This window comes from Larimichthys crocea, chromosome IX (genome assembly GCF_000972845.2).
Source record: "Larimichthys crocea isolate SSNF chromosome IX, L_crocea_2.0, whole genome shotgun sequence".
Classification (NCBI taxonomy): Eukaryota; Metazoa; Chordata; class Actinopteri; family Sciaenidae; genus Larimichthys; species Larimichthys crocea.
Genome location: NC_040019.1, coordinates 4,035,226 through 4,107,314, shown reverse-complemented (window position 1 = coordinate 4,107,314; position 72,089 = coordinate 4,035,226). Strand labels below are relative to the sequence as shown.

Below are 72,089 nucleotides of genomic sequence, written 5' to 3'. Positions count from 1 at the left end.
ATCTCCATCGCTCCATTGATTACTAGATATTTCTCCAATGCCTGCATTCTTCCATCGGTAACTGACAATAGCACAGGACTGTCTGCACAATGCAGAAACGGTATCGGTGACATTTGATGGTGAAAAATAAATAATTTACAGGCTAATACATATTCTAGTCTAGATTTAACATACAGCATTGTTAAACAGCAGCCACTTGTTTGCTAGATTTTTTTTTTTTTTTGGCCTTTTCATGCTTTATTTCTGAGAGTCATGACATGCAGGAAAGAGCCACAGGTCGGATTTGAACCCTGGGCTTTCTTAGGGACTGAGCCTTTGCACATGGGGCGGCTGCTCTACCAACTGAGCTTAACGCCGCCCCTGTTTGCACACATCTTTGTAAATCTATAGAGAGGACAGCCGTCTGTCGGTGTTTGCCTACAGGAATGGGGGAGGGGTGGATGAGACTGATTGCCTCTCAACTGTACCAGAGCTCACTCCCTCTCTCTCTCTCTCCATCACAGTGTTAGTGTGAGCTTTTATGAGGTTAGGGTGGGGGGGTGCTCCTGTGTGCATGCCAACTAGCAAGATGGATGCTTGCTGCTACACAGGTGTAATTGGATCATGCACCTGCCACTGGTGTGGTCATTGATCTCTTCCCCTGAAGGGCCCAATATTTAAGTAGGGAGAGCTGGGAGACTGAGCTCCTATTGATTTTACCCTCAAACTGATCATGAGTCTTTGGACACATGCGATCAACATTAATCTGTGGTGCTGCATGACAGACTGGCTAACAAGGGTGCAGCGCATTCCTTTCAATAGGTCTTCACTTTGCGCAGATGAAGACCTAAACGAGACGCTCGTTAGTGCAGTTAAGCAGCTGATAACGAGAGCAAGAGAAGAAATTCAGCGTTTTGAAGTTTAACATCAGTGTCACCAAGTTTGGTATGTGTAGTCTTGTGTGATCGGTGACCACACAGGCCACTACACTTCACACATGGACACTGACCACACGCCAGTACACTCAGTCTTTGGGGTTTCTTGTTCTTGAGACTTTAGTCTACTTAATTTGAATTCAATATCTCAGTACTCTGTAATAGGACCAATAATACAACCCACAGACATTATATGGCAAAATAAGGTCTCTCCCAAGGAAATAAGTGCACACTTTGCTTCATGATATTTTTTTTATTGTTTTTATGAATAAAAAAACAAAGTCAGGCAGCTATTGAGAACCACGTGTGGTTTGCGCCCCTACGGGACATTTACTTGGCTTTGATGGCATTCACACAAAACCACTGGATTGCATTGCCTGAGGGGGGATTATTGGCAAAGCAAACAGTTAAACAGCACCATCACATTATCATCCATAGAGCCAGGCAAACTCATTTCATTTTTTATGCATAAAGGTGTGTCTTTGTTTGTGTGCTGGCGCAAAGGCGATAAACAAGTCAAAGGAAATTACATTTAGATCGGCAAGCTGCTGGCTGTGTGTGTGTGTGTGTGTGTGTGTGTGTGTGTGTGTGTGTGCCCGTAGTTCACTCGTGAGTGTAATGCGCTTTGGGATTTGTGTGATGAACGTGAATGTGGCATAGTACAAAATGAATATGTAGTAAGTGCAATTTCTGTCTACATAGACATAATATATGAACATTTGAATGCACGTCTGTGTGAACAGCAAGCAAGTACTTGTTTATAGTGCGATTGTGCACTTTTCTTACCGTGGGTACATGTACATATATGCTTGTGCAAACACTTTATCCGCTCATAAAAACTCAACGATGCAGGGGTAATTTTACTGCATTGATTCACTTGTAATATGTATGCATTCATTTTTTTATATGCTGGCAAAATAGTAAAAGTAATTAGCTGCTGACTGTAAGTCATGTTATGTTATGTTATGTTATGTTATGTATGTGCTTGTTGGACCCCTCCTTCAGCCAAAAGAGTATTCCTGAATAGCCACCTCTTTCGTATCTGGGAGTTCCACCAGATACTGCTTGATTTTACTCACTTCAATGATGCTCTTTGACCGGCTGCAGAAGTTGCCTCAGGCACCCGAAGCAGAAATATTACAACCATGATGAATATCGAAAAAATGCAGTGTGGGGTTTTTAACAAGTGCTTATACACGGTGTATTAGGATGATGAATACCCCCTGCCTGGGCGCCCTCCAGATACAGCACAAAAAGATGAAAACTATGTCACACACAGAGAAAGAGAGAGAGAGAGGGGAGACATAGATATAAAGTGAGGGGAAAATACCAAGGTTTCTGCTACAGTGTCTGCACTTGATTAAAGATGCGCTGTCAGGAGAGGTGGGCAAAATATTAGCTGCATTTTATAATACACGGCAATCCATTATAACGCCGCAAATAGCCTCACAAATTACAATGGAGTTATATCGACATCTCTCTGACACAATCTCTCAACAGAAGACAAACATTTTGAGGTTCATTTAGGTGTACAGGTGTTCCTGAGGTGTTCCGTGCCCTGCAATGTCAAAAACAGAAAACGAAAAGAGTGCACAGATAAAAAGCAAAGCCTGTTTTGGTTGTTTGAAAGATTTTCCCTCGTACGACACACTGAGGATGTTCAACTCTGATTCATGGACAGTCTTCATTTCAACACAGAGGGATTTTCTTTTCCTCCGGTTTCTGTGGCACCCCATTGTTCAGGCCAATGGAACTTGCAGTTGCCACTTTGAAGTTGTAACACTCACACTGTGATGCCTCTGAGTAGCAAATACATCACTAAAATCCGAATGCTGCCTTTGATGGGCTTTGAATTGGGTTTAACTGAACTCCACAGTGCTAGTATATAATGTCCATGTAAGAATATTGAACCGCACTGCAATCACTATTAAACCAAGAGTTCAGTTTTTTGCTCTGAAGAACAAATCACACATATTCGCCCTCATAAATTGCAAGCAGCTTAGGAAAGTTTCCCCCGGACCAACTTTGAATACTAAGTCGCATTTCTTGTCTACTCATCTCTGCATTCATTTTCTCGTGTGCTGTTCAACCAATTTCACTCGTGATGTATAATTGAAGAATTTATGTATGAAACACTTACACAGTGTCAGACTTGCAAATCCAATTTGCAGACAATAATAACTAGTGAGATATAATTTGCTGCGAGAGATCGACCAAATCTCGTGTACTGATTGAGGTTCAAACAAAGAGGCACACACCTCATATAGTGTTGTGGAAATATTACAGTAGCCTTCATGAATGTTTTCATAAGTTAACAAGCTTGTTTTGCCCAAACCTGTACTACCTGATTTATAGGGCAATTGGAAACAGTGGAAACAAGCTGTGAACACAGCACATTGACTAATGTGTTAGCAAACTTCTGATATGGAGCCCATTCATTTTTCAGGAGTCATATTTCTGGTCCAATAAATGTATAATCCAATATTCACTCTTCTTTTACCTCTGTTTGTGCTCCACACCAACATACTATATAATCTGTTAAAATGGTCACTGTGTCAGATTAGGAAATTGTAAGGTCATAAACAAAACTTGAACTTGATTGACGTTGGTTTTCCAACCAATACCAATGGCGTCTGAAGTGTTGTGCATGATTATTAGCTGCTTTGTATCATGGAAAGCCTAAAAAACAAAAACATGTGACCTTTCCTTTTCACAGATCCACCGAGCAACACCAAGAACATCATTGCCCTTTTGTTATGTTTACAGTTATGTACAAAAGTCCTCCTGTTGGTCAGAGTTTAGGACATGTCGTAGAATCCTGAAACCTGACTTTGGGGCATTTATTATGTAATACATGTTGTTTAGTCTGAACCCAGCCTAACTTTATCTGTCAAGCTGCTTGGATGCTGGGCAGGTAGCATACGGTGGATTTATCAGTCGAGTAATGAAGCAGACGAGAGCTGTGAGAGTGAGCAAGCACGATAAAGTTGCTGTCTTTTGACTCATTGTAAGACAATGAGCTGAAACTCTCCTGAGAGCTGAGGATAACTGCAGAGTCTGAGGATAATTATCTCTGGTTTTGCTACTACAAGCGACACCTTTTCACAGATATATGTAATCATTTGATCTATTGTTAGTCTAACAAGATTTAAATATTACACAACTACTAATGACATTTACAGCGACTGCAAATTACAAACAAAAAGAGTTTGATTATTCATCTCTGTTTCATTTCACAGTTTTTCTGTGGCAGTGCAGGCTTTCAAAGTCTACACAACGGCAGTAACGAGCATTTAAATGAACGCTGGAATACACTATGTCGACCTTCAAGGTAAATAATAGTGAAGAAATATGGAGCCTAGCGACGCTATTATTCGAGGACATGCAGAAGGTGAGGCATTGCTGCGAGCTTATACCGCGTAATTAAGACATTCACAAATCTGGCAACCCAGTAGGGTGGAAAGCACATCGCTGAGATACAGCTCCGTCCTCTAACTACTGATCTGGCAACTGGCGGCATCGTCCTGTAATTAGCTCTGACATGAATACAAGAACCACACAGAGATGCTGCGTGTGATGAGCAAACAAAGGATGGTACCGTATGACAGAAATACTAACATCAAGAGCTCTCCCCGTCCTTCTGCTGTACTCTCTCTGCTGGTTTTTTGCTCGTCTGTCAGACTTACTCCTGCCGCATTTCTCCTGATGATGATTTTTTTTTTTGTCTCCTGTTTGTCCATGACGGCCTCCATTCTGTCTCCCACTGTCTGTCTATGTCCCTGTGTGCATGTCTGCTGCATCATTCTGGTCTGACCTACATAACCTCCGGTCATCAATTTTATATATAGCTGATGCACTATGATGCATAGACCTCTATGGCAGAAAGGTCCCTTCAGGGGCTGTGAGTAGCCGCCATGTCACTCAAATGCACGCACACACACACACACACACACACAAGCATAAATCAGAGCCATGGCATTCATTCGCTGACATAAGCCCGCCAGCAACAACACACGAGCAGCACTGCAGCTTATTCAGGGGCAGAGAAACATGGAGAAAGACTGCACGGTCTGAGTGGGGATGATAATATCTCAGCGCAGACAGTGGATGTAGCGAATAAAGAAATAAATGGAACGGATAATTAAAAGATGAAGAGAGACATACACAAACCATAGTGTTAATCGAGGGTCGAGGCAGCTGGCTGAATGGATGCACTGGAAAACAAATGGAATAATACAGACAAACTGAAACCCTCTAAACCCATACAGTCAGTCAACTGTAAAGATGTTTGACAGCGTAGTTGTGAGCAGCACATACCATCAGTGCATCCGACTCAAAGCACCGAATAAAAGAGCATCTACAGCCAGCGCGTCGGGTCGTGAATAGTGTCTGGATCTTTTTTGGAATGGGTGCAATCAGGTGACGTCTTACGCGTGCTATGCATAATATTTGTCAATTTAGTATTTTGTGCCGTTGCTGTAAATGTCTGCATTAGTCAAATCACAGTGCTTAGTCAGTGAATCAAAGACAGGGCCTCAGGGCTGGCCTGTAGGCTTCTATCCCCCGGGGGCCCAAAGTTGCCTGTGTTTACCGTAGCAAACTCTGTGAGTTCGGCAACGCTCACAGCAGCCTACAGAACAATCAGCTCATGTAAATGTCCCACCCTCCCCTTACTGACTGTCAGGTTTTCTGTACAGCATAGCACATGTGCAGTATACAATAATAATGAAGGCTGATTTACTGCTTGAAATTCTCGAAACAGTAGATCCTTAATTTCACATAGAGATTGACAAACAACTACAGCTTTCATGAGACTGTAAATTTTCTGTTTGCGTCTTAAATATTCCTTTGGTGACAGCAGACATCATGCTTCCAAAGCATGCATCATTTTTGTACAGCAGACTAACAGTAGTTTGCCTTAGGCTTTATGTACAGTGCAGCATGATAGAGGAAAACTTTACCCGATTTGAATGAAGACAAACATTGGTACTATATAATTACTAGACAGAGCTTCTGTGTCTGTGAAGTGCTGCCAGCGTTTTTAACCTGCTCTCTTTGTTCTTTCTAATGATCAGCAGGGGACGGTTTCATTGGAACAATAAAGTCTAACTGTATGTGCTCCTATAGGGAAATGACCATAGTCTCCACACTGATTTAATACCGCAGTAAACAGTTTCTTCGTGAGTTTTAAGGTCTCAGGCATAGTTTTGAATCTTCTTCTATACAGCATGATGTTCATTTTGTACGTTATGATCCCGGTTAAAGTAAGATAGATGTTGAAGATGATAAACTCTGATGACACCATAAAACAAGGCTGTGCTAATCAAATATGAATCAAGATGCTGTTATTGCATTTTCTATTTCTCTCCTCAAATGTCTTTAGGAACATATTTTATTTAGCTGTAATATGAAATATGTCCGACTAGTCAGACCAGGCTTTTTTCTCTCTGCTTAAAAAACAAAGTTGAAAACCAAGCACGGACGAACTCGCACTATGTCACCCACCAGCTCTACGCTCTGCACGGCTGGGATTTCTGCATTGTCAACAACATTGCGACAAGCGTTTCTGTATGATAGATATATAGCATGCTTATGTTTGGAGCTTACATTAGGGCAGACAGCTTCATTGTTTAATCAATTTCACACCTTTTTGCTCTTTGTCCAAACTCTTTGAATGAGTATAACTCTTGTCCCTAGCACACTGCTGGTTAAGGTTGCTGAGATATGATTGGACAGTCGCTGTTCTGGGGAGGAATTTAGCAAATCCTCGATTGCAGAAACCGTTTCATTGTTCTGTAAGGCCGTCGTTAAAGAAGGAAAGCCTCTAATTCTGTGATGTACAACGTTAGATCATGGAGGTTAGATGTTAACGATCTAATTCATCTCTGTGATTCCGAACTTCCCATAAAGCTTTAATGATTTTTGGATGTGGTGATTGGAGAGGCCGTATAATGTCTTTGACTTCATCCCGATGCTGATGAAATTGCTCTTAAATTGCAGTAGCAGTGCTTCTGGTGACATTACCATCCTGCAGTATGGGAGCACCATGAGGGAGACGTATTTGCCTCACTGTTGCTGTAAACACAGTCTGATATCCCCTTAGCTGGTACACAATCATGTAGAGCAATCATCGGATCTAATGTTTTGCAGTAGATGGCTGTCTGTACATCTGGCACCTGACTGTGAATGTCAAAGGCCTCCTTTTGCGGGGGTATTTCACACAAATCTGTCTGGGTGAAGATAAATGAGTGGAAAATTATTCATCAGACGACACTTTTTCAAATGCAGGGAACTGGAATTTATACTTTTATGTCCGATTTCTTTTATCTTTGTCCAATGGCCTTCGATACTTCCAGTGTCTGTACGGCAGCCACACCATAAATAAAAGCTACATGAAACTCAATAAGTGCATTTTATTGTTTCACAGAGACGTTGGATTTATTCATAGGTAATATTTAAAGTAGTGATTGTCAGATACCTTGTAAAACTGCAGCTTCTTATTTGTCTAGACAGATGTTTTCATCTCTATTCAAATTTTCAATTTCTTTTACACACTTCACTTCTTTTCATTTCATCTTTTCCTTCCTCCCACCCTCCTCTTTTCTTTCTCATTCTCTGTACAGCACTTTCTCCTTTATCCTCACAAGGTCTGAAAGCTGAATGCTGATGGTGATTATCAAAAGCATTAATACTGACAAAATCAGCACACGGGAGGCAGTTAAATCAAAAATGCTTTTATGGATCTTTCCCTGCGAGCTGCATAACTGGTCAAAGACCTGGACCCATCCAAACCGGGTCTGCAATACACCTAATGAACTTACCGAGGCCTAATAGGTGCATGGAACATGGCTTTAATAGCTATCTGTAGCATCAACTCTGCAGAGAGCACAGTGAGAGAAAGTGATGAAAGGGGGAAGTAATGGCAGCGCGCCTGAGAGGAAAGACACAAATTCTATTAGGACCTAAATTTAAACTGGAGCTCTTTTACTCATTTTCTCTCTGTCTCTCGCTCTCATTCGCTTTCACACACACACACACTCACAAAACCTAACCGGGAAGAAGAAAAGAACTCAGCTGAAAGAACTGGGCCCTTCTCAAATGAGGACACATTTTGGGAAGGTTAATCAATTTTTTTTTTTTCTTCTCTGTGAAAGTCGAATGCCAAAATCTCGATTCGCTTTTTAGTTAATTCCGCAGTCACGGAAAGAAGAGAGAGAGAAAGAGGGCGAGAGGAACATTGAGTGAATGTGTGCAATGAACATGTATTTCCTTCAGAGTGAGTTTCACTCCAATGCACCTGCGATGAAGACATTTTACATACATCTGCATGCAAACAAGACAATCCAAGCAATTTGCATTTTGAGCTCAATGGGCAGGAAATAAATCTCGAGGAGAAATGTCCATACGAGCAGCTGCATTAAATCAACTACCCCGTTAAGCTTTGCTCAGTCTGAAGAGCTTTTTTTTTTTCGTCTGATTCTTCCAAATAGCAGTGGTGCTCCATCATCTCCTATTTCCTGTGTTGACATTCAGGATCTTTGATTGTTTTTCCATTCATCACTTGTTCACCACTGCCCTCGTCACAATCCTCTTTGCACTGTAGCACAAGTAGACAACTGAGGAGACATATGATCCTGTCCTCGCTTCACACTAACCAGCGTGCACGGAATAATCAAACTCATCACAATAATTGGGGTTTTTATTTTTGCAAGAACTGCAAGGTAAAAATATGCCGCTGTGTAATAATTAATCCAACCGGAGCTGGATGTCTTCTCTCACACAGAAGACCTACAAACATCCAAACAAACATGCACAGTGCCTTTCCTGTTCTCCTTTGCAACTCTTCATAAAAGGAGATTTCATCAGGTGTGATTAAAGGATCTGCTGTGCTCAGTGGAATCCAGTGTTGCTCCATGCTTCTGAGACAAACTTTAATATTGGCCAGCGAGAAGTGTCCCCTGCTGTCCAGTGTGTGGGATGTGTACCACCATGCACGGAAGAGCTCCTGCCGCCAAACAAATGTTCCTGTTTCTTCCTGGAGCATTCCACTTTGATTACTCACCAATCACATTCCCCTCACCCCATAATCAAATCCTCATTGAGTGAAATGAATCTCAGTTAGTGGCACTGCAAAACACATGCATGTGTGCACGCGCCCGAGCCATAGATTGCACTAGTCTATAGCCTGCGCGCAAATCCCAAAGCATCACGGAAGCTCCAAATTCAGTCAAGAGGCACAGGAAGCAGGTGTCGTACACTTGAACTCACTATCCTGAAAATCATTTATCCTAATGTTAGAACGTAAATCTCTTCTCGGTCTGACCTTGTAATGCTTCGTTCAGGTGCACAGAGCAGCCAAAAAAGCAGCTAACAGACAAATGAGAGTCCACATTAGAGAAAACAAACAGACATGAGTTCGCCCAGATGCTATTAGCAAGATGATTTATGTATCTCAGTGCCACCAAAAGAGAATTCATTTCAGCTCAAAGTCTATCTACAGGCCACTGGGCTATTAGTGTATAATGTGGTTCAGACAGTCACAGGCAGGCAGAAACAGAACAGCTCCAGAACCACATGACCACCCAATTAAGAGCCTATTGTTGATCTGCACAATGGCATAAGTACTGTACTGCCCACACAGAAACAGTCCCTTAGTATCCCAGTAGTATTCTACATAGCTCTAGGCATAAAACATACTGATGACAATGACACACAATGAGGGGACCGAAAATTCATATTCAGTTATTTTTTGTTTAACCTACAAAACTTCAAATTAAAAACGCTCTGCACATTCTGGTTGGGACCTTTTTTGCTCAACTTGTGGAAGGTGTGCTATAATGAGAATTGCATTAGGTCATCAAACTCCTCAATAAGACGGATATTGATGTGATTTGACCCGCCCTCACGGGTGCAACAAAGCTAACAGAAGGGTCAAAAACATGTCAGTCAAACTCTGCATCTAGTCACACACTCTTGAAATGTTCTACTCAGGCAAAATACTTAAAATCATCATCCCAGTAAATGTAACCTGAGCCCAATTTCAATGCCTTCAAGTGCACTTAAGTACTAGAGCAGTTTAAGGTACTTCACTCACTTCATTTTGTATTACTTTATAATTCTACTGTATTACATTTTAAATAAAAAATATTATTCTGTTTACCCTATTGTATTTGCTTGACAGATAAAGTTTCTTTGAAGATACACTGAACTGTAAATCTGAACCTGATAGACGATTAGGAAAGCTAACATTGTAAAGTATTGGTAATAATTATCAAATAAAGTCGACTGGACCTTTCTGTGAGCTGCTCACGTGTTCTGGGTTCTCCATGGGTGCTCTGGCTTCCTCCCACAGTCCAAAGCATGCAGTTCATTTGTGACTCTAAATTACCCGTAAGTGTGAATGGTTGTTTGTCTCTGTGTGTCAGCCCTGTGATGAACGGGTGACTTGTGCAGGGTGTACCCTGCCTCTCGCCCAGAGCCAACTGGGATTGGATCCAGCTTCCCATGACCCTGAAGTATAAGCGGGTACAGAAAATTGATGGCTAATGGATATTAAATCCAATGACATAACAGGAACCATTCTGTTAACTAATAAATTTTACTTTTAGGAATTTTAAGTACATTTTACTAATACTTAGTGGTATGTTGCTACTTTTACATAAAGGTAAAGTGTGTCAGATTAAGGCAGATCTGTTGGAAGAATAAGACAAATGTTCAATATAGCACAAGTATGTTTTTATTAGTGTATCATCATCTGAAAATAAGCCATTTTTCTACAGTAGCCTAGAGTTTCATTGTTGTAGTAGTAGTAGTAGTAGTAGTAGTATTTTCTCCTACAAGCTTGGAAGGTGGTGGTGAGGTGAGGGGTATTGGTAGTTATTTGCAGTCTGAAACCTCGCCACTAGATGCTACTAAATCATACACACTGAACCTACAATTAGAGTACCTCATTTACTTAAAGAGTGAACTGTCAGTGTTGTTGAGGAATTTTTAGGAAAAGATTCCTGAGTGAGAAATAAAGAGTATTCAAAACTGGCTGGTCTTTTAAGTATTTTAAATACAGTGATACAAGATTATAATGAGTATGCAATTCAACCAATACAAGCCATCAAACAGAGTCACATCATATTATTCACATCCAGCTGGAGCTGGCGTGATGATCCATGTTTGGTTAGACTGTAGTATGCAAACATTTGTATCGATCCAACAAATAAACATGTCCTTTTAACAGAAATGCAAAGGTTAGGTCAAAGGTGCAGAAATGACAAAGTTTAGTAGTTACAGTTAATCAAATACATCTTTCTCCAATAAGTGTCACCGGGACATTTAATGGAACTGGAGCTGTGGTTGTGTGACCACTCCATTGGGAAATCACCTCTCATGGCGCCACTATAAAGACCTTGATCTCGGATGCCCTTACTGTAGATGAAACATGATAAAGGGCTCTCTAAGGTGGTCCACTGTGCAGGACTGCAGTGCACTAATGGCTGCCCCCAGTAGCTCCCCATTCACTAAGACTGAGTCCTTAACACAGCAGCCCAGGATCCAGTCCAACCCAAACTCTCTACTTCCCTCCTTCTCTCTTTACCCATCTTTCCTGTCTGCTGTCTGGAGTTCTATTTTAATTCTGAATTGCATAATAAAATAATTTAATCTCGACCACGGTTTGGAACTGGTTTCACCATGCATCACGACTTTCTGCATGCTGGTGTCCCAGTTTTCTTGCTCCAACAATGATAACCATGTAGTCATCAATCGTCCAAACCCTCAAAATAACTCCAACAACCACAAAAGATGTATTTTGCAGAGTTGAGGATCTTTTTTCAGACAAAGATGAAATCATTCTTTATTTATTTCAGAAATTTAGGCCTCCACAGAACAGAATACAGTGATGCATGAGCCAATTCCCAGTTTGTCCAGAATGTTTCTATAGTTGATTATTCTTTTGAGAAGAGTTACATCTAGGGCAAATGGTTGTAGATCCATGAAGACACCTCAACCAAGAGGCCTTTTTCAGTTTAAAAATGAAGTCCAGCTACCTTCGATTTAACTGTTCTCAGAAAGAGAGAGGTCAAAACTGACCTGGATGACTCAGAACCTTCACAGACTTGTATTTGATTGTGTTTTCTCCAAGCAGCACCCTCGTGGAAGTGCCAAAAAACTGTACTTCCTCAAAAAGCCACTTGAGGCTGGCTATAGAATGAGTCAAGCCCCCATGTTCAAATATCCAACTTCACAGCAGAAATAAACATATTTACAACCTGGTACAAAATACAGTTTTGGTCTCTATAGCTAATTTCCCTGCTCATGACAACTGTACCAAGTCTGTATTTTTTATAGAACTCACCTGTTCAAATTACATTAAGGTTAAAGTGATGCATAAATAACAGCGGTCAGGCGTCATTCAGCCTGCTTCGGCTCCAGAGATCCACATCTTTGCCGATTTTTTTGATTATGTGGCAGAGGCAGGACTACCAAGATGGCAACCAGCAACCTCTGAGCTTCATAATGCATCTATATTTTATACAGTCTAGGGCATTTTTATGTGAATTCTGGGAATTTGCTGTTAAAATGAAGATGTTAATCGATGCATGTAAAGTCGCAGTGTGTTGATCTCTCAGGGCCAATGTCCAATATACTGTACCTGCCAAGGCTGTAAACTATTCTTTTATTTTGAAATCTGTTTTAAAATGACAAAACAAATCCAAACCAATGAAGATTAAATATTACCTAGACAACAATTTATTTTATTTATTATTTATTTAATATCTCTGACACACTGACATGTTGGTTTCCCCTCCTGTACTCTTGCCAATTTAAATCTCCCTCTCTCCTGCGATGCAACTTCCGTTTTCAGCACCATGCACAACGCCGTCACTCTCATTTTTTCATCGAGAGCTTATACGGCAGCTTGAGGCGAGGAGGTAAACTTTTGGCAATATCAGAGTGAAGGTTTTATAGCCGTGCGCATACGACGGGGCTTTGCGCGTCTTTTTTAGCCCAATGTTCAGCATCAGTCTGTCGCAGCGATAAATAAGTGCGGCCACGGAGAGACGGAGGGGAGAGGCTACCGAAAAGATACAGGCACCCGATATGAACTGAATATGCACAGAGACGATTCCGTGAAACAGACCTTTCCGCTGCTGCTGGGCTGCTGAGGGATCAATTAGTAGTATTATTATTATTATTAATAGTAATAATAATAATAAAGAAGTTGCAACGCAAAAAAAGAAAACCCAATAAGAGCCGGGGAGGAGAGGACTGCTGTTGCGGGGGGACGCGAAGGGACTCGATCTGCATGTGAGACCGCTGGTCCACACACACCGGAGGCAAGAGATGCAGCCTGCGAGCAAGCTCCTGACTCTGATTCTCCTCATCTTCATGGGCACAGAACTCACCCAAGTAGGTTTTTTCATTTAACGCCATTTTCCACTTATTGTATTATAATAAAAAAAAAGAAAAAATGAAAGAAAGCTATATAACCCGTGGTTAATTGGCTTCTGATTCCGTTGAGAGATTACCCGGTTACCTCACATAAAGAGCCCCGGTGAATTAGCCCCTCTATACACCCCCCCAACCCACCCCCTCCTCTGCTTAAACAGATTAACGGGTGGGATTACATGATGTGAATACATTTGTGTTTGACGGGCGCGGATAGATCCAGCAGAGAGCCGCCGACAAACGGAGGGATGCTGATATATATATAAATAAAGAAGGGATATATTGTATGATCTGTCAATTTCCCCATTAGCAAATGGTCTGATTAATCAACAGCACAGCTATTCTAATGTAATGTAATGTTTCTCTTCTCTCTCCCTCTCTCTGTCTCTCTCTAAAGAAAGAAAGAGGCCAAATCGTCTGAATGATGCTCTTAAATCACGGCCACAATCAAATGCAGTGTCTTCAGATAAGGTTGTTTTTGAGCATGCTCAATGACCACAATGTGACTTACTGTTGCCTGTGTGTGTGTGAGAGAGAGAGGAAGAGAAACAGACAGAGAGAGAGACAGAGAGAGAGAGAGAGAGAGAGAGAGAGGAACATTTAGTCCAACAGTGTAAAAAGCCACCCAGCTCAGGAGTAGTAAACAAAATTACTGGTCAATAAAATGCATCTTTGTGATTCTTTACTGGAACTAGTAATTACGTCCTGCTCTCTGAAGGCCGTTTTGCAACAGGACAATATATAATATTTACTGTTGCATTAAATTGTTGCCATTATAAATTCCCACAAACAGGTGGGGGAGCGAGCAAAGGAGTGCATTTTATTTATTTATTTATTCCCAGGCGCCCCCTCTCCATCACTGGATTGAAGTATTTGATGATTTAATTGCCCCTTGCTGGATCAGAGTCATATTTCATGGGCTTCATTGTGTGTGAATTCAATTGTGGTTGGTAATTGGAGACTGAAGAAAGGGGGAGGGAAAAAGAAAAAAAAATCAAATGTGCCATTGAGGTACTATCAATAAATGAATCTCTGTTCCCAGTGTATCTGTAATATACTCTGAGTGACAAACTCAATAAAATGTGTTGGAAGTAGGTTGCTGCAAACCCTGCTGGCCCTGATAACCAATATGTGTTAGAACAATATTGATGTAATATTGCTTTGGCAGAAATGTGCCAGCAATTGATTTCCGCAAATTTATGAGGAGAGTGTCAAGCGCGCTGTGAGCGGATTGGTTTTTGTTCATGGAGCAACAGCCTGGTTTTGACATTCACGTGGAGTTTGATTTGTAATTTGATCAAAGCTTTGACCTCATACACACAAACATTCTGACTTTTTAAAAAAAAAGATCTCCTGATGTTGAGGCATCAAATATTCAGCTCATAATCTGAACTGAGCACAGCGGCGAAAAAAAAATGCTGACACAATTGAACAATGGTACTGTTTGCACTGATTGATGGAAGCCATCAGTCAGAGGAGGGAAGGAGGGAAAGAGGAGAGTGTTTCACTTTGGGTTTCATGACAAGACGGTTTCGGGTCCTCCGTGCCTGCAGGTCAGGGCCCCAAACGTTACAGTGACAGTCTTTCCTCTGATGGCCCGAGAGTGTGTGTGTCATCTGTTTGAAGGTAAGTCGATATTAGTCCACAGCCTTGCCTGTCCTCTTGCTTCGGGGAGAACAGAAACACAAGATACACTGACAGGCTCTATTTATACTGCCCCCTGCTATAGAAACCTACAGTGAATTTCATCGTAGGAAGGAAAGGCGTCTCTGCACATCTCATCTCTGTTTGAAGACAGATAGAAAAAGTGAGAGGTGGATCTAGAGATGCCTTTTATTGCCAGATTACTCATGAGAGAGAGACGGGGAGAAAAAAAAAAAACATCCAGGCCTCGACCTTTGATGCTGAATAAATGACGCTCTCTTAATGACCACATTAACCACCTTGCTTCAGAACAGTCACAGCCAGTGTGTGGAAGCTTTTCTTAACATCTGGCTGAGGGAGCAGGGAGACACCTGATTGGTAGCACATTCCCCGCCCGCATTTATTCACCTCTGTCCCTTCCGCTGAAGGATTTGGCTACAGCCTGGCACTCACTCGGAGAAGAATAGTAAGCAGTCAGAGCGGCATCTGTTCCTCACCTATCTGCTCCCCCGTGGCTTCAAGCCCCACATCCTAAAGCATCTCATAGACACCTGACAAAACAGATGGCGCCGCTATAGCCGGCCCTTTGACGCCAGGCAACCTACATACCACATATCATCTTTTACAAACAACCATCACGCAAAGAAACTGCTGTAAGACACGTGCACGTGGTCCGGTTATAGATTCATGCTCAATTTACAACTGCATAATTGGATTCACGTGAAAAACAACCAAATCTACGCAAGGAGAATATTTTGAAACCGCTTGGTGTTTTTAACGTATGAAAAATCAATCGGGTCTTATGTGAGGAAGTGAAAATGGAGTTGAAGCTGAATCGCAGTGTGCGTGGTGTGATTGGCAGCTGAGGTTGAAGCTATTTATTATTCAGTATGGTTGGTTGAGTGACAAAGCAAGAGCGGAGAGAGAGAGAGAGAGAGAGAGGGTAGCAGAAGAGGAGTAGGTGGAGGTACGGTGCGTTTTGTAGTTCACTTGGAGGGTTGGAAACGTTGTTTTTTTGCTTCATGTGCATTTACTACATTGGATACTGAGCGTGACAATGAGGTTCTCCTACAGTCTAAACACCTGTTCGCTGTAATACAATAAGCCCGATCAGAAATTTAATGAAGTCTTTATGTTGCACTTTTTGTCTATCGGACAATTCTGTTGCTGCTGTTTGTTGAGGATTATTATGATTATTATTGTTATTGCAGTGTATTGCATTACGGTGGATGATGTGCCTGTTCCCCCAGGCACCTTTCACCTCCTCTAAGTCATAAGTGTCTTATATAATAACTTCACAGGCACACCCACATTATAAACACCAAAGGCTATACCCCCCCTAAATAAAACATAACACATAATCAAAGGTTCTCTTATGCAATCTTATTTTTGCAAGTTTATTATAGCAGACTGCTTAACGGGTGTGAGTGTTTCTGTTATGTTTGTACAGCATTATAAATCAAACCTTTCACAATAAGAGTTTTGAAGTCTAATGAAAGATTGTGATTTTCTTTTTACAAATCTCTCTGATGACTGATTGGCTGATGTATTTTTTCCACTGTGTCAACCTGTGGAGTTAATGCTGGTGTGTTTAAATACAGAGGACTTTTAATCATTGGTTTCACTGAATTCCACCTGTGAAGCTGAGAAAACTAACTGTATCCATTAGAAAGCTGCCATTAGAGACCGCTGTGCTGCAACTGAACTGTACTACACGAGATTATATAGACCGGACTGGACTGGGCGGCGGTGCACAGAGGTGATCCGACCCCTGCCTGTTCACAGTAATCTGTGAGGCCATCACTCTTGTGAGCTCTCACCTCAAAGGTCATAAAGAAGAGGGGGAGATAAGACAGACGCAGATGGGTGAAGTATGGAGCTCAAACTTCCACTCGCTTCCATCTTTCACGTTACTAGAAAAATGCATTATAGAGCTGACGGAAATAGCTGTGGACACAGAGCCACTCTTGCTATTTTTGGGGGACCTCATGTATCATGCAGTGTTGCAATTTAGCCCATAGGCTGCAGCATTAGCCTACAGGCTTGTTGGTGACTTAGAAGTGACAAATAAATAATTAATTTGATCAGAACCTGAGAGACTTAATCCTAAACAACAATATGCATAATTTAGGTGAATTTGCTAATGGAACCACAATATTTTGAATCTAATAAGGATATATTCAGTGCATGAACATGATATTTAATCATGTAAAGTCAATGCAAATCAAGGAGTTGTCTTTTTATTGCTGAGCCTTTATTTTGATTCATATGATGTATGTATGGATATATACAGTATATTTGCATTTTGTTCCACTTCCTTGCATTTTTTTTTTTTTTTTTAATTCCAGCAACGCCACAATCAGCTACACGGTGGCGCCAGAGTCACACGAATCAAAAGCTCATCTTCAGTTTTGAGCGCGGGGCACCGAGCAACCTCTCACACACACCCAACAAACACATCCAGAAAGTCCCCTGAACGCACCACCCCCTTCATTCAGATGCGACATTTCTGCAGTGAGTGTGTTGACTGTGACATGTGGGACTGTGCAGTCACACACACAGATGCGCACACACACACATGAGAGTTGTTAGAATGAAAGGGCAGCTTTACCATGCATGATCCTCTATGACTGAGAGAGCCTCCTGTCCTTTTGGGGCAGTGGAGAAAAGAAATGTCACTCTCCGCTATAAATAATCCCTTAAACATCAGTGTCGGCCGACACTCAGCCGCAGCACTGCTCATTGTCATCCCTCCAACCCCCCAGGGGGGCAGCGTGTGTCGGTCAGGTATATGCGTATCAGGCGCAATCCCAGATATCACCATGAACGGACCCCAACCTGGCTGACATCATTGCGTCTGGCGATATAGATAGATCCGTAGTACCTCCTCCTTTCTCCTCCTCTCATCCATTTGGAGCAGCCCGTGTGTGTTTGTGTGTGTGTGTGTGTGTGTGTGTGTGTGTGTGTAGTCAGTGGCACTTAATCACAGAGCGCACCAAGGCAGGAGGCGGACCGTCGGGCGTGAACGAAATAGTAACGGTGAACCGAAGAGGCAGCAGTGTGCGGGACAACGCGGGGAGAGAGGAGCTTATCCAGCGAGGACGTTTTTTGAGCCAGCAAAACCAAATCTCGGTCGTTTCATTCAGTTCTTTCTCCCTTTTTCCACTGGAAGTGTTGCAGGTTTTCTGTACCTCCGTCCCGACCCTCTTGTTTCGGTCGTTTCTCACTCGCGTCCGACTCGTTCGCCGCAGGTGCTTCGTTGGAGATGTCCAAAAAAAGACCAGCCGAGCCGGAGTCCCGGGTGAAACAGCAAGCTGCTCTGGGCAACATGACTCGCCTCCCCTGTTTCTCACCGGAATTTGTAGAATGAAGACGGCTTAAAAAAAATAAAAATTAAAAAAATAAAATAAAGTCTAAGCGCAAAGATGTCGGTGCCTTTGCTGAAGATCGGCGTCGTGCTCAGCACCATGGCGATGATCACCAACTGGATGTCGCAGACCCTCCCCTCTCTGGTGGGGCTCAATACTACCAAGCTCACCGCGGCGCAGGGAGGGTATCCAGACCGGAGTACCGGAGTAAGTGCGCAAGTTTCGCATTATACCTGCGGCTGGTTGGCTTCTTTTTTTTTTTTTACTCTCCCCCTGAATGAATGCTGCAATTAAATTACAGTGCAAAAAAAAAAAAAGCAACATATGTGCGCTTTTATTCTTGAATTAGAGGGCAGATCTGTGATGCGCTTTGGAGGGCGCATGCAAAAGTAAAAAAGACTTGGAGAGGCATCATAGATCTTCTCCCCCTCTGCGTTTGATGTTGCTCCAGCTGCCACTTGGCTGCTGTCTCTGTCGATATGAGTAGCCTGCACTAAGTGGGAAAGTTATCGGGAGTCTTTTCTTCTGATATTGATATAAATAAAAGATCCATGATGGCAAATTAGGCGATTGACGTGACAAATTTCAAGGTTGTCTCCAACCCCCCCCCCTCTCCTCCATCCCTCTGAAACAGCGGGGAGTCCTCATTCTCCCTTTCTGGGTCTGTGTGAATGAGGCTGCTCAAAGCCAAGATGCTGTTAGAGAGTCAAGATGAAGCGTTTCTTTGTTTCTCTGTCAGGCTGCTGGCAGATTCTGAGCGGTTCCTGTGCCAGGATAACACTGTGTGCGCTCAGTCAAGTGGATGTCTGCACTGAAATTTAGGACAATGGGATGTTGAAGGCACATAGATAACGAGTAAAAGCAGAGGATGCAGTGGGCTGATGTTTATTCATTTATCTTGGACGTGCTGTGTTTGAAGGGTCATCATCATTGTCAGCGATCTGCGATAGGACTGGCATAAAGTGCACAAAGCAGCTGCTTGATAGTGATTTTCTTTGTCTTGTCAGCACATCCCTTTCGGTAAAGAGCAGCTGACTGACAGCTGCTGCGATTGCTCCTTTTTTTGGATTTTGTGAAGTCACTCCTTCTTCTTGCTAATTGAATAAGTCAGCAGTGATGATTTTTTTTTTTTGTTAAATCGCTGATGCAGTCATGAATATCTTTTTTCCAAAGTCACTTTCTCAGTTTGATCTGATCAGCAGGTTAGTGACCGGAGTTCTCTCTCTCTCTCTCTCTCTCTCTCTCTCTCTCTCTCTCTTACCTACGTCACACTTTACACACTTTTCACACACCCAACCCACTGAATAATGGGAGTTGCTTCAGCTGTCTCCATTGGCCGCATCTTCCCTTTTGTGTGGCTATGAAATCCACTGTATGATGGTGCAAAACGGGTGGAGCCTGCCTGCTTGTGGTATCCAGATGGTGATGAATGCAATACAGCTTTAGCATTAAACATTGCAATGCACTTGATGAGGGGGGGATATAGCAGCAGAGCTTCCTTGTTTGTAGGATGCGAGCAGAGATGGTAAATTTGTTCAAATGGACCTTTCTTTCTTTTTTTTGTCTTTTATATTAAATTTTCTATCCACAGGTGTTGCCAGCAAACCCAGAGGAATCGTGGCAGGTGTACAGTTCAGCCCAAGATAGTGAGGGAAGGTGTGTCTGCACTGTGGTGGCGCCCCAGCAGTCCATGTGTTCACGGGATGCCCGCACCAAACAACTGAGGCAGCTGTTAGAGAAGGTAATTACCACTTAACTCCTCAGCAAACACATGACCCCTACAGACAAAGTCACACAATGCCCAAAGTGGCCACTTTTACTTCTTTGTACCTACAAAGACGTGCACACACACACACATAAAGCCTTACTCAATGTTTGCGGCCTTCCAGTCACCTCTTTGCCCGTTGGACAAGAATAGGAATCACGCTCTAATGAGCTCCCTGGAAACCCAAAAGGCATCATGGGAGGCAGGCATACACTCGCTCTCTGTTTCTGTTGACATCAAATGATGCAACCTGGCTCAATACCCAAAGGCTGCACACAAAAGGAACATTTAAGCACTCTTATGACAAAATATTTGAAAAATCCAAAAATGGAAATCACCAAATAATGGCGAGCAACTCGCTGATTCACATAAGCTGGCGATTAATACAGACATCAACAGATCTTTATTGAATAAACAGAAGATGTGCCAGGTTTATGGAGTTTCTGGAGCACAACAATTTTGGAGAAAACAAATGTCTTAACAGTATGTATTCTACACTTCCACCATGTGTCTTTGGCCCCTCACTAGTTGGCCTGATGTCAGAGTTTGTGAATCACTGCAAGAAGAAATCCAAGCCAAAACAACATATTGAAAGTCTGTTGCGTTTTCTCATGCTCATTACTCTAATTTAGACAATTAGAAATAGAGATGGATTTCAATACTCAGTCCAATTTGTCTCCTCAGGTCCAGAACATGACCCAGTCCATCCAGGTGCTGGACCAGCGAACCCAGAGGGACCTGCAGTACGTGGAGAAGATGGAGGTCCAGCTCCGCGGCCTGGAGACCAAGTTCAGGCAGGTGGAGGAGAACCACAAGCAGAACATCGCCAAGCAATACAAGGTACGGAGCCAGATCTCGAGTCATTGACCCAACCACCATTCTGTCATAGCTGCTCTGTAGCCCCATGAGACACAGCTTTACCCATTTTGTGTTTGTGTGTTCCCACTGTGGAGATGAGCCACCATAGCACATACCCAGAAATCCATACTGCATGCATAATCAAATAGGTTCAATTGCTGGATGCGTATTCTACAAGAATTCATATCCTTATTTCACACCAGCACACTCTGTAAAACCATGCGATCGAATCCTAAATCAACTTAGAAATAAGGAGATTTGACGATTTGATTGGCTGCTGTGTACGATGAACACCAAGTCTGCACATGGGACACACATCCTTGATCTTTTAATCTGATTAAAGAGTTGACACTAAACCCTTTTTTATCTTTAATGGGTTTACTGTCCCATTAAAATGATAAAGCTGTGTTAAGTCAATACTCTGCAGGTGGGGTCATGGTTAGGGTCGCCCTAGGGAATCATTTGAAATGTTTTGACGCTCGTGCTGATAGGCCCGTTGAAACACCAAAATGAATTTATAGATTATTATATGATTTAATGATTGTCAGAAAAGAGTGAAAATACCACCAAAGCCCAATATGACATTATCAAATTACTTCCACTACCAACATCCCAAAAATAGGCAAAAATCTCCACAATTTAGATGCTGGAGTTGAGGAACTTTGGGGTATTTTTTCACTTGAAAAATTACTGAAATGATTAACCAATCGTTGGAAAAGTTGATCATTATTTTGGTGTTGATTGGCCAGTTTATTAATAAACTAATCTTTTCAGTTCTCAAAATGATAAATCTTGTCTAGACACAAGCACAGACGAGAACTTTCAAAATGAAAGAATAAGGACAAAGTTTTTCTTACTCTGAGCCATTAACACAGTTCAGACAGTACCAAAAAAAAAGAATCCAGGTTAGATACCCAGCCCTGTTTGCAGATACTCACACAAAGCATTGCTTCGGTTTACCCACATTCTTGCTTCGATCTGCATCAATGTGTTTGCATCACCTTAGCCCCAGCAACACGTGTCTGCCCCTGCCACCTGTGCATGCTCATAAATCCTCATGCATCCGACGCCACATTCAGTGCATGTATGCAATTTCTCTGTAACTTGTCTGTAAGTGCATATATACTAAGTGTGTCTGTGCCTTTCTTTGTGTGTCTGTTAGATAGGTTAGCAAGCTCTAGCCCCTGTCAACAGTTTGTCATTTTCTTGCTTGCAGGGCTAACTTTAAGACATGTAAAGAGAGCCACAGGGAAGAAGAGGCAGGTCAATTCCAGATTCCCCTGAACTGGGCCACAGTACTGAGAGCATTTGGGCGTCAAACAGTTAATTTACCTTTAGCACCATTAAGTCTAAGAAACCCCACCCCTCTCCCAAACCAACCCACCACTGATCTCTTCCTGCATGTTACTGCTGTCAAAGTTTTCCATTTAAAAGCTTTTTTCAAACGTAAATACATTTTTTTTATTATTATTATTATTATTATTAATTGGCTGTTTTATTTATTTTCCTTTGGCTTTTGTCTATGCATATTTGGTTACTCAACAAATCTATACGTAAAACTATAGACGTAAAATTCGAGACACTTTGTTGTGTGTGACATGTAAAAGCATGTAACCCTTAATACGATGTTGCATTTTAAACGATGATGACCAATAAAGAGCTTTCCCAATTGTTGTCGGTGTACCGAGGGCTTGCTTTTTAACGGCTGGTCACTGCCAGGGGGGACGGAGCCACCTGCTCTGCTCGTCCAGCGGGTGGAGAATATTGCTCCGGGTTTGTTTGCTCAGACACACACCTGCACAGACAAAAAAAAAAAAAAACACAGCTGTTCACACACAAACACTGAACATGGACACACAACAGGGGGTCTTCATGTCAGTGAAGAGTCAGGGTAGAGTCAGAGTAGTCAGGTTCAGACAGGTGTTTTTTTTTTTTCTTCTTTTACTTTTTCTTTTATGGACAGTCTCCTTTTGTCGCGCATGACACTCAACCGAGCTTATTCTAATCCTTTCAGGCCATAAAAACGAAAATGGAGGAGCTTAGACCGTTGATACCAGTGTTGGAGGAGTACAAGGCCGATGCCAAATTGGTATTGCAGTTTAAGGAGGAGGTCCAGAATCTGACGTCAGTTCTAAACGAACTTCAGGAGGAGATGGGGGCCTATGACTACGAGGAGCTCCACAACAGAGTGTCAAATCTTGAGGAGAGACTCCGAGCATGCATGCAAAAATTAGGTAGGCACAGAAAGTTGTTGACACACACTTTGCCTCAAACACGTGCATGCAAACACTCTCCACTGACGTACAGTATGTTGTGACTGACCAGAAAGAGATGCTCAGGCATATTCACATGATTCAGAACATCACAGGAACATTATGTGTGGCTGCGATGCTCTACCAGTCAAATGCATCTTACAGTCTGATAACACACTTGTCATTTACACTTTATGGTTTTCTATCTTTGACATGCTCGCCCCTGTAACAGACTTTCCTGTTGGTATACTCATACATTGTTGAGATAAACCAATAATAAAGTCTACCGCAGGGCTATGCGTGCACTCGTAGAACTGAGAGTTACATTCTGGTAACTTATTTATCTTCTGTACTTTTTTCCTGCAAAGGAACAAGGCACTAAACTATTGGGCGATTACAGAAAAAAAAAAAAAAGATCTGCGTCTGGCGATATTGATTTATCGATCAAAGCGGCTCAAATTAGAGGATGTGCCGCTTTACTCTTTTATGTCATTGTAAATTGAGTATTTTTAGTAGTTTTATTGGACAAAAACAAACTATTTCAGTTGTACTGTATTTGGATAGTCCACCTACAGATAGTTTATAGTATTTCTAACATTTCAACTGTTGAGCATACATGACATAACCAAACCTTAACCACAGCGGTGTAATATCATACAAAAATGTTGAATATCTAAATAGTCTAAATCATTAATTAAAGGATTAATTATCAATGTTGATGCTTAATTTATCGTACAATCCAACAAGACTTTCTAAGATGCAATACATGAGATGTTTAAATACATGATGTGTGTGTTCTACATGGTTCCACGCACACAACATAGAGGATGGCGCCACTGACAGCGTCCTCCAGCTTGCAAGCTCCCACCCCGGTCTTATCTCTGCTTTTAGCCCCTGCCTCAGTCTCTTCACACCTCTGTCACAGCCCACAGTGCTAATAGATGCACACCCACACCACAGTGACTAAGATATATTACAAGAGCAGAGACACTTACACGCCGCACATCTCGGGTATATTGTGTCCCTGTTTCAAATTATTCACAGCGCCAAGATGACAGAGAGAAAAGCGTTTGGTTACAATGCCTACTGTTCATTTTGGAGAGCCGGTTCGAGACACAGTGATTGGATTTAAATTGAATACACAGAGTACAAAAAGCACACACCTAATCGCAGCTCCACAGCTCTTCTTTCATTATTCCTCTTTCTCTATGTGCGCACACAGTTATTTTCTTTTTACCGGACACCTCTGCTCTCACCGCCTACTGGACCGGAGAAGGAGTCTTGTTCATGTCTTCACTCTCAGTTCAGTGCACATGAAGCTCCTCACATCTGTGGTCAGACTTAGGAGTGCAGGCAACTCCTGGATTTACTTCTGTGTGTGTGTGTGTGTGTGTGTGCCTGAGATCAGATGAGATAAAGGCGAGGTCACCCAGCGAGGGACTGGTTCAGGTAGAACAGAGAGTGGCTACTCCTTTCATCTTCACACGATTGCAGAGGCACTCATGCATAGTGCACACAAATACACTCCAGCACACTCCTGTTATTCAGATTAAACTTGCCAAGGTCACTTGCCAAATTTGCATCAGGAGATAAACAAGAGGGGGAAGGAAAAAAAATAAAAAAGAATCCAGAGGGCAGGAGAAATTTGAGAATTGAGTAATAGACAGGAGACAGGAGAAATTGATAGAAGGTTGTAAGGGGGGGAGGAGAAAGAGTGATAAAGTGAAGGCGAGCAGGAAAAGTGAAAGAGAGTAACTAGGGTCCCCGCAGAGCTGTCCTTCAAGCTGTTTTGTGCCGGAGAGACTAACAGCCCGGCGGCTGCTGGGACACAATGGCCATCGATCAAGGGGACATGCCAGCTTGCTGGGCAATAATCAAATAAATAAATCACCCTGTGTCGTGCCCTAGCAATGTGGAGGCCCTTGTGCTTCAGGCAAATCCAACCCCTTCACAACGAAATACTGATGAATGAAACAGGAAAGTCATTCCGGCACATAAAGCCGTCCGCTACCTGCCCTGCACCCGTTGTTCTCAGCTTCCATATCCTCTGTGGAGAATAGAATTACAAAGCATAATGTAATATCAAGGTTCACATGCCACATAATGAATATATCTCTCTTTATTAGCAACCTTGACCTGTTCCTTTGTTTTAATTTTCCCTGTGCCTCATCATTATTAAAGAATAACTGGTTTGTTCCAATGATTCCTAATCATTGCTGACATCTGGGAACAGGTAGGCATCGCAGAGCAGTCAAACAATAAGACTCTGGCTTGGTTTCAAATTTTAAATATTCTCCTGTAACACCTAATAATAACTTTGTAGGTATATCAGGACTGTGTCAGCCAACAGTGACCAGTCTAATTCAATTGTCGTAGGTACTGCACATGCACCAACCATTTCAAACCAGTGAGACAGGCACAGAGAAATACAAAAATCTATCATATGATGTAACGGGAACGGTTCTAACTTTGGCAGAAAAGAATGTGTTCATAGGACCCCATCACTCATAATAAGAAGCTGCTTGACAAAATAAGTTATCAGGGCCTTTAAACAAAATGGCAAGTTTATTTGGGAGAACAAAGGAAGGCAAATGGTTGTTAACATCCAGCACGCATTACAGATCGACTTCCTTGTTCAACTTTGACCTATTGCACTTTCTGTGGTTGTGCACACACAGTTTTTTACCTGCAATGACTGATTACTATCCACTAGAGGCGCAACAACATTAAGAAATTGATTGGTAACTAAAAGTTAGCTTGTTCTGATCTTCTCAGACGCGTTGGTCTGACATTTGAAGATTTCATGTTTTATAGACAAAAGGATCAATTAATCAATTAAATGATTAATCATCAGATTAACCGATGGAACGGATGGAAAATGAGAAAAGAAAAAACTTAGCTGCAGCTCTACTGTTCATATTTCATGTCATATTGCCATGACTTGTGTTGTTCCCTGATCTCGCCAATCATTTTGGTGAGCACAATGTTATCACAAGTGATAGCAAGTATATTACATATATAGAATGGGGATCCAAAAAAAAGAATAATCAATGAAGAATTAGAACCAAAGCTACAGAAATAAGACCCAAGCTGAAATAAACTGAAATCATCCTTTGAAAGCAAATATACCTCCTTCTCAGGATTTTACTGGTTATCCGATATCTAAATCCTCATATTTCAAGACTTATGGTGTTTTTCTTACATCAGCTCCAGTTCCCATTAGATTTTCCATTTGCCTTCCCCATTGCTTCAGCCTAGGAAAATTCAGGCCAAAAGGGGATTAGATCCAGTGTGCATCTCCAGAATGCAGATCCATCAGCGGGCTCCCTTGGCAACCTGCACTAGTAGTGTCATCTAAAGATAGAGGCATGATTGGAGAAAAGAAATAAATAAACCAATGGCCAATGTATTATTGCGGTCTCTAATCCCACTGTGGGTTACGTAAGGGACTCAGCCCCCACTGGAAATAGTAAACGCTGCTCATGTGACCATGTGTTTGTCTCTCAGACGCCGCAGAGGTGTGATGCCCACACAAACTCACAGGCACGACATATGTTGCACACAGAGACACAGAAATGCACACGCAAGCCCACAGTTTTTATTATGTAAGCGGAAGAAATTTGACCAAATGAGAAGACAGAGGGAGACGGATAACTAAACGAGGGTAGCAGAGGGAACGAAAAACCTAATCTAGATCGTGCGACGGAGAGCAGGAGAGGCGATGGAGGTTAAAAAGCGAGGAGGTGATGAGTGTTGACGTGAAGGGTTAATGGATGCAACACTTCAAAGAGAAAGATGCTAATGAAAACTTTAAATGAGCCATCGTCACAGTCCCACACTTTAAATTTGCATTTCTGAATGACTCATTAAAGTCATGAGGAAAAAAAATGAACTCATCAAAATCATCTAATCAACCTTTGACTCGCCGAAATATTGTCTACGTCCGGATGAACGGATGTGCTGCGGCAGTGTTGAGAAGAATTGTTGCGTCTCTCATTTCTGTCTGTGCACATTACAGGATACCTGACCTGCTTTCTGTCACAAAGACCACAGAGCCCAGTGATACTTTTGTCAAATTCACATTAACACCTCAATCAACACTAATTAACACTACAGCAGGATTACAAGCGGCACGCTGGAGCAGAATACACAGAGGCTCTCCCTTTCCTATTCCCTCTACCTCTCACTTTCTCACTTCCACACAGAGAGAGTAAAACAGACATTAGCATGTGTGAACGGAATAATAAGCACCTCGTGCACAGTGCATCGCACAAAAGGCAGAGACGTAGCAACAAGCTGGACATCCGCTCCCTCATCCTTCAGGCAAACTCATTCGATTTAAAGCAAATGAAAGTGAATCCCTTTTAATAGATTTCGAATCAGTCTGAGTACCCAGAAGAATGGGCGTTGCTCTAGATGTTCCCATCTCGCTTCTTTCCTTGCAGCATGCGGCAAACTGACGGGCATCAGTGATCCCATCACCATCAAGACGTCTGGATCCAGGTTCGGCTCCTGGATGACTGACCCTCTGGCACCTGAAGGAGATACACGGGTATGTACACAGGGCTGCACACAGTCACACCATTTTGACGGGAATCACCTCAATGAATGTACGGCTGGGTGTCAGCACCATAAGCGAGACATTGGACCCAGATTTGTACCTATTTCTTCATCAGTTTCTGACTTAAATCAGCTTTTCGGGCAAAGCTTTTGCATTGCAACTTGTCTTCAGGCGGCATTTAACATTTGATCTTTGGTTTCTTTTGCTATATGATAGAAAGGTTTTGGTGTAAAAGAGTATCGCATCAGCACTCGTTGTAGTTGCAATCAAACGATACCCTCCTGAAGCTGCTATGATCAATACTTTTATATCAGCAGTGGATCAAATGACTATGTGTAAAGTGAAAGAGTTTGCTCACTGTGACAAACCCACAGAGGATTCTCAACCTTGAAGTAAACCTCAGCTAAAAGGAGTAAGTGGACACTCGGTCTGAGCTACAGGTAGAAGGAGAGTGCTGATTGATTAGGAACATGATTCCCAATCAGCATTCATTTAGCTAACATTATGTATATACTGTATATGTCAGCTTGGCTACAAGTGACCACAGACATCAATTAATGCAGATTTGAGGTGCCCGCATGTTACATAATCCTGGGTCGAGGTATAGATATGGATTTATTTTTTATTATTTTTATATGATTGTTCTTTATTCAGGTTCTTTTAATGCAACTTAACCTTTTTTTTGAAAATCCAATATAGCAACAGAATCTTGTCTGTATTTTCATCCTGCAATTTGTGATGTATATATAAAAAAACATTTCTTTAATCGTTTCTGGCGTTCATGGATCACACCATACGTACCACAATTTTAGAGCTGAAATGATTAGAGAAGTGCAGATTGACAGATAAGTCTTCTACAGTATGTTATCGAGCTGAATAACATTTGGTTTGAAGCTTTTGGCCAACATCGCGAGGAATTTGAATATGTCAATTTGGCATAGGAAATTGCGATAATTGGCAGATTAGTCATTAATGAAAGTTGCAGTCCCACAATATTTGACATGCACACATTGAGGGAGAAAATTAATATAGCCGCACTGTCGGTAAACTTTTAACGCTGATGCACGCCTTCCCCTTTGCCTCTTTGTTCAAGAGACCAGAACCTGAAGATCTGCAACATAAATAGTTTCCCCAACCCTGAAGTAAGAGCTGACCTTGGTCGTAGGTGAAGGCCAGCCCTCGCTGCGAAATTTAATAACTGTTAATTGCTCATTGTCCTTTTTATCAGCTGACTGCATCCGATTCCCCTCTGCAGAGTGGTCCTTCTGTTGGCTCAATAAATGGGTCTGCTTTCATTACTAAAACACATTAAAATGAAAGGCCAAGGATAAATCTATATGGATTTAATGGGAAGCTGGCCAGCGGAGGAAGCAAGCAAGGGAGGGAGCTGGAAAGTTTATTTGTCGCCAAAGCATGAACGTTCTCTTTGTGTACCGGCTTTATGAGACACATTAATAAGAGACAAAACTCTCAATGTCACATGTGAGGAAAGTGCATAAAAGCTTGAGAGGAAGCAGCAGTATAGAGCGCAGTCATTGTGTGAAATTGCTTCCCGAAGGCTAATTGTTGTGGCAACAAACGCTGTATAATGTATATATTTAAAAAGACACTGAGAAGCAAGGGCAAAGCGTTTCTGCTGACTAAGGCTATATTTAGCATACTGTAAAGGATACTTTTTTTTTTTTTTTTTGTAGAAACTAATGCATTTTGAACAGAACACATGAAAGATGTGCTGATTTATCAAAGGGCAGAAGAAGAAGAATGAGTGTAATTGACAGGAGCAGACAGGTCTTCTCCGTTTCTTTTTATCTCTTGGTTTCCTTACGTTGTGTTTTTTTTTTTTGTCTGGGTCCGCAGAGACCTGCTTCCTTGATATGAATCATTTTTTAAGTCAATCACAGCAGCGCATGGAAGTAGGTAGGGGAAGGGCTTCAGGTGTCTTAGTCCCACTGAGACTAAGTAAAGCGTTTGAGCCTCTAGCAGCACCGGAATAAGAGCTCTCTGCCCACCACCGCAGGGGCGAGCAGGAAGCTGGGCCGAAGCAGCTGAGACAGGCCTTTTATCTGGAATGATGGGCATCATCCCTGCAGGGCCTAGCTCATGCCACCCCGCGGTTGTCATCGTGACTGTTTGTATTCAGAAGCTGCCAGATCTCAGCTTCGTCTGCTCCGGAGGAAGTCTCGGCGCTAACATAATTGGGATGCTTGTTGACGGTGTGATTTGATTTATTCTGTGTGTGATCCGTATATTCTCATACTCGAGGCGCAATGGCAAATGATGATGAACAAGGTTTCTTGCCGGTGAGTTCTGCTATGTTTGATCCTAATTCTTCTTTCTCCTTCTGGTCATGGTCGTGTAGGTCTGGTACATGGATGGTTACCACAACAACCGCTTTGTGCGGGAGTACAGGTCGATGCAGGACTTTATGACGTCAGACAACTTCACGTCCCACCGGCTGCCCCACCCGTGGTCAGGAACAGGTCAGGTGGTCTACAACGGCTCCATCTACTTCAACAAATTCCAGAGCCACGTCATTATCAAGTTCGACTTCCGCACCTCTTCTATTAGCAAGTCCCGGCAGCTCGACTACGCTGGCTTCAATAACGCATATCACTACGCCTGGGGTGGTCATTCTGATATTGACCTGATGGTGGACGAGGGAGGCCTGTGGGCTGTCTACGCCACCAATCAGAACGCCGGCAATATTGTTATCAGCAAGCTGAACCCCAACACGCTGCAGATCATCAAGAGCTGGACCACCAACCACCCCAAAAGGAGTGCTGGCGAGTCTTTTATGATCTGTGGCACGCTCTACGTCACCAATGGCTACTCAGGAGGCACCAAGGTCTATTACGCCTACTCCACCAACTCCTCTACGTATGAGTACATTGACATTGCCTTTCAGAATAAGTACTCACATATCTCCATGCTGGACTACAACCCGCGTGACCGAGCCCTCTATGCCTGGAACAATGGCCACCAGGTCCTCTACAATGTCACACTGTTCCACGTTATCCGCTCGGAAGAACTGTAACCAGGGAAAAAGGATTACATACATAAATACATATTGTCTGTGTAGAGATCTCCCTATATACAAAAATATATCTGCGAAAGAAAAAAGACACTATGGCAATTTATAATATCAAATAACTTTTACTGAGAGACTGCATCAACAGAGAATGCAAAGTGGATTGAATGTGCATACATGAGACTGTAAAAAAAAAATCTAAAATTAAAGGGTTTCATTCCAAAATGTGGTATATTTGTTACAATAATAAAAAAAGATGCATTATCAGTTAATATCACAAAATCACAGATGATTGAACTGTTTTGTAAATAAAGATCTAAAATATGACTTTAATAGTTCACCATAGTAGACTTTATTTTAATAGCTGCCATCTTTTTGTTAGAGGTATTTTGATTTTGGAATGAAACTCTTTAATTGTTTGCCGCATAGAAAAATGATTGTAAAAGTAGACTTATATATAAGATTTAAAAAAGAATAAGAACAGATGCCAAAAAAACATCACACCTTTTTTTTTTATATACATATATATATAATGGATTATCAACCTCAGCTCATCCTGTGGCTCCGGTTCTTCTGCAGAAAATCCTCCCAGCTGAACTTTTCTTTTGGTCGATGGGGGTCCTAAAAACAAAGACTGTTGGTAATGAACTGTTGGATCCCCCAGGTCCCATGGACAGACAGAAAGGTGGGAGGTCAGTCTAGTCAGAAGACTTGATAGCCTAATGGGTGCAGTCTGTCATATCGTTTTTATCAAGTACAGTAGCAAATCAAAAGTCTGTAGAGAAACAGCAAACAGCATCCACTAAAAAAGACCTGAAGGCACTGACTGTTGACAGCGCTGTTGTTTGAGATGATTTTCCTGTGTTAGTAACTATGTGTGAAAAAGGCTTTCTTTGCATGAGTGTTTTTTATCACTCCGGTCTGCTCTTTGAATGTCTTTTGCTGTATGATACTATTAAAAAAAAAAAAAAAAAAAAAAAAAAAAAAAAGTAGGGAGGGAGGGAGGGAGGGGTGGCGAGGTAGATTACTTTCGGGATTAGAGGATTTGCAAAAATATTTACTTTCTTTTTCTGCTTCTTTGTATTTAGTTCTTGTTTTGTTTATTTCTATTTTTTGCAGTCATTTTACTTTTTCAAATGTTCTTGTATCACTGTAACTGTTGGCACCGGGTTTTTGCCTCTGCGTGGGAGGAATCTATCTAGCTCACATCTCTCTGAAGAAAAAAAAAAACAACAAAACAAAACAAAAACAGAATGTATCAACTATTGTATCCTGGGAACCTGGTCCTCCTATCTTCAATTCACATCATGCGCCTGTAGTAGTAGGGAGAGTTTTCTTTTAGAGGATAATCCTGTCTCATGTCATGTCCCCCCCCACCCCCACTGCTAGTGAAGGATAATGCTGTTTAAATGTATACCCTCGTCGAGGACAAAAGCTTTTCACTCTTTTTGCGCTTTGCTGGACATGTGTTGTATCTGAGATGAGATAGTTAATGATTCGTGTCAATAAAACAGAGAAATCTGATGCTCGGATTGTTGCCTTCAAAAGCCCCAAGCTGTGCCATGTGACGGCACACTTAGCGCATGGCTGTTGGAACTAATGCTCTTATTTCCTGCCTTTTGGGTCATCCTTCATTAAGATTGCACAGAGCGGACACTGTTCTTTTGTTAAGCTCCCCACAGCTCCCCATATTAAGCATTAACAGACTCTGTCACACATTTAGAAAGTTCTTTCTCTTACAAATGAAAAGTTGAATTCATGAGCAATAAAATGGCCCTGTAGCTCAGGGGGGTTTTGCTGCTATGGTCTTACTTGGTCTGGAATGACAGTATAAAGAATGGACAGAGCATGAGGGGCGTCACCTATAGGTTTCCAAAGCGCTGTTTTGAAGCCGAAAATGTGCACCATGTTGGATATACTGCTTATACTCCCGGCTAATCTAAATATCGGCAAAGAAGTGGATCATCAGTGGACCTGAGGCGGGTCGATTGAAGCCTGGGTGCTCTAATAAGTCACCTGTAATGTCGCTTACCTGTCAATCCAATGGTTGCACTGTTAGTTATGCACAACTTTAAGCCTTAATATCAAAAATCAACACCCTCACAGTTTTTATGAACGGGGAAACTAGCTCTAGAGACCAAAACCGTTGCCTGAACCAGCCTGTAAACATGTTTATTTCTGCTGTGAAGTTTGCCACTTGAGCCACACTGATTCAGTTTGAGTTACCTAGGCTCGCTTTAAGCTTTTAAAAGTACATAAAAACATCCAACTTTGTAGAGTTTAGGAGATATTACACTGTTTTTAACTACTTGCTTTTGACACCTTTATAATCAGCGGCATTGTTGGATTCTCATGGCTGGGAATCAAAAACTCTTCTCTTAAATTACAAGGATTTTATCTGTCACTGTCTGGCAGTGTTATGAATGCAATAACCACTCTTTGTGTTTCTTTTCCATCACTTGACATTTATTTGTATCCTAAGATGTCTTCTTAAGGCAGAACTGTCCGCTTTTTGTCCCCTCAATAGTTTTCTCCCCTTTGTTCTCCACTTCATTCAACTTAACCCCCACCACCACCACTACTACCACTCTTTTATTTTCCTCCCCTTCCCTCCAGCCAGTCTATCTTTCCCGCTCTTTGTTGCTCCCACTCCCCCACTGCCTCTTAGTCCTCTGATGTTTCAATCGATGAATAAATGATTGCTTCTATTTTCACTCCGAGTGCTTGGCCAACACAAGCTGCTTTGCTCTCCAGAAAGAGTTCGACAGACAGAGACAGAAATAAAAAAAACAGAGAGAGAAACGTGTTTGGCGGGAAGGTCTCGCAGCGTACGACGCGGTGAGCTGTCAGTCAGCGGCTGAATACATTAGCATCTTTAAGCAGCGATTGGAGCATCAAGAGACATAGCAGCACTCCCTCTTGTCCCAGTTCCTCCGCCCTGCAGCACACACGCATCGCCTGTGAACCTGACAGTTTCATTTCATAATTTCGCATGTCGGCTCTCTCTTTTTTTATTTATTTCTGAGTCAATGTCTTGTTTACACCAGACCTAAATAGGTGCAGTAAGATAATTACCTTGTGCATACCTTGCCCTCTAAATGCCACAACAACCGCGGCAGCACTTCTGGGACTAAAGGACGGACACAGTGAGAGGTTTGACCTTGCTTGGGCCAGCTGTAAGGTGCATCATCCCCCCAAGGACAAAAGCACTTATCAGTGATAGAGAGCTAGTGCGTACGTGCCAGCAAGCGGCCTGCAAAAATATTGCATAGCACTGCAGTTTATACTTTACATTGCTGTACAAAAATTTGATGCCACGTCATCACGATTGAGGACTTTTCCCTATGCCATGCTGCGTAATTAACTGACTTTCAGGCAACATCTCTATGGCCCTTTTGTACATTTGAAGGTTGAGTTATGTAGCCTTGAACACTAACTGTCAGACCACTATTAAAGCTGACAAACTGCTAATTGATATTCAGCTCAGTATGATTCATTTGGGCAGCTGCCCTTGCACTTAAGAAGTGAGAGAAGTTGCTACAAATCCACGTAAAATGATGTGATGTGTCATGGGAGAATCACGACAACATACATCATAAACGGCAAGAGGAACGGTGATCATAAATACACTTGACAGGATATTTGCCTGACAACGTATGAAGTGGGGCATCAGTCCACGCAGAGCAGAAGAACTTGGGCTTGCATTCGTTGATTGATTAGCACCAACCGCGTCATTCATGCTTCACCATCAGTGACTCATTCTTCAATAGTAGTAGACCAGCAACACCTAATCATATTCATACAGGTGTACAACCTGCATAAATATAACCTGACACTGCAGTTTCATTTTGTTTCTGTCATTTCGAACCAGAAGTTGCTCGCACACTCCCTCCGTTTGGTTTCCCCTTTAACTTCTGAAATCCTTCTGAAATGGTTATAGTTTCATTTAAGATATAAAAACCTGATTAATCCCAAACTGTCAAGAGAACCAAAGCAGTAATAACATTTCCAAAGCCTAGGACCTGCCCCAGACTCAAGTCATTACTGTGAGCTCTTTTAAATTTAATGCAAGATGACACATACCGACGGTTTCTCAAATACACTCCTTTTTTTATTTTTATTCTGTTCCATTACAAAATTTTCTATTCAGATTCATCACGCTGGCAGGCGAACAAAACAGAAATAAAGCCCAGGTCCCACGTTTTCGTTGTCGCTGGGAGCAATCTCCGAGCTGAAACTATTACAAGCCCAGTGTGGGTTGGAATAACAGCCAATAATAAATCAATAGAACCATAAAAAATAGGACTGAGAGAGAAAAACAACAGCAATAAAGACAATTCATTTTAATTATGGTGCAATAAACAGGCAAAGTAAAAAGAACTCAGATGTCCTGTTTGTGATTCTCAGTGCAGTGGTTTCGTTTACAATTGTGTCCTTGTCAGCAATTCAAACACCTGTTCTGTAACAAAATGCCTCCTTCATTAGCATTTTTTAAATGTACCGTTCTCACAAGAGCATGCAAACACACACACAGCTGTGTGTATCACATACAGACACCACACCAAAGCCAAACTCAGTCTTTAAACCGTGCGCTAAACGAGATCATCCCGTTTCCTGTAAAATACATTTACTAGTTCGCTTTGCTAAAACATTTTGTATGAAGCGTAAACACTGTCTGCGTTACGTTCTCGGGGCGATGCAGGTGGCACAATGTTATTATACTGTATGAAAGTCACAGAGGCTGTCAGGGTGGGTGGTTTTGCATACAAAGCACAAACTGTGACACCCGAGGAGGCCGAGGTTAGAGAAAGCTTGTGGTTTTAGATTAGTCTGTTGTTTGAAGTCAGTGTTGATGATTTTTTTCAATATTTAAACCCGGGTGGAAACACAACACTGACAACTTTATCACCTAAGTGAACTTGTTGCCCTTTTTCACATTCAGCACGCACACAGCAGTGTTATTATTCATCTGGAGCTATGTTCCGGACCACACGATGAATTGAAATTTAATATTCGCTCTTCTTTTAGCTCTGTTTTGAGTTGAGTTAATGGTTACATATGCAGTTTAATTGATTTAATGCAGCTGAAAATGACTGACGAGAGTGGTTAGATTGAACCAAAACCAAAACAATGAGCTGAAAGACGCTACAACGCCCCATGGAGGGGAGGTTAACTGCAGAGTCATGCAATATTTTGTGGATTTATTACTTGCGGTAGTAACTGATGACCTATTATTAATGTAAAATGTTAATTTTTCATTACATATACATCATTATCTGTCTCACAAAACAGATTTGATAATGAAGATCAGAATATAAATGTATTTTTATATGCAACGTTTTCAAGAAGGCTGGCAATCTAATTACTTAGGGTAGCTGCTTTTTAAAGTATAACTTATTAAAAAGGATCACTGGTCACGTCTATAAGGTTTGACCTGTTAAAATTACACTTGCTAAGAAACTTCTCAATTACACATCCAGGCTTTTTTTGGATCTAATTCCTCCAGACCTAAAAAGGATTCTGCTTTGGACCTTTAAACCCCTGACTGCCTGTGGGCTTACTGAAGACTAATGAGCAGAGCGCTGTTCATATTTCCCACCATGTATACACCTCAGTCAAAAGGCTTTGGGCAATGTGTGTTTGTGTATTTATGAGTGCAAATGTGCAAACTGTCTTATGCTCACTTATTCTGGTTGGTAGCTATCCATAACTGTGCTCCACCAAGCATGCAGTACACTTTTCTTCACACTTAAGTGGCCACATGCAGCGATGACAGTTGTGCCGGATACAGCATTTTGGCCCCGGACAATATGGGTGGTCCTTTGCCAAGGGTCAAGCCTTATGTGTGTGTCCGTTTTCATGTGTACTTGCACATGCCTGTGTATTTGCGTGTGGGTATGCTTTACTAACAAGCTGTGGTGACAAAATGTGTGCCATCTGTGCACACGGGAGATTTCGCACTCTTGTTCGGGTTTGAGTTGTGCCAGTATTCTCATCAGGGACACTGGCCAATCATCACAGGGAAGCAAGGAGCAACAAGCTCCAGCCTGTTAGATGGTCACATGTTCGCCACGCTGATTTTCAATAATGCATGTTCTCCACATGGGAAAGTAGTGTTGTTTTTTTTGCTAAACACTTGTTTGGGTTAGATTTCATGAAAGTCCATTGGCCATATCGATTTTTCCAGCTTCAAAATCTTCTTTCAGCTAAACATCTGTCATCTTAGGAATTATAGTTTCTCTATTTTGTTGTGCAAGTAAAGAAAATAACATGATGCTGATCCGACTTTTGTAACAAAATCTCTGAACAGTTTGAGATTAGGATCTTCAATTAATCTTCTGTAAGGTGTGATCCGGTAGACTAACCTGTGAATGGTGACTCACGGTTCAGTACAAGTGTTTCTAATCCCTGCTTCCAGATGATTCGAGGACAGGCTGCGACAGAACGATGAATTATTCAGTATCGGCTGTGCACCTGGAAACGAACCAAGGGATGAAATCAAAATGATGTGGGTGATTGAAATTAAAGAGTGACGACGCTGACAAAGAACAGTCCCCCTTCTTCGCTCGCTTCAAAGCCTATCACATTTTTTTTTAAATCACCACCTGTCTCTGATAAATGGCTTCAAATGGAGTCACACAGATTCCTCACCTGTGGAGAGACTCATTAGAGCGGTGCAGTACAGCTTCTTTGGAAATTCTCTGATTGGTGACTGCCTGCGACTCCACCGAAAGATGTCAATAACACAATTGCTTTAATACCATAAGGGCCTGCTCACATGGAATGCCCAGCTATTGTCAGATATCTTCTTTTTGGAGTCTAATTCATCTCTGTCCATCCACTCAGCTGAGAGTCCTGTCAGTGGAGCCTGATTACTCTGTTTCACCTGACACCTCAAGTAGGACCCAGCGAGAACTGCATTAGATGTAACCAGATCAATACCACAAGGCAATTTTCCCCCTTTGCACTATCAAAGCATAATTATGTGCTCAACCTCTCCACCTCAATCACATGTACAGTCTCTGACCTGCACTCTGAAGGTTACATCACACACATAAACACCACATGCTGCTCTATCTCTCTCTCATCCCTCGTGGAATCATTAATACGATCGCTTGTCTCCGTCGCCGGCTCCCCCCGTCACAATTTTTATCACTCGCTGTCGCCGCTTCAGTCATCAAGAATGCAAATTGGGAGTGACAGAGCAATCGAGAATTCCATCACTGAGAGATAGAGTGCAACTGCTTGGCCAAGATTCATTGGAGAGAGTCGAGCGTTGTTGATTGAACTCTTTGGTATGCGTGATTGTGTGTTACTTTCTTTGCATGTTTCCTGATTGGTGTCATCTATAAATCTCTCTCTAAAAAAAAATCTCAGATTAGCCTTCAAATCACGACAAACATCAATCTTCATTCGAACACGACAATACATGATACACAATAAATCAGTCCGAAATGAGACACACAGAGCAGTCTCTCACTTATCTACTGATGCCTGAACACCAATCAGCATTGACCGATGGACTAATCCTAAACCAATTTCACATTCCAGACTAAATCCCACTGATCCCTGTACATACATCTGCGCAAATGCACATGCATGAATTGGGGCATCCGCATGTACTTGCGTGTTCCAAAACCCAGCAGCATCCACTCACTGCTTAACGCAGTCCTATACAGCCACCCCAACCCCCTACATCTCTGCCCCCAGGTGCACTGAGGCAGAGAGCAGAATGGAGCAGAGCCGTGTGCGGTGACAGTGACATCCATCGCATGCAATGAATAATCAATGAACACCATCTGGTGCATACAACAGGGGAGCACTGCTCCAATCGTTTACTCCACGATGTCTCTCTCTCTCCTTCTCTCTCTCTCTCTTTCTAGCTCTGTCTGTCACTCTTTCATCGTCTCTCTCACCTGTCCTCTCACCCTCCCTCTCCCTCCACTTTTCCCACACATATTACCACTACACAGCCACCGCCGGGCGTTCTCTCATCATCTCGTCGTCTTCCTTCTCCGTCTACATCTCTTTGCCCTGTTCTGCTCCTCCGCCGCCACTCCCCATGCAACTCGGTTACCTCTGTGACAGGCTAGTCATGGTATCCCTCATTCTAATTCAGCAGTACAATTCCCAGGCAGCTAATAAGATGACCTGCTGCCCTTTAAAGGACACTGGCTTTTATGATTTATAGTAACTGAATAGAATTATTAGAGTGGTCTAAAAGTACTGTAAAAGTGCAGCAATTACAGAATCTAAGGAAAGGACACCTGGTTTAGCATAACAAATTCTTACGCAGAACTTACAACGGTCTGACGACAACAGTTATCTTTTGAAGCCATTATACCAGGGGTCCCCAAACTTTTTTCAGTGCGGGCCACATCAACTTGCCTTTCAGTGATGGGGGGTCAGTCTATAATCGGAAATGATATCAGTCCCACCAGGATTTCACGGGCCTTTTTTGAAATAGTTGCGGCCTAAATGCCTGATGTTGCATGAGGTTTTCAAAAAAAATGCGGTGCTTTTTACATTTTTGTTGCGATTTTGTTGCGGGAGGAAGTGAAAGTTGCGATAAATTGCGATTCGACAGTCGCGGAGAGGGCGCAGCGAGCACTAAGTCCACGGCCCCGGGAAGTGGCATGGTTCGAGGAGGAGGGCGCTGTAAAGCTCGCAGCCGGAGCCTTTGGGGGAGAAGGGGATCCTCCCGCACCGCGCGGCCATCCCTGACCCGCCGAGTTGAATCCCCCGGGCAGACTGCGCGGAAGTTGATCACGAGCAAAGTCACGTCAGAATATACCATTGTGTGAGGGGATGAAAATTAGCTAGTACTGTAAATAGTTCGTAAATAAGGTAGATTTTAATTAGAATGCCAAGCTTAATCATTAAGTGTGGATATTTTATAATAGGAAAATGCAATTTTGAAAAATAGGCCATGTTTAGAGGGATTGTTCGGGATCGTTAAGTGGGCCACTCCAATTGTTTAGAGGCGGGGCTGTAGTTTGGAGACCCCTGCATTATACTGATAATACCAGACTTCAGTGACTAGGTATAGGTATTTGCATTAGATGCTGTCTGACCAAAGACTTATATGCAGCTACTGTAGCTGTCTGAGCTGTCTATAACTCCTTTCTGGCTCGGCGTGGCACTCTATTTAGCCTCCTGTATTTCATCCAGAACTGCTGTCTTGACTTGCCATCAGCCTCCCTGAACCATCCAGTGTCACCCACCCCTTCTATTTCCTCTCTGTGGAAGCCTGCATCAAACTCACAATCTGGCAGATCCAGCCCTTAGTGTTAAACTCACCGATATATGTAAAGAATTTTAAGCACAAAAGTTATTTTTACAACGACGACGATGTGCTGTTGTTACACTTGTCGTTATAACAAAAAAATAACAGGAGGGATGGTTTGCTTTAGCCTAAACAGGAAACTAACGAGACTGTCTGGGGGTGGACATATTTACATTTACAGGCAATCAAGTTGTTGCTTCATGACATCCAAAGTCTTGTTATGCCAATTTTTTTTTTTGTCTTAGTTTTCTCCAACTGACAGGCCACTAAACCTCTCCCCTGAACAACAATTCGCCAATCTTTGCTTGGCAGCTTTAACTAGGCATGGCACATGTTGAAGCAGTGTACACGGGGCTGTGGTAAGACTGACACTTGGCATTTAAAGAGTTTGGAGAGATTTTTTTTTAGCTTGTCCAAAAACAGGGTAAACAGGGTGTTTATATACTATACAATAACTACCATCTTTGGATGACTAGCTTACCTATTTAGAGTGTTACCCCGGAGGCTAAGGAACACATTTTTAACAATATTAGTCTTACAAATATCCTGTTCGTGACTAACACATCCACTGTGAGTGGAAGCAGTTCTTCAACCCGAGCTAACATTGCCCAAGATAGTGTTACATTTACCAAGACAATGAGTTATTGTCATCCTAAAAGCCTTTTCATCTAATCTTCAAAATTCTTATTAGTTTATCACATTTTTCAGTCAGAATGTTGAATGAACTCATTCAATTAGATTAATGCAGGTGTCAGAATCAAGGTGACAGTACCAAGTGCAGAAAACAACATTTCAGTCTCTTAAAAGAATCAGTGTGCAGGATTTAGTGGCATCTAGTTATATAGTTGTTGATTGCAACCGCTCACCTAATTTCTTCCACACGTAAAAAAACATAAAAGGCCCTTTATAAGGCTATTTAAAGAAATCCATAAAATCTGTAGATTGAAAAACCTTTCTGCCAAAATAAGGATCTTTTCTTTCTTCTGATCAAACCTTTTCTGTGTTAAATCCATCATATTGTTGTCACTAACTTGCTGTTGCTTGGGGACAGCATCACCTGGGATTCTGGGACTCTTCATCAATCTGCACATGTCAATATGTCAGGGATGCATGCCATTGTCTTTTTTGACAGCAAGACTGGATTCAAAATTGGGGAAAATATTCAATTTTTGAATGTCTGATAGATTACTGTTTAGCCCTGTCAACGTCTCATTTCATGCATGGAAAACAATTTTCCTGATCATTTTCATTTACACTGATCTGTTTCATTAGACAGCCACGAGATGAACAACTGAAAAATGCATGTTAACTATGAACATGCCATAAAACTTTGAGTGGCATAGCAACAGTAAGGGCGTAGCGAATGGTCGATTAATTATAATGCCAAACTTCAAATCAACGCTTATTGTAAACGGAGGATTTTACAATAATGAGAAAATGCAGAAAATGCTCAGTTCTCTGGTGTGCGACTAGACTGTCAAGGCCTTGCTTCAGAAAATAAAGCATGAAATGTAATTTCTGTCAATTCTGTTAAGTTCAATATTGTCTCTGAAATGATGTGCAAGCTTCACTGAAAGAATCACTTGATTACCCCCTTGGCTTTAGTGGAAAAGTCAATAAAGTGGTCAATCATTGTTATGATTGTTTAGACCAAGACATATCTACAAATGTGTTATTAATGTTGGATTGACACATTTTCTATCAGTATTGATTCTTTTCATCAATTTAGTTTGTGCTGTCCACATACTGTGGCACAGGGGCTGTTTTAACTTTTTTATTTTTTTAAGATTATTTTTTGGCCTTTATTGATAGTACAGCTGAAGATAGACAGGAAGCAGGGGGAGTGACACGGAGTAAATTAGCCGTCCGATGCGGGATTCGAACCAGGACCAGCTGCAGCGAGGACTATAGCCTCCACACACGGGGCGGCCGCTTAAACCACTACGCTACCGACTGCCCTGGGCTGTTTTAATTAAAGCTACAAGTGTTCTCGTACCGTAAGATGCTGGTGAGTATTTTTTTTTGTCTTACAATAAACACTACCTCCTGTAGTAGGTGATATATCTTCCTCTTTGGCTCAAGATTTCATCCTAGTCTTTATTTTGTCACACAAGGTGTCGTGGCATCTAAATTTGTTAAGGCTGTATTTGTTCAAGGAAAGCTACAAAGCAGGAGATAGAAGACCACTTAGGATGGTACATATGCATACAAATAAGACAAAAAGGGAATCCTGATTGGCCAGATATATCAGAGCAGTCGGAATGATCACTTGGCCAAATTGAAAAATTGAAAGATGTGCAAAATGTGGGGAGGCAAGCAAAGGCTTCATTAGTCACAGGGCTGCAGGGACATCTACAGGAAAAGTGCACTCTAGGAGAAGGCTCATCAAGTCAGCATGTAAGAAAAAAGGCTTTCCTTTCATCTTGGTACAAAACAGGTGTAAATTTAATACACATAATGAAAAATGTGTTTTTTGGCTTGCTAATAAAGAGAGGGGGACTTTTGCAGCACGACTGGGATCTGTCATAGGCTGTTTAATGCAGATGTATGTAAATTACAGTCTTTTTTATTTTTAAGTTGAAATAAAACTCCATTCAGATGCAGCTCCTGCAATGTTTTTCACTTGTAAACTTCAGCAACCATGGATGTAACAATTCGGACTGACAGGATGATAGATCTGCTCGCATAAGTTTAGGGTTGGACCGTCTGCAAGCTGCATTCATCCTTGTTGAAGAATTTGATATTTCTATAGTAAAAGTCACAATAAAAAGAAATACAAATGTCCAGAGCACATCCATTTAGTAATAGCAAACGAATCCAATCACATCTGCTTCTGGCAAAACATTTTTAATACATCTAGGCTTAGGTAGAAACTAACTTGTAATGGAAGAATAGATTTATTTAACAACCCCAACCCTCGACTCTTTCCAAATGAAATTGCCGTCTTCTATTAGTTCACGCTTAAATTATTCCTATCTGCTGTTCCATCCCAAAAAGGGATCACAAAGTGTTATGAAAATGTCCATTTTTTGTCATGGGTGTGTCCAATTATCCGAGAAATGTTCCCTCCGATTCTTCTGTCTACTTCTTTTTTTCCATGACCCTGAAACTGATGCACCATTTTGTTGAAAAGAAACATTTTGATGTCCTTTAAGGAAGTTATCCTCATGTCCTGCTGGCCAAATAAAAGCTGCTACATTGAAATCAGTGTCAGGGTGACAAAGTAGGGACATTAAATGACATCCTTTTTTTTTTGTTCACACAGCCTCTGGGATTTAACTTCAGGTGTTTCGACTCAATAAAATGAGGGTTGAAATAAGGTGTAGAGAGTTTTGTACATCACTATGTGACGGCCCTAGGCCTGAAGACTGGGCGATATCAAGATCGCGTCTTCACTTTCTTTCTTGTGGTCTCTTCTAGAAGGTTGGTTCTTTTCCTAGTAAAAAAAAATACCTGCTAAGTCCTTTAGAGCTTCTTTGCTTAATCCTTGCCCAACCTTTACCTGGATAAGTTTACCTGTTCTGAATGGTTAATCCCTGCTTGCCTTTTGACTCAAGTAAATGAAAACTTTTACCTGAACCTGACTGTGTTTTGTTCTTCTGGGTTCACACTTGCCATTCCTCTGAGCCACTACAGTCTTTTCATAATTCATGGTATAATTTACAACAAATGGGCAGGCTCACGGCAGCATTTGAGGGTGTATTACACATAACAAAGCTGTCCCTTTGTTTTCTGAACAGCAGCTGCTGCGTGCTGGTCTTCTGTTAAGTGCCAGGTACTCTCCCTGAGAGACACGGCTTCTCCTTTAATTAATTTCCTGAATGATTGAACACAGTTTAATAGTCATTTCTTAGCTGTCCAGTGTTGATAACGTTGAAAGCAGCTATATGGAAGGAAAAGGCTATATCTATAAAAACTGTCCTTAAAATGTATCTCGACTCTCTATGTTCTGGGACTTTCTGTAAACACTGCTATGTAAAGGGAGATGAATCAAGCAGACAAGCTCAGGATAAAATAAGTTACACATGGTGATCAGTTGTTAAAATGGTAGATAGAAGATAATAAAAAAATATATATGGCAAGTGTCAGCAAATTCAAATGTGTGACTTTACTACAAAAGTAGCCAACTGTAAAAGACAGAGGAAGTCTTTATTGCAGCAGAGGAACCATGAACGTGTGACTCACAGGGACTTGTCTTTTTGCTAGGCAGAACTCCAAGAAAACACCAAGGAGGGGCTCGTCTTGCCCTAAAATTCACTGGGGTGAACTGCTGAGTTGCGCCTCCATCGGCCTGTGCTGACTGATCTGGCATACTGTACAGCTCCTCAATGGCTGACACACACAAAACAAATATGGCTGGAAGACAGGAGAAGAAAAACAGTCCTTTGTGTTTAGTTAATCCCAAACGTGCCATTGGCCTGAAATGATTTCAGCTTGTGCTTCTTGGCTTGAGATCACGAGTGGAGGGTTTCCAGCTCCCTCGCCATCTGATTGCTTGTGTTCTTTATGGGATGAGGGGCTGCAGATGCCACCAGCTGAACAAACACTACATCACAATGGGCCATTAATTACATCCACACATGTTAACGAGACAATGACATTTTTCCTCTTTTAGTTCAATCTAATGCAGCTTTTGAAAAACCAAAGCAAACTAACCAATTCTTTCCAATCTGTGGTGTGTTTAGGCTGGGGGTTGGGTGTGGTTTGCTGTGGAGCTGACTGCGCACACCTGCATCAGATCTTCATCGTCTTCTCGAGCAGTATTTAGAGGCTGGCCTCCTGCATGCTGCTGCCAGATTGTCACCGCATCGTGGTAGATCATCAAGGCTCCTAGAGAAATTGTTACCTGAGATTTTCTGATTGCTCACCTATATTTTCTGCCTGCAGACTTCTCTCTGCCCTCCTTGTCATCCGGGTACCGCGTCCTGCAGCCCTGGCCTAAACCCCTCGTTTCCGGATCCCCATCATTTTCCATAGTTAAATAAACGCCTGTCTTTGCTCCCATTTCCAAGTCAGCTCCTCTGCATTTTTGGGTCCTATACTGTACCACCACCACATCACACATTCACCACAAAATTAAGATATCCGTTGCTTTTTAACTTCCTGTTCCACACTCCCACTCGGTTGGTGCACTTTTATCCTTGTTTAATTAAGGCAAGTTAAGGGACGCCCCCCACTGCTCCCTGGGCTGAGAGCTGCCTCTGCTGTCGACCTCTCTGTATAAGGAGGAAATAAGATGGCAACAGGGTGGTAGGTTGCTTTTAATTAGCTGTGTAGCACAAGGAATCAACTATTTTTGTCTGACAACATGAAAAATTCAAGGCTGAACCCCTTCTGTCTGGTGTACCTGGGATTCCTCTTTCAACTTGACAGTGTTAACTGAAGGGAAGCAGTTAATGCCACCAACTGCTGTTATGTTTGCAGTTAGAAAATTACAGAAATTCATGTATTTTTATTGTCTAATTGAAAAAAAGTGAATCATTGAAATGTTTGACATGAGGTTCCTGTTTGTCCCTGATGAAGACATTCTATTTTTCTAGCCTTTAGGGGTGGGTGGGTGCAGGACTGAATTGATGCAGCTCCATCTAGTGGATGCATAACGCAACCCCAGCCACTACTGTAGCTTCTGTGGAAGATGGCGCGGACGAGTCCAGACGCCGTCGTGACTGCTCCGCGTAGTTTGTGCTCTTTGTTTGTCTTTTACTTATTTTTTCTCAACTATTTAACCCCAGCTTGTTATGGGTTAACTAGCTATGACTTTAACACTCTACTCAACCTAGCCAGCATGCCTATCTGCCCTTTTTCGGCAGTTTTGAGGGAAAGTTCTACCTGGCCTGAGGAGATCTTGCGGAGCACGGAGCGCAACGGGGAAAGGCCACAAAAGTCGCGCAGGAGAAAACACCGTGGGAAGCGGGCCGGGGTCAAAAACAGGCTTCGGGCACGGGTACACCACCCTCCTCTTCCCAGTATCCTGCTGGCCAACGTCCAATCTATCGACAACAAGTTGGACGACATCAGGGCTCGGATCCGCTTCCAGCGCGACGTGAGGAACTGCAACGTCCTTTGCTTCACGGAGACATGGCTGACTCCGGAGGTGCCGGACCACGCCGTTCGCCCGGCCGAAACATTCTCAGTGTTTCGCATGGACAGAACGGTGGACTCCGGCAAATCAAGAGGTGGCGGCGTATGTTTCCTGACCAACAACAGCTGGTGTGATCCAAGGAATGTGGTGGTTCTGTCGCGCTCCTGCTCACCGGACCTCGAACATCTGGCCATCCTCTGCCGCCCCTTCTATCTGCCCCGGGAGTTCTCCGCGGTCATCATCGTCGCCGTCTATATTCCACCGCAGGCGGACACGGACACAGCTCTCACCACCCTGCAGGACTCCATCAGCAGACACTCCACCAAACACCCGGACGCTGCCCTCATCGTGGCCGGTGACTTCAACAAGGCTAACCTCAAGAAGGTTCTGCCTCACTTCTACCAGCACGTCACATGTCCGACGAGGGGAGACAGAACTCTGGACCACTGCTACACTCCGTTCAAGGAAGGTTATAAGGCCACACCACTACCGGCTTTTGGGAAGGCGGACCACGACGCCATTTTCCTCCTTCCAAAATATAAACAAAGACTGCACCGTGAACCTCCGGTATCGCGAGAGGTCAGACGCTGGTCAGGTCAATCAGAAGCCACACTGCAGGACGCGCTGAGTGACGTAGACTGGGACATGTTTCGCGAGAGCTCGTGTGACGTCGACGAGTTTACGGAAGTGGTTACATGCTTTCTTGGCAAACTGCTTGAAGATACCATCCCCATGGTGACTGTGAAGGTTTTTCCGAATCAGAAACCGTGGGTGGATAAGACTATCCGGGCAGCTCTGAATGCTCGTACCGCTGCGTACAACGAGGGGCTCACGACCGGCGACATGTCACCTTACAAAGCTGCAGCCTACAAGCTCAGGAAAGCGGTGAAGGCGGCCAAGAGGAGACACAGGGACAAAGTGGAGGGACAACTGCGCGACCGCGACACCAGGCGCATGTGGCAAGGACTGCGGACGATGACGGATTATACTGGACGTGTGAACACCGCGGCTGTTGCGGACTCTTCGCTGGTGGAAGAACTGAACACTTTCTTCGCTCGCTTTGAGGCTGCCGGCGCTAACGCTAGCCTGGAGGCTAGCGCCGGCGTCCACACCGGCGCGGAGGACCGCCCCCTCTCGCTCTCAGAGCACGACGTGAGGAGAGCTCTGAGGCGAGTGAACAGCAGGAAGGCAGCCGGCCCAGATGGCATCCCCGGACGGCTGCTGAAGTCCTGCGCCGACCAGCTAGCCCCGGTGTTCACGACCATCTTCAATCTGTCCCTTGTCCACTCTGTCGTCCCCATCTGCCTAAAGAAGTCCACCATTATCCCTGTGCCCAAGAAGAACAGCCCGGCCTGCCTTAATGACTACCGCCCTGTCGCCCTTACCTCCGTGGTGATGAAGTGCTTTGAAAGACTCATCAAAGACTCCATCTGCTCATCACTACCGGCCTCCCTGGACCCCCTGCAGTTTGCCTATCGCCCCAATAGGAGTACTGACGACGCCATCACTCACGTACTCCACTCCACCCTCTCCCACCTGGACAACGGCAAAGGGAACTATGTGCGACTGCTGTTTATTGACTACAGCTCAGCTTTCAACACCATAGTTCCTCACAGACTGGTCACCAAACTGGTGGATCTAGGGCTGAGTCCTTCACTCTGCTCCTGGGTTCATAGCTTCCTGACTGGCAGACCACAGGTGGTAAAGGTCGGTGGCCTCACATCCAGACCCCTAACCCTTAACACCGGTGCCCCCCAAGGCTGCGTGCTGAGTCCTCTGCTGTACTCCCTGTACACCCATGACTGTTCGGCTGCCCACCAATCCAACATCATTGTGAAGTTTGCGGATGACACAGTGGTGGTAGGCCTGATCTCCAGCAACAACGAGATGGCCTATCTGGAGGAGGTGGAGCGGCTGTCCTCATGGTGTAAGGACAACAACCTGGACCTGAACGTCACCAAAACTAAGGAGGTGGTAGTCGACTTCAGGAGAGGACGACAGAAGATCGAGTACGCACCTCTAAAGATCTACGGGAACCCGGTGGAGAGAGTGAGCAGCTACAGGTACCTCGGGGTTCTCATCTCTGAGGACCTGACATGGACCACACACACCTCCACCCTGGTGAAGAAGGCGAGGCAGCGTTTATTCCACCTCAGGAGGCTCAGGAAATTCAAGGCCTCCAGTAAACTGCTGGTAACCTTCTACACCGCCACTGTGGGGTCTGTGCTCTCTGCGAGCATCACGGCCTGGTACGGCAGCTGCAGCTCACAGGACAGAAAGGCCCTGCACAGAGTCATCCGCTGTGCTGAACGGGTCACCCGCACCGCACTGCCCGACCTACAGGACATTTACACCCAGCGGTGCAGGTCCAGGGCAGGTCGGATCATGAGGGACATTCACCACCCCGACCATAAACTGTTTGCGTGGCTGCCCTCAGGCAAGAGGCTTCGCTCCATCAGAGCCAGGACCGAGAGGCTGAAGAGGAGCTTCTTTCCCCAGGCCACACGGATCCTGAACTCTGCATAACAACATAGTCCCATAACTGACCGCACTACACCACACTACACCTACATTACACACACACCAATTCATCTGCACATCACTGCTCTCTCATAGTGAGATTTTTCTGTTTATATATTTATATAATGCTAATTTGTATTATACGGGTCATGTACATAGTTGTAAATATATAGTAACATAGTGGTGTATATCTTTTTTCTAGTTTATTTATTTTTCTAGTTTTGCTATTTCTATCTTACATTTTATTTATTCTTCTTTTTTATCTTGTTTTCTTTTTGTCCTTTTGGGTGTTTTTTTGCACAGTCGCGACAGTCACTTTCATTTCACTGCCACTGTACCTGTACTTTTAGGCATGTGACAAATAAAAACTTGAATCTTGAATCTTGAATCTTGAATCCCAGAACTGCAGGACTTGACTCTGTATCACCCACGCAACACGTCCTTGGAAGGCTGGTGATGATAGCCACAGGCTGGTATGCCTCGTCTTTCGTCAGTCTGCTCTTCTCTTGGTACAGACAGTTCAAGTTTTTATTTTATAAAAGGGTTACATAGTCCAAATCAAAACATTCACCCTTTCAAGATTGTCTCTGTACGGTACATCTCTGTTGTTGTTGCTGTTGCTGTTGTTGTTCCCACATCAGCATTACAGTATTTACTCTGTGGCTTCCTAACTGGTTACAAATCTTTGCTGCAAAAATAAACCCTTTATCTGATCTCATGAAGCTATGGTTAAAGTTTAGTTTAGCTACAAGATTTACTTGTTTTTAATGTCAGGGAATCAGTTATGGTTAAAAGAAACCACAGTTAACTGTCTGACAGAAACTCGAATGATTTTCCTTCAGCGTCCCCATCCTCCTTCAGCTGCATACTTTGACATTGTTCTTTCTTCACTCTAGACAAACAACAGTCACAGTTCCTACAGCCACTAGAGGGCTTTGTCATTTGGATGTTTACATGTGACAGTAGACATGAGAAAGATTCGACATGATGCGGTTCCAGGCATTCCAGGCATGGACTGGAAACAGGAAAAAATACCAAATTTGTGCAAGTTGATGTTAAAGTCTGGGAGCGCAATGATTCCAGTGGTGTCGAGGTGTCGTGAAGAACGGACCCAAAACACGTCACAAAGCCATGTAGAGTATGTTGGAGTTAGAGAAGTCTTGATTAGACAACTCAAGACAGTTCCCCGGAGTTTCTGTGCTCTGTCGTCCAGCAGGTTCTCGTGGATCGTGGCTGCTGCTGTGATCCTGCACGACGTCCACTACACATATTATTACTGTCATTATTGCTACCATATCTGCTACTGTGGTCATTTTATCATTGTGATTCATTGTCATTTTGTAAGTCTTTGTACATGTGACATACGTACACACGTGTACACGTGTTTTTTTTTCACATTCTTTCCCTGTTAAAGGTTTTTGTGGGCAAGTTTTTCCTCTCTCGAACCGAGGGTCTAAGGACAGAGGGTGTCACTCCCTGTACAGATTGTAAAGCCCTCAGAGGCAAATGTACTTTGTGACTTTGGGCTATACAAATAAAAATTATTTGATTTTACAAAGGGCCGGTTATGTGGGTTAAAAACACTGCATTAACAGTACAACACTTTATATCCGTAACATTTGGTGACACGCACCATCCATTATGTTTGCTTTTTCAATCACTTCTATATTGTTGACAAGAAACTACCATACAGTCACATACGTTGTACAAAGTTGAATGTTGAGACATACACTAAGCCACATACATACATAGATGTAATAATGATGTGAAGATCCACCAATCTACTGCAATGTATCCAACTCTAACCCAGCAAATTGGTGTGTGCAAAAGGCATGACAAACCATATTTATATCCAATATATATTTCTAATGGAAAGAAACTAAGTGCCTGTTTACAGTGTGCCACAGTAACTGTGGAAAGAGAGAGAGGCACACTCGTGATCGTGAAGATCTGCAGGCTGATGTGTGAAAACTGAGACAACTCACACAGGAAATGGGCTGACGGGAATATGCAAGAAACTAGCGTTTGGCTGCTTTTCGATTAGTTCCCACTTTCCATGAATGCTACAGTGCAAATTTAATTCTCGAAGAGCGATGGGTTTCATGGGCACCAGACTGTGGGGTGTTATTTGGTTGCTTTTTTTTAGCTCTGTGTTTTCTCACTTCACCTGTAATCAGTGAGGTGCACTACATTTGCCCTTTTCTTATGCTCTATATGGACCCAGGGAAACTGGTCTAAGCTGAAGGAAAGAAGCACATTAATGCAGCATAGCTTGAAGCCAATGTCTCTGCTGAAACCCCCACTGACCCCAGACAGGAAATTGGCAGCACCTTTTAACAGCCTCATCCAGATCAGGCTTTAATCCAAAGGCAATAAACTCAGAAGAGTCTCAAGAATGTTATAAAGCAGCCACTGCATTTAATTGAAACTGATTTGTTGCACAAGTCAAGATAATGTGACTCTTGTCCATAAATACGTACAAAATCAGTCCAAACTGTTTGAAAAGACAGCTGTAAACACACAGGTGCAAGCTTGGTGACTTTGTTGACTCCACAGATATGCATGAATTATTCTTGTAGCATTTATTTTTTTTCTGAGCATCATTCAAAGACAAAAACAAAGCAGAATGAGCACAAAAAGCTTTTTTATTTTTTTGCCACAGTCAAGCTTTTGCAAAGTAGAACAATCACAAGTGTGTCTTTTTGCCTCATTTCTTCCTTTCATTTCACCCTCTCTTTTATCAGCAAGACAGACATCCAAGTTTCTGCATTTCATCTCCCCATTAAAAGACACCAGCACTGTGCTAGTATGCAAATTTCTAACAAAGGGCTTTGGATAATCTAAATTGCCCATTTATTATGAGATTTCTCAGATGATAGCATGGGACAAGTTGTTCAAATCTTCAAAAACCGAGCAGCAGATGCAAAAAGCTCCTGTTTCATTCTCCAACTATCACTGAAACTGCTTCTTTTCTCTGAGTAATGGCAAATCATCAGAATGACAGAACTCTAGCCTCACTAGTCCTTTACTCTCCTTGGTGTCATGTCGCTGCCAGCTGCAGCACCGGGGTATGGATTTCTGACAAACAAAGAGTGATGGTGAGACAAGGTCATGTTTTCTGTCCAGAAATAGGACATCTCTGTCTCTTTACGCAGAGAAAAAAGAGTCCTGGACATGGTTGGTTATACTGATTGTCTGTCTCATCTGAGAGACTGTGGCATGGAGCAGAGCAGAGCTATGCACATTTTACAGTGATATTAATCAGAGGTAGGTGAGTAATAAATGTCAAATTTGTTGCAGTTAGAAGAGTGAGGCTGATCAAAGTGCGTGGTCACAGCGAAGCACAAATACCACAAAATCGATCGTAAATCCATTAAGCAACAGCTCCAACAACTTTTCATCTTTGTACTGATTACATTCATTCCCTGTCGTCTGACCTTAAAGCCCCCGAAAAGTTGGCTTCAGATCCTAAGTATTAAATATGCATGTCTGGTTATTTAGACATGAAAAAAAATCTTTGGGTGTAATTTATTAAAGGCCCAAAAAAATCTTTTTAAACTCTTTAAAATAAATTAAAAATTAATAATTTAAATATGCAACAATCAAAGTTAAAGTTCTAAAAGAACTGACATCCCTACGTAGGTATTATTTATTAAGGATACTGAAAAATAACATTTAAAAAATTCAACAGCTGTGCTTCAAATCTTACAGAAACATTAGCCCTATTTCTCCAGACACTTCACAGACTTCAATGGACCTACTTTTACAAAAAGAGCTTTTGTAAATTGCCTGAACTTTAAAGCCCTTTAGCTCTTTAAACTGCAGCTCTAACCTTTCTTTTCCTTTTTAATCATAACCAATACTTGCCTCCAACACGCTGAGACAGAAACCATTTCAGGTCGAGCGAGAAACCTAATTCTGCCTGTTTTGTTCTCCATTAGACATTCGACAACCGGTCGGCTTGTGTGTTATTTGCACACTTGAATTGATTCAAGGTTGCTGTAGCTTTTCCTGAAAGTATTTCTCATTGTTTGTAGATACTGTGTTAAAGGCGAAACCAACACCAACTTTACACATAAAGTCCTGGCTCGAAATGGAGCTGTGCAAAGTCTGATAAATTGCCTCAAGTAATGTCACTTGTAGGTCGGGTTGGGTTGGAGGTTACCAGAACTCTGCAGCCCACAAACTAGTGTCTAAAACACTGTATATAACAGAGACTTTCTCCTAACTTTCGTCACTAAAACTGAGCGGTAATATCGGCAGTGCATCAGGGCTAAAAAGCTGTCAGGAATAAGAATAGTAGACCTTTATTTCCCCTAACTTTGCCCATTTATTTCCCATAGTTCTTATCACTGCGGATGAAATATATGCTTAGCCACAAGCAAGATTTTGGTGGCACTCTTTCTCACTTTAGGATAAAGTTGAGTGTTTCAATTCAGTTTTATTGTCATTAACATAGTGTGCAGGGACATTTCAAGTTTGAGTGACAGACAGTGCAGTAGTAGCACACAGAGGTACCTCCTCTTGCGTTCAAGCAACTTATTTACATCTAGAAATAAAGAGACGATTGGAAGGAGCCTTGTTTATCACAGGAATACATCTCTGCTAGAGGCTACATTAGCCTCTATAAACATAACACACGTGGTTGAGTAGCATTCTGGGTAATGTAGGCACCAAGTTTTGACAAAGAAGAATTATTTTGTGGAATAAAACAACACTATCTTTGATTCTGCCGCATTGTTTTTGATTGCATCGATTTCTTTTCTGTTACTATCCACCATGAGTCATGATAATATTGTAGGAGTGCAATGATAAATGACCTATTAGGTCTTCACGGAAAGAGGCTGCAAGTCATCCAAATAATATCATCCACCTTAACGCGCAATGATCAAGTGATAAATCCTGATGAAGGAAATATAATAATTAGGTCTACTTCTTTATTTTGACAGTGTTTACGGGAAGTGAGTGGTGTTTCTTCGGCATGCAGTGATGTAGAGAGCTTGCAAATGCTCAATTATAAATATCATTTAAATGTAATTATGGGAAAAGAATAGACAATAAATATTCTTTCACCTTCTGCACACATCCAAGGATCATCCATCTTCTTTGTTGGCTCCCTCCCACTACTTCTCCGTCTTCATCTCCTCCCCTCTGAGCTCTCACCAGATCCACTAATTAATCAGGTCATACATTTTATCCCAGAATCACAAATTGTGAATTACTTTCTTTCCCTTCTTGCAAGACACCATGCTCTTTTTTTGTTGTTGTTACACACAAACACACTGGGAGACAGACTATCCTGTGTGCATGGAGTGTATCTACCTTAGCACTATGCCTGCATCAGGAGTCATGTTTTATGGGGGATTACAAAGTGAGGTCAACACACCCAATCTCATTTGTTTGTTCTGTTTCATTTTCAAGGAGGCACATTTCCTCCCCACATCAGCCGGGAAATAGGAGAGAAGCAGCAGGAGAGAAAGAGGAGGTGGGGGGGTTGGGGATTTGATCAAAAGCACGGTGTCTTATACGGCACATGAAGCCGTTTCATCATCTCTTGATCCTCTTCTGACACCTCATATGATGGAGTGTTGGATCTGGGGGAGGTGCGCGTATGTGTGTATCTACAATGATGGTGGATGGTTGAGATGATAATGCTGAGCCCATACAAATGCCAGCTCCCTCGGTGATCTTTAATACCGTAGTTTCTGGGAGGAGATTTCTGTCTCGTGGTAGTGTGATTATTTTTTTTCATATAACTGGAGTTGTCTACCAGATTTCCATTAGATGTTGCAATAGTAGTGTTATAGTAAGTATTACTGTTAAGTACATTATTATGAAGATTTTGATATATGGTCAGCATCTTTTCTGCAAGTGCCATAAATCTACTCCATATCGCAGTTTTTGTAGGACACATTGGAATCAAATTGCCTTCACATGCACGAATGAATCCTAGGAAACTATGCACCAGCATTACGGTGTGTAATTAACTCAGCCATCTAACATTAGCCTTACTGTTTACTTTTACAGTCTTTGCACTGAAATACAGCTGAGAATATTTTCAATTTTAAAAACATTTCCTAGTGCTGCAGTTTCACATTAAAAGCATTTTAGTGGCCAAACACAAGTGATTTTTAAATTGTTCAATTATGTATGAAATAGTCAGTGGAAATGTAATGTTTTTTTTTTGTTTTGTTTTTTTTAAATCAAAAGTGTGTCTGAAAGGAAAAAAAAACATTTTCTGCATATTTTTTAAGTGGATCATTTTGAAAGTATTACAGGTAATGGGACGAGAAGCAGCAGGCACAGTGAGCTCTTAGGTGAAGAGCTGCAGGCGACAGACTGCACCACCAACCTCTCAGCGAGGTAACCTTTCCTGGTGTCCTGCTTTTTTTTGTAGACTTATGCCACATGCAGCAGAGCATGGTTTCTCACAGAATGACGAAAAAGGTCGATTATTACCTGACTTAGTTTGGGTGTAGTGGCTGCACATAGTTTGTTTGGCTGCACTTCACCGATATGGTCTGTTGCACCTTGTTTCCACTACCATCATTTTTAACATGGCTCTACAATGAGTTCCACGTTGTTGAAGGTAAGAGTACTGAGTTCTGCAATGAATCCTTCAAATAGATAGCAAAATAAGTTTTGACTATCAAAATGTGAAGAGAAATGAACAGATAATAGGATTCCACAGTTCCACAGTAGTATGATGGATACATTTAGATAGAAACAGACTGGGAGATATGACTACTGGTTGGATACCAATTAGCAGAATTGGCCAGCCACATAAGAGGTCTGGATAGGGGAACTTTGTTATGTGAATTTTCCAAGCAAAATGAGACAGGAACTCTCCAAAGAGTCCAATTATCCATGCCCAAATTGCAGGTGCTTTAAGAATGCGGGCTGGTTTAGTTGTACAGCTGAGGATTGGGCCCTTCAAGTTTCACCTCGATTACCTATGCAGGACAGCAGCTACAGTGTATCTTGCATATTAATGCGATTCGCTTGTCTTTGTTAAATTCTGCTGTATCTGCCAAAAACTGCTTTCTTTAACCACATGTCTTTAAAATCAAACGCGAGTCGCTGTCCTTTTTTTCGCCCCGCAGAAAAGCTTAGGGACCTGTGGTATTCAAGCGTACATAACTGACTCCAGCTATTTTAGGCTCTACCAGATAAATGAATGGTACAAAGATTAGCAGCAATATTCACATTTACTTAATAGATTTGTTCCTCAAAACATTCTCAAATTAAGCACAGTATTTATACTTTAATTTAAAATGAGAAAGTTATTGGGGTTATAAATCAATTCTGCACAGGTTGCTTACTACAGAAGGTGCACTTTAATTCCTCATATGTTAAAGCATTATTCACTTTCTTTATTATACAATTATAGAAGTAGAAACTAGAGCACAAAAAGCCATTCATATGTTTACTGCACCCTGTGTTAATTATTTTTGACTTCACAAAGCTCTTTCACAACTCTTACAGCATCAGGGCTTTTATCTATAACTAAATGAAGGGATCAGATGTCTCCCGCTTTCTGTGCCTCACACCGGCTTCCTGTTGAGTTTAGAAGGTTTTATTGATTACTTTGAGAGTAATAAATAGGTTTAGCCCAGCTTATGTTACAGAGCTTTTAAGAAGGCTTGTAACTAAAAAAAAATAAAAAAATTTTAATTGGATTTATTCTAATTACAAAAGTATAATCATATTTCAGGTGCCATGGTTCAAGTGTCACACTGTCACCAGCAATCTTATGTAGTTGCATGTTTGTTTTTTTCTGTACTGCAGTGATTTAAGTATTGCACTTACATAACGTTTGTGAACTCACAAGAGACAGTTTAAAAAAAAAAGAAATATATATATATATATATATATATATATATATATATAATATGATAGATATATATTCGTATATCTATATCTATAGATCACCACCTAATGGTACTGATGCAGCAGAGGACAAGACATCCTGACTTTTATTTCCTATGAGTCAAGTTTCAAAAACACTGGTTTCCTACATTTCCCACAATGCAGTTCTACAGCATCTTTCACGAGAACCTTCCTGCCGGGTATCTGCATGTGTCTTTCTGTTGGCTGACACCCCTGCTAACAGCTTTGTGAGGCTGTGCTGTGAGACTGTTATACTAAATACAAATGTGAGCGTGCCAACACATATATAACAATGTTGGTGTGATGATGTTTAGAAAGTATAATGTTTACCATGTTCACCATCTTGGTTTTGGTGTGCTAGCATTTGCTAATAAATAAATAAATAAATAAATAAATATCTAATCAGACAAAAAGGTTTTGGTCAGAAATTGGATAAATTGGAATCCATCCAATCTTTCTTGGGGAAATCTCGCTCAAAGACTCAAACGTGGACCTGAAGGTGGTGGAAAAGTCAGGACGATTCTTCCTCAATCTGTACCAGAGCGGCAGTCCACCCAATAGTCATTGAGACAATTCAATAAAAAAACAAAATGTCAACCTGCCGGTGGCACTTGAGAAGAAGTCAGGTGATTACCAAAGTTAATGGGATCCATCCTCCGGAGACGATAAAAATATAATTGCAATCCATCCAATAATTGTTAAGATATCTGAGTCTGGACTGACCGCTAGACTGACATTACCAACCCTTAAGCTGAAATCCAAATCGATGCAGCAGAGGACAAGTCACGTGGAAATCATTTGCATAACACAAAAATGGTTTTGAGTCACTCATATGAATTATGTAATCATTAGAATTGTTTTCTCAGAAAACAGCTCTGACGATGTCATTAGGGTTTTTTGACGAGCTCCCTCGAGGGGCTTACAAGATGACTGAGTGATGCCCTGAGCGACATTTAAAGAGACCTTCAACTCTGATCTGGCAATAATCAGAACGTTGGTACGATTTTTTTTTTACACTAAAACATATCCAGTCTTTGTTCCTTCTATATGAATTATTCAATAATGAGCCTTTTTTTTTTTTTTTTTGCACCATCTTGATTTTCCAATTCCGATAAACATGTTGGGTGGATACAATTTGAGCTTATAATGTATCATTATGCAATAAGATGAAGCAATAGAGTTTAATGCCAAAAGACAATTTCATAGCAAATGCCAGCAAATGCAAAGCAATGGGATTATAATTATCCCAGTATTTCACAATATGGTGTCAAATCTTCCTCTCACCTCTCCATCACGACGGAACAATGAGCATCTCAATTTCTAATAGCTGTGAGTGATTCACTCCCAACATAAGAAAGTCTATTTTTGGAATAACAAGGGGGAGGGCAGGGAGAAGGGGAGGGTGGGGGGAAGAATCAGAGATTTTTTTTTCTCCCAGTTATTGAATAATTTAGAGACCTTGCCAGTGTACTCATTAAGGCTCTACAGTAGACAGACAACGAGTGGGGGAGGGAGGAGAGGGGGAGGCGTGGGGAAGGGAAGGAGTGCTGTCAAATGGAGAGGGAGGGAAGAAGAAGAAGGAGAAGAAGAAGGATTGGCTATTTGGTAAGACTGCCGTGTGAAGAGTGGAAGGAGAGGAGAGCAAGAGGGATGTTAAATACATGAGAAGAAAGGGAAGGAGAAGAGAAAAATACTGGCATATCAAGGGAGAGAGAAAGGGGGGAAAAAATAGTTTCTGTCAGCGTCATGATTAAAAGATTTATGGGAGTTGAAGGGGAGGAGGGGAGGGGGGGGGCTGACTCTTCCCATAGCCACTCTTCCTTTTGTCTCCTTTTGAACTTAGGATGTGTCGACAGGCTAAGGGAGTTTGGTTAAACCCGACTGATCGCGGATATGAGTTGCCGCTTGGTCTTTGAATTAGCGGGGTCCCAGAACACACTCAGAAGGAAGGGGAAGGGAAGGCGGGCAGGAGAGAGGAGACAGAGAGAGATCGAACGGCGAGGAAGGAGTGGAGGCACGAGGGATTGGAAGGTGGTTGAGAAAAAAAAAGAGAAAAGAAAAGAAGGTGGTAGATAGATAAATGGATGGATAGGTAGATAGATGAGGAGTCGTTTTTGTGGGGGTGGGTAGGTGAGAAAAGCTTTCACTGGAAGAGCATGACGCACTATCCCATGATCCTCTCTTGTCTCCTGTAGCACCATTCTCCAGTATTTACCAGGCTATTTGGCAGGCTATAAAAAAAAAAAACAGAAATATCAGGGGGGTGGTGTTCAGTCTACTGCCTTTACTGTTATAGCGCTGTCGTTAACCAAGTCCACATAAAAGTGCAGATGAAATGCCAGCACTCTTGGCCTGAATTACCTCTGAGAGTTTACTGTTAATGCGTCTATTTGCTGCTCCACTCTCACACCGGCCACTCTTTGTGTCATAAGAGGATTTTCCATGTCGCCCACCCCCTCCTCCTCCTCCTTCATCTTCTCCTATACTCCCGCGTTCATGCTCTGTTCCACACCTCAGCATATATACTGTAAAATATGGAGCGCCCAGATCATGACAAACCGCCACGTACAGTATCTCCTCCCTTTCCTCTGTGTGTATCTCTGAATTTTTCATAAATGGCACACAGCAGATGTTGTTGTAAAGCGCATCAATATTTGATGCACTCTCTGTCTCCCTTTTCTGTTATTTTGTATTCCGGTGACATTGGCGACGGCATTCATGTTGGCCTAACAGCCACTCTGGTTTTTATTACGAAGCATTACGTCTGAGGCATGTTCAACTTGCTGGTTAATGGAGAAAACAAGTCACAACATTGTGCGAATGTTAGCGGGATGATCGGCTTGCCTATTTGCAGGTGGCTAATTAACAAGGCGCGCTCATATTTTTTTCATCCGCCCCCCCCCCTCCGATTCCTCATCCCTCATTCCGGCATGTCGTAATTCTCAATGAGTTCCTTTTTAACTACACCCTAACAGCGTTGATTAATTTCATCAGAAATTACAGTGGAGGTTGCAAGGAAAGCATTTGCATAATACACAAATTGTAGAGCGCTTTTTGAGTCACCCAGATGAATGGATTCAAGTTGGCAGAGCGACCGCCTATGAATGAACATGAGGTACGATTGAAACATATTTCCAAATGTCAAACTATTCAGCGTGTCTGGCCGTGACGCGTAAACTACATTTGTCAGTGCTATCGCATATGTCCTGCCGCGTTTTTTTTTTTTTACGCCACACGCTGCTTGTTTTGGATTAATGCAGATTAGGAAAAAAAGGGGGGGGGGGTAAAAAACCCAATATAATCTGGATTACCAGCAGCCTCATCCCCCTCTAGCCATGGCAATTCCCTGGAGAGTCAAAAGCCTGTGTGCAATGGCATTTTCTTTGACCCATTTGCAGCAGTGGTGGTATTGCGGGATGAAATATGGAATATGAATGAGTGCCTCCTCCCATAAGAGCTTCCATTAGAGATCACTTAAGGGGCCCTGGTCCATTATTGAGAGGTTGCAGGGGGGTGTGAAGCTGCTCTCTTTGAAGTCAGAAGTGGCGGTAAAGTACATGCATTAGTTGAAGCATCTCTGTATCATTATGATCAATGTGTATCTAAAAACGGGAATGGCTTCCAATAACTATCATTTTCTGATTAGACTGTCGCATGTAACACTGAACTGGATACCGGGAGAGCGGTGCATAGCTAGAAAGATTAAGTTTAACAGACAGACAGCCACTGTAAAATATGACTTAATAACAAAACACATTTTTAGTGTTGTTTGTGAAAAAGGCTGCATCTCTTCTGTGAACACTTTCTCTGGCCTTTCCCCTCTCTTCCCCTCCGCACACACACACGGACAAGTCGAACTGGCAGCCATTTCTCATGGGAGGAGCTGTTACATAGCATCTAAGAGGTTATTAAGGCTACTGTGTCTGGGGGAGGATGAGCTGAAGCTGCAAAGACGACCTAGAAGGCAGCAGCAAAATGGCCTCTTCTGACAGGGCGCTGTTCCTCTCAGACTACAGCAAATCTAGCTGCAGGTGCATTGTGGTTCGTAATAGTTGTAACCAATAAGCCAGTAGTTTGCGTTGTGTTTGTGTGTGTGTGCGATTTGCCTCAGGGTAAAAAAAAAGAAAAGAAAAAGGATTTCTGTTCTGTATTTGATTTTTTTATGCCTGTGATCATTACATTTTCATGTTGGTGGGGATCAGTTTAATCCCTCCTGCTGGTGCGCATTTCATTCTGTCACAGTGAATCAAACACTTTCTTTTTTCTTTTATTTGACAATAGATGGCGCAAGATATGTCTAAAAAAAATACAAGTTAGTTTACCTCCAACTCGGTCCAAGTCAGCATCACACTAAAGAACTGAATAAACTATTTTTGCATGGGTGTCTTAGTGATTCAGTGTAGTGGTGTGGATTTAAAAAAAGGAAGGTTGTGGGTTTGAATGTCAACCCAGAAATAAATGTCACACAAAGACAAATAAAACATTTTAAAAAAAGACAGAAGAGGGAGGCAGATGCCATCTTTTGTCTGCATTAAACATTGCTGTGCTAACAGGTGTTATTCACTGCTATGACACTGACAAAGGGAAATTACCGTGCATACAAATAGCACTCATTACAGTCAGCTGTGCCGTAATGTATTCAAAAGTAAATATGTTTGACAATCCTGAATAATGAGTATGAACATGAGCTAGACACGTTATTTTTTTTGCAGGTTGATGATGGTTTAATGTGGAAAATGTAAAGTTAGACCCTGAATGCCCTCACTACTCTACTCTTGTTTCATCATCCTCCCTCCCATCTGCAGACACACATGATCTATAACAAAGTTCACTTCAACAGGAGAGTGGTACCATCTGCTATGATAGCCCTCAGCAAACTGTCTCAATAACAGTGTGAACCAGTTTTGATATAATTGGTTTATATGTCTCTAGTGTCAATATGTCTGCACATTGCTACAATCTCAAGACTCTGGCCGGCGTTCAAGATTCTGTTCTTCTTCTCCCTTTTCCTTTAAACGGTTTCACTTCTTAGGACTATGAAGACACATTTCTTCGTAGTTACTTGAGAATTGAAGGGACGGGGACTTCCAGGAGTCTTAGCTGATTAGTCAGCAACTTTATGGTGCCAATTTAACCACATAACCCTTGGTGAAATTGTTAACTTTTACATTTATGTTGTTGTATGGATTAAACAAATGCAACATTGTGAATTTTAGAAGTACTGGTGGAGATTTTTAACTTTCAGACAGAGCTAGGCTAGCAGTTTCCCTGTGCTTCTGATAACAACCAACCTAATTACCCACCTGGAGTAGCATTCTTCTCATTCTTCTCATCTAACTTTCAGTAAGAAAGGAAACAGTACGTACTAATCACTATCCTTTATTATCAATTGTGTCTCACGCTGTGTCTCAACTCAGATACTTTCGTTAAGTTAAGTTAAGGTGAAACTTTATTATTCCTCTGCATCCAGCTGGCACCTGTCAGAACACACATGCACATGGACAGGAACACACACAGTCAGATGTCATATAAATGGACTGGATACTTATATAGCGCCTTTCTAGTCTTCCGACCACTCAAAGCGTTGATGGCATTGGCTACCATGCAAGGTGCCAACTGCTCATCAGTTTGAGGAGATAACCATTCATACACATTCACACACCGATGGTAGTGAATTTGGGGTTCAGTATCTTGCCTAAGGACACTTTGACATGCAGACCGCCGATCATCTGATTAGTGGACGACCCGCTCTGCCTCTGAGCCACAGCCATACACCCATACACATATATATATATATACCGGAGCGGTGGGCATTATTTCACAGCGCCCGGGGAGCAGATGTTGGGGGTACAGTGCCTTGCTCAAGGGCATGGCAAGGAGATGGACTTTCAAGCATCGACAGTAGGTATTGAACCACCAACCTTTAGGTTATTGGACGACCCACTCTACTCTACCACTGAGCCACTGCTGCCACTTAGTACTTGTTAGTACTCTTCTATGTGCTACACTCAATCCAGTAATGTGTGCGGCTGTGATGCACTTACAACTTATCGCCTCATTTTACTGCTTCCTCTTTGTCGGATTGCAACTGGGCAGAGCGTTGAGCGAGTGTACAACTTACATTTGTATATCACAGTACTCTCTGTGACCCCCGGCCGCCATTACGACAATTCTACTACTTCCACTAGCCATAATGGTGACCATGGAGGGTGAGAAGTGTCCATTGTTCCACACTCAAGCTTTTGATCTGGGTACTCACAGAACTCAAAATGACAAGTGTAAGTATCCAAATAAAGACACAACATTAGTCTTTCCTAACTGAAGCCATGTAGCCAACTATTTAACTATACCACTCTCACTATCTCACTGATTTATGTGGGCCGTACATTTATGCACAGCATCTACAATAGACACAATATACTGTTTCTACTTCTTAACTCCAAAAAGCTGTTTTCATTTTGCCTCTTTTCCTTCTAAAATGCAGGCTAGATTTCTACAAGAGCATTTACAAGGGCTACATACATCAGGGCCTGTGTACTGATGTTGGAATTATGAAGATGGATAGATATAAGATGTAACTTCATTATGGTTGGATGAAAGATGTTGTCGATTTCCATTTCATGTCTACAGTCTAGTAATTTTCATATTTACAAATGACGAACAGGGCATTTGAAAAAGGAACATTTAAAAAAACTAAATTCCTTCTCGAACAGCCTGGAGATAATGACTTTCAGTAATATTTATGGTAATGAACCTGTGGTTATATATAATTCAGTGTCATTTAGTTTTTTAATGGAGGTCCAGGGTTGTCCTGTGAGTGACTGTGCTGACATAAAGTAATTGCTTTATTTAATGAGAGAAAAAGCATCTAATGATGATAGCTAGATAGAGAGATTTATTATTCATCACAGGGCTGTTATATATAGCTATACAAATATGGAATTGAGCTTCAAATGTATCTCCAATATTGGTTCATAATGTGTACAGACCATGGAAATCGCTTAGACTGTAACTGTACAAGATGTTCTATTGACTGGAGTTCCTCACTTTTACTAATATTGGAAATCAATATACTGTCTGCTTGCATGCAGTTTGCTGTTGGCCTACAGTGGCAGGGCTGATGCTGTATCGGAAGAAACAGTTGTTGACCATTAGTCCTAATGTCCAAACAACAGGAGAGAACTAAAAACAGCAAGTGAGACGATTTTGCTCAGGCAAAATGACCTTACTCTTCAAAACTTTATGACTATTTATAGCTACATTTTTAGTAGCTGCCAAAAATAGACAGAGACTCTACGGATGAGCAGCTCTGTGAGTCTCTACTCTTGTAACAGTGGTGTTTTTTTTTGGAGGTGCTAGATAATAAAAGCCAAGGAATTAAAGTTATTTCAGTGAGGGGAGAATTAAGTGTGAATGAACAAATATTTTTGGATGTGCATAACAAAAATGAGAAATGTGAAAAGTCTTCATATCATATTTGCAAGGGTTGGTGAAGCTGTATAGAAAACTCCCTAATGGAGTCTAGTAAGTATATAAAGATAATAAATGAACATCTGGATGTGATGAAGAGTGAATTTGTGAGTTGAATGATGGGCTCAAACTGGGCACTGCATGTGATGGACTACAGGTGAATGGGGTGAAGGAGGGTTGTAACGATTTCGCACTGAAAGGACGTGACCGCAGCAAATAGGAGAACAGCAGATTAGTAACAACATTATTTATGATCGTGACTGGTACAGCTAAAACAGTAGAAGTTCACAGTCAGCTGATTGATACAAATTAGGGAAAGATATAATAATTGCTGAGACATTTTGCTCAAAACAATTAATGTGAACTTATTACTACTCAACTGGAATTGGTTGTAGATCCATGAAGATGTTCTATCTCTCAACCTAGAGACTTCTTAGATTACATTACATTACATTAGATTTAACTTTATTGTCATTGCACACAGTACAAATATTAAGACAATGAAATTCCTGAGTTGTGAACAGAATTGTCTTTATGGATCTACAGACATCTCCTAGTTGCCCCAAATTTAACTTTCAAAGAAAGATGACCTGGACGAGAAGAAAACCTTCAGTTTACTACAACTACATAGGACTAGCACTGCAAACTAACTAAGTCTGTAGGATTCATCATCTGGGAATCATGAATGTCTATAGATTTTTTTTTGTTTTAGCCCTAATTAAGCTCTAGAGGAGAAGTCATGGCCAATTCATCCTCATGGCACCATGAATGGCTGGCAATCCATGTGATGGCTGTTATACAGAAGTCAGTGGGTTTTAACCTCTGGGGATCATGAACGTTTCATGGCAACATTAGTTGTTGAGATACTTTCATGCTGACATACTGTTGTATGCTCTTTGGTTCATGCTCTATATGTATAAGCTCATTGTCTTGATAATAACAGTTTTTGGAAGAAAAAAAAAACTGAAGAAAAATATTCAAGAGCAACAGCTGAGGCAATTTCAGGAGAAAAAAAAAAAGAAATACAAAACTCCACAAGCAACAGAAGGGCATCTTGTGTTTTGAGCTTTGCTATACTCTTGAAACATATTGAAGAAATAAACTTTTCTCGGGGAAGTTGACAGCTGGAAAGCATTTTAATTAATGAGACCACTCACAGTTTCAGTCTGTCTCTTATCATATCACAAACTGTACAGTACAAATTAACTAACACAGCTTGTGGACAAATCTGTGTGACACCTCCAGAAGGCTCGGCATAATTGGAGCAAAGACAATGCTGAATTGATTCCAGTAGTGTCTTGATTTCGCAACCTTTTGTCAATTGCAGACTATTTCTCCATCGATACTCTGGGAGGAACCTGTACATAATTGATTTTGTTTTGTAATAACATCTGTTGATGCAAGTTCTTCGTTGCAGTGAATCTGTTTTTTTCTTTTCTCTGAAAGTAGAACCAAAATTATTAATACCGCAGATACAATTACACATAGATACGATTTTGAGAATATGGGCAAGACGATTAACACAAATACACACCGTCTAGACTTTTTTTTTTTTTAAAGATTATCACATTCTCAGTGGAAACTACTGAAACAAATACCTTTACTGCCTTTTCCTTTCATATGGAGTTAGACTTTTATTACGCAGTATGTGTTCCCATTCTTCTGAATTATTCTTACTCTTGTCAAAACTTTCAGCAAAACAAAAGTGAAAGTTTTAATTCACAGTCAATGCATTGAAATATATGCCAGTATCTCTGATGAAACAAAACCCTCAGGCAGTTCTCAGTATTCATTACGTTCACTGCTTCGCCCCCCCAGTGACCTATAATATGAATGGGTAAGGTATACATAATGTATGTCGGTACACAGTTTTCACTATAGCATTTAGACCAGTGTCAATATTGTGGCTTGACTCTAAATTGCCCTCTGGCTGCTGGTGTTGTTGTCTGCCTGCACTGTTCAACAATGTTTGCACCCTCAGGTCTCTATGTTCCTGGCAGTACATTGTCCTGCAAAGTTTCCACACAGACTAAAATACTGTGAAGCCACAGTTTGCATGTGTTCAACAGTAAATACCGTCATTATGGAGTACTACAGCATTATGTAGAACTGTAGCAAAACTAGTGCTCAACCTGCCCTCCTTTGAAAAGCACGGTGCAATTTTTTTTGCATTATGTTATATTGTGTTTTAACACCTAGAGAATCTGTTTTTTTGGGTGCTTGCCAATGATACAATGCCCTGCTTAGTGTGTTTGGTTTTGTAGTTTTCTGAATAAGAAGCAGAAACATTCTTTTTCATATTAATGGTTTGGTATTTGATTTTCTAGCCACATTTTCTTTGGTGGCTCCACATTGGCAGCTCAATATAAGGTACATAATAAAAGGTGAGTTATTACCCTTGCTTTTATCAGCGGTATAATCCTGTGTGTGACTCTCATCTGTCCTTTCACCAGATTAAGACAGATTTAAAGGTTCAGTAAATGTGGAGTTTTCGTTGTAAACAAAGAAAGTTGTGATTACACTTTTTCTCTCTGCGAAACACATTTAGTTACCCCTGGAGGCGTAATAAAACATATCCAAAGCCTTTTCCTGAATATTTTAAAACCTACATTGTTTACTCTTCCTGTGCTCTTTTATTGTTACATTTTACAGCACATAACCAACAGCAGCTAACTGCAGAAATGGGTTTTTTTACGTCAGCCCCTTTGCTTCTCATGTGCATGTCCACGTAATACCGAAGCACAGTACAGACAATAAAGACACAAGCTCATCAAAACATCACCGTACAGCACAACTAGAGGTCAAAAACTCCACAGGGTATATTTAATAGACCTAGAAAATTGAAAAAAGGTTGTCAAAGCCACGGTAATATGGGCCAGTAGATCAGAAGCACAGCACTTGTGTATGTGTCTTAAATCTTGGCTGTGGTAAGTAATGCTTTTGCCCCACTTTGATTAAACTGAATGCTTACTAGGTGGAAAATAGCAGCAATTCATAGCTGGAGAGCAGGGGATTTGTTTAGGGTTGACGTAATGGGGTGTTCTCTCCTCTCAGACGTATAGCCCTATATGCATTAAAATGGAATTTGCCATGTGGATGAAACAGAGGCTCCTGCTTCTATTTGTATCAAGCCGAGCCGATGTTTTGTAGGATGCTCAACTGAGCAGGAAGGCTCCGTCAGCAGGGTTCTCCTGGTGCTCCTCTCTGCCTTTCGTCTCTCCTGCCTACCAGACTGACACCTAAAGTGGCACTAATTGGCATGGGCTCTGACAGCTATCCAGTGTGCCTGCGAAACTTTTAATGACACGCCTTACACCCAGCAGCATCCAGACTGTCTTCCCTGTTACGGGAAGCCTGTAAAAATATACTCAAGCTGTGCATGCTCACTGGCAGTATGTTCCCTCTTGCTTTGCCTTTCTTTTACTCTCTCTTTTTTTTCTCCCCCCTTTCTCCCTCTTGCACAAATACAGACACACCAGCCTACACTAGCACACACACTCACTACTGTAATGGTAACCATCGAAGCACAGATGGGTGCTGTCTGGCATGAAATGACGCATAGACCTAATCATTTATTTCTCTAACTTCTGGACCAAATATAAATTATGCATGTATAGAGGGGACTAAAATATGGCACATGCTTATGAAATGTAATAAAGCTCTTATTTTCTAGCGCATGCAATATAACGCATTTTACCTTTTTCTTGTGTGTGTATAGACCATAAAACCTAATCTATCTTTATATGTTTCTTTTAAAGCCTTAATCCACATTTTAAAGTTGCTTTCTTGAGATGATCTGTGCACAGAAGAGGAGAATACCTCGTTTATCTTCTGGTATATTATATTTACAGTAAAAGAAGCTGCTCTGTAAATGCAGATCGCATTCATCATTAATCATGTGCGGGCTTACTTAGGCATGCATGCACATACAGACACATTAACACACAAAGAAGGATGCAAGACGTGCAAAAAGAGGCTCGCTCTAATTATCTCTCGCTCGTTCTTCCTCTGTCAGTTTCTCTAATGCGCCAATCGCTTTTTAATCTATCTTTCATACTCCCACATTCTCAGTATCACCCTCAAAGTGTGCTGCAGCACTCTCCTATGTGTCAGTCACTTCAGGCTCTCGCAGCTACTCACACTTTTCTCTCCTTTCCACAAAACCTACTGACAAACAGACAGTGAAGCAGAAAGCAAAGTTTTGGGCTAGAGATTAAATCCAGTCAGCAAAAGGCTAAGGATGTTATCTCAAACATTTCTTATTCCCTTTCTCCCCATGGACAACAACAGAAGATCTGTCTTCTATTTACTTATACCCTGCTATATATAAGGGTACCTATCATTTCTGCTCATGGGGTGGGGGATTGTTGCAGGATAGGCAGACAGGAATAACCACTGCAGGGGAAATAGAACATAGAGAGAGAGAGAGGAGGGGGGAGAGAGAGCAATAACACAAGAGGGGGAGAGGAGAGGGTGATGGAGGAGAAACAAGAGGTCTTCAATCCACCACAGGTGCTTAAATTACCTCCTTCCTCTCACAGCTGGCCTTGGTTCAATCCGCAACAAATAAGAGCTGCTGGAAATTGTGAGGTAACGCCATCTCTCTCGCTCTGGTCTTTATATTAAAGCCCGCTCTGTGGCATTACTACCATGAAGTCCCTGAAGACAGGGGGGGGGACGGGGACGGGAGGTAAAGAGCTGTCTCGGCGGGGTCACCTTGTGGCTGCTTTGTACCAGCTGGTGGTAAACAAGCCAGGCTACTGTGTGAAGAGTCAAGGTAGCAATTAGTGGAAGGAGCAGCAGTGAGGCCATGTTAAAAATACACTGATCCATTCTCCATTTAAAAGCATATCTAAAGTATGGAAGTATTATCAGAAACATTTACTTTAAGTATTCAAAAGTTAAAGCAGTTTATGCAGAACAGTACGGAAGCCCTAAAAGGCCACACATACATACATTTTATTCCACCCGTTTTCCCGTGATAACGAGATAATTAATTTGAGATCTCGAGAAAACAAAACAATAGTCTAGTGTATTAAATAATTGCAGGAAACATCATTTAGTGTAGCAATGTCAACTGCGGTCAAGTGAGCAGACGTTCGGTTTTTCCTGATTTCAAGTGCGCCCGTATTACAGAATGTATGGCAAATGCATGTAGTCTATGATACGGAGCGAGCAAACCTATTACACCACTGTAAAATCCCTTTGATCCATAATTTCTGACAAAGGTTTGTACACTTGATCTCAGGACTGGAGTGAGAAATTATTAATTAGAAATTATGGATCAAAAGGATTTTACAGTGGCGTAATAGGTTTGCTCGTTCCTTGTCATGGACTACATGCATTTGCCATACATTCTGTAATATGGGCGCACTTGATTTAATACACTAGACTATCATTTTGTTTTCTCGGGATCTAGAATTAATTATCTCGTTATCACGGGAAAACGGAGGAAAATTATCTCGTTATCACGGGAAAATAGGAATAAAATGTATGCATCTATGGCCTTTTAGGGCTTCCGTAGAATAGGGCGCCTGTTAGTGTGATATTTTTGTATTATCATACTGGATTATTATTATTATTATTATCTCTGGAGAGTTTAAACCTCTAAACAATGTATGCTGGGAAAATTTGATGAGTCTAATTAACTTCTAGCGGTACATTCATTCAACTCATCATTGCAAGTCAAAGGAATTCCAGTGTGTGAGATAAGATATAAGGCAGAAACTGAACATTATATGCATATTTCATTACTGCAAAAAAAGAGATCTTGTGTTCGTGTTGTGATGTTATGTCTTTGTTACCTCAGAGTGAGCCGGGAGGTAGAAGTTGACCCCTGGATTTCAAGGTTAGGGCTCTATGGCGATGCAGCGGTGTGTAGTGATGTTGGTTTGGTCATCTCCCTACGTTCTCTCTCTCTCTCTTGGTTTTTGTGCTTCTACCAAGAGTAAGTAGGCTGCACAGTTAAATAGTTTCCCTTTTGGAAGTCCGCATTGCGTGTTTTATTTTGAAAATTGACCAGACTCTCTATGCTTGAACTTGATTGACGTATTCTCTGCAAAGCAGAGCAGACAGACTCTGGGAAGCTCCTGAAACGTGCAAAATAATCATTGTCTAGAACAGTTGCAACATCTGCTCCACCGGGCACGGCTGCAACGTGGCCGGTGGGATTCAGGCTTGAGGTGACAAGGCTGCAACTACACTGATGGATTCAAATCAATTGTATTTATATCACACCAAATCCTAACGGAACTTTTTTTTTTCATGCCACTTAATCCTACACACTGGTCCTTGAATGTCAGAAAAATTCATTCATGTTTACAAATTGCTTAGACAATTGTCTGAAACGGAACTTGAATACAATGAATAAAAGCTATATGTTTACAGCAGCAGGACGATGTATGTTGGACTGAATCAATATAAACTGAATTTTCAACGGTGCAACAGTGTGGCTTATTGATGTGTTTTTGGACAACAGTGGAGAATGTATCAGGCTTTGGTTACACAGGAAAGTACTTGGTGGGAGGATCATTTATTTCATTGATAGTTTTTGGCCTTTTCATGAGTGGACAAAACATAAAATGCAGACTATCGCCTCACGCTTTCACTGTGCCTCTGCTCTGCGATGTGGGAGTTCAGCCTGCTGTTTTACTACATCATGTCAAGTGAGTGCAAACTAAAATTAAATGCATTGCATCTCTTTTTACAGTCATGCCAGTGGTGTGCTGTATTTTCTTCATGTAGAAATTGCAGTTGACGACTCTATTGAAATATGCTGCATTTTGTTGAATCCCATGTGATACCATCATTATCATTCTGTGAGTGTACTGTAGTCCAGTATTGTATTATTGATGGTGTAATCCATAAATGCCCATGGTGTAAACAGATTATGGATACTCTGTACGTGGATGTACTCCATCATTACCATGTGCACATCCTCTCTGTCCAGGTCCATGAGGAGAGGGATGAACAATGTGAAACTTCCCCAGAAGTCTTGTTTCTGTCTCAGTCCACCTCAAATTTCAACGTCTCGGCGTCTTTCTAAATCTGTCCCCCCGAATGCAACAAACACACCCCATATCTCTTTTTCCATCTCTGTTTTGGCTCCTTCAGCAAGGGCGGGAATTATTGATTGTCACAGGGGTTTCTGAGGACTTCTTCTGATAAAACTGCTGCTGAAGCTGCATGATTTATTCTCTGTATATGACTTGGCTGCTTGCATCTGGCTCTAACTAGTCACGTTTGTGGAGTTTGTCGCTAAAATCGAAAAGTTGTGAATCACCAGCTGTTATCTGTGTGAAATCGGTTAGTGTGTGTATGTCCATGAATTAAAGGGTCTGGGGACACAGAGACCTTCATCCTCATGGCTGACGGTGTAGCCAACAGCCTTGGAGTGAGATCAAACACTGTAGACTGTGGAAACAGGGTTGCAAACCCTCCAGCTCACAAATCCACCAAAACAACATGCACACGTGTCTGCAAACACGCAGACATGACACACACAGATACACATCTCCATCACTGCATACACAACACTCTCTGATGAAAGCGAATTTCATATCTTAGGATCACTGAGATGTCAAACGGTTGTATTCGGCCGAGCGAGTACACAAAAATACATGCCTATTATATACTCACATATTGCATGTTATGTATTCGGGAATGACTTAATGCTGGCAAACTAAGGCTATGTTTCCACCGTCTGCAAGCAGTAAGTGTTTGATGTGACTCCAAGGATCCAGCTGGCTTTGAGGATGGAGGTCTCCCTCTTCTTGGCCAACCTTTAAAGCCACATGCTCAGTAATTATCATGAAGCACCTTCGACATCACGTCACCTTAGATGTGGGGGAAAAAAAAATCAAATGTATGAAACCTGCATCATCATGAACATCATTATTTCAACGTGTTCTGGTCCTGCAAGCAAAAAACACACCAGCTACCAGCTATGTGAACAACTGTGACCTGCATGGTGTACCTTTGGATATTAGATATATATATTATATATATCTT

General features: G+C 41.9%; 1 protein-coding gene across 2 annotated transcripts; it reads left to right on the top strand.

The window, feature by feature from the left end:
• Window positions 1–12,742: 12,742 nt before the first annotated feature.
• olfm1b (olfactomedin 1b) lies at window positions 12,743–32,355 on the top strand. 2 transcript variants are annotated; one of them, XM_010742414.3, is made up of 6 exons: window positions 12,743–13,316; window positions 19,959–20,108; window positions 20,817–20,972; window positions 23,005–23,224; window positions 27,688–27,794; window positions 30,163–32,355. In XM_010742414.3, exons 1-6 carry the CDS (start codon window positions 13,251–13,253, stop codon window positions 30,835–30,837), a joined length of 1,374 nt encoding a protein of 457 aa, XP_010740716.1. In that variant the 5' UTR covers window positions 12,743–13,250; the 3' UTR covers window positions 30,838–32,355. The 2 variants fall into 2 exon arrangements, with proteins under 2 accessions (XP_010740716.1, XP_010740715.1); XM_010742413.3 differs by lacking the exon at window positions 12,743–13,316 and adding an exon at window positions 17,325–18,574.
• Window positions 32,356–72,089: the final 39,734 nt, after the last annotated feature.

Bases quoted from the DNA above. Each gene is read 5' to 3' on its own strand.
- olfm1b (XM_010742413.3), top strand. From the start codon at position 18,425: ATGTCGGTGCCTTTGCTGAAGATCGGCGTCGTGCTCAGCACCATGGCG. The intron at 18,575-19,958 runs GTAAGTGCGCAA...TTCTATCCACAG, and splicing joins ATCCAGACCGGAGTACCGGA to GTGTTGCCAGCAAACCCAGA. The intron at 20,109-20,816 runs GTAATTACCACT...TTGTCTCCTCAG, and splicing joins TGAGGCAGCTGTTAGAGAAG to GTCCAGAACATGACCCAGTC.